Source organism: Passer montanus, unplaced genomic scaffold (genome assembly GCF_014805655.1).
Source record: "Passer montanus isolate IOZ18808 unplaced genomic scaffold, ASM1480565v1 scaffold291, whole genome shotgun sequence".
In the NCBI taxonomy this organism is placed as follows: Eukaryota; Metazoa; Chordata; class Aves; order Passeriformes; family Passeridae; genus Passer; species Passer montanus.
In genome coordinates this window covers 33,241-96,987 of record NW_024367608.1, presented here as the reverse complement: position 1 = coordinate 96,987, position 63,747 = coordinate 33,241, and the positions used below count along the sequence as shown (strand labels likewise).

At 49.7% G+C, this 63,747-nt stretch overlaps 3 protein-coding genes, 1 long non-coding RNA gene and 1 pseudogene across 4 annotated transcripts; 3 read left to right on the top strand and 2 right to left on the bottom strand.

Annotated features, from left to right (window-relative positions):
• Window positions 1-3,235: 3,235 nt before the first annotated feature.
• On the top strand, window positions 3,236-4,917 carry ASB13 (ankyrin repeat and SOCS box containing 13; the record flags this gene model as incomplete). Its single annotated transcript, XM_039713973.1, has 2 exons — window positions 3,236-3,476; window positions 4,779-4,917. Coding segments are annotated over 2 exons (369 nt in total), but the record flags the coding sequence as incomplete, so codon positions are not given.
• Window positions 4,918-16,825: 11,908 nt separating this feature from the next.
• LOC120504464 (calmodulin, striated muscle) lies at window positions 16,826-18,696 on the bottom strand. Its single transcript, XM_039713972.1, has 2 exons — window positions 17,479-18,696; window positions 16,826-17,357 (listed from the first exon to the last, which is right to left on the bottom strand). The coding sequence occupies exon 1, from the start codon at window positions 18,165-18,167 to the stop codon at window positions 17,514-17,516; it is 654 nt and encodes a 217-aa protein (XP_039569906.1). The 5' UTR covers window positions 18,168-18,696; the 3' UTR covers window positions 16,826-17,357; window positions 17,479-17,513.
• A 4,114-nt stretch (window positions 18,697-22,810) lies between these two features.
• LOC120504463 lies at window positions 22,811-24,474 on the top strand. The gene is made up of 2 exons (XR_005628033.1): window positions 22,811-23,701; window positions 23,738-24,474. It is a non-coding gene; the product is annotated as an uncharacterized LOC120504463 (long non-coding RNA).
• NET1 (neuroepithelial cell transforming 1) lies at window positions 23,193-35,013 on the bottom strand. The gene is made up of 10 exons (XM_039713971.1): window positions 34,863-35,013; window positions 30,604-30,711; window positions 29,747-29,914; window positions 28,963-29,025; window positions 28,480-28,576; window positions 28,296-28,372; window positions 27,144-27,401; window positions 26,739-26,909; window positions 25,799-25,985; window positions 23,193-25,443 (listed from the first exon to the last, which is right to left on the bottom strand). The coding sequence occupies exons 1-10, from the start codon at window positions 34,953-34,955 to the stop codon at window positions 25,073-25,075; spliced, it is 1,593 nt and encodes a 530-aa protein (XP_039569905.1). The 5' UTR covers window positions 34,956-35,013; the 3' UTR covers window positions 23,193-25,072.
• A 3,114-nt stretch (window positions 35,014-38,127) lies between these two features.
• On the top strand, window positions 38,128-38,246 carry LOC120504466 (annotated as a pseudogene).
• The last annotated feature ends 25,501 nt before the right edge of the window (window positions 38,247-63,747 follow it).

Genomic DNA, 63,747 nt, shown 5'->3' with positions numbered 1-63,747 from the left:
CATTTCAGGGATTATTCCAGGGTCATTCCAGGGTCATTCCAGGACAGTTCCAGGGTCATTCCAGGGCAATTCCTGGGTCATTTCAGGAGAATTCCAGGGTCATTCCTGGGTCATTTCAGGGATTATTCCAGGGCCATTCCTGGGTCATTCCAGAGTCATTCCACCATTATTTGAGGGCAATTCCAGGGCCATTCCAGGGCAGTTCCCGGAGAATTTCAGGATCATTCCAGGACAGTTCCAGGGTCATTCCAGGGCAATTCCAGAGTAATTCTTGGATCATTCCAGGGCAATTTCATGGCCATTCTTAGGCCATTCCAGGCTGCTCCAGGGTCGTTCCTGGTTTATTCCTGGGTCATTCCAGGGCAGTTCCAAGGGCATTTCAGGAGAGTTCCAGGGCATTTCCAGGGTCATTCCTGGGTTATTCCAGGAGAATTCCGTGGTCAATCCAGGACACTTCCAGGGTCATTCAAGGGCAATTCCTGGGTCATTTCAGGAGAATTCCAGGGTCATTCCTGGGTCATTTCAGGGATTATTCCAGGGTCATTCCTGGGTAATTCCAGAGTCGTTCCACGATTATTTGAGGGCAGTTCCAGGGTCATTCCAGGAGAGTTCCAGGGCAATTCCAGGGCAGTTCCAGGGCAGCTCCAGGAGAATTGCAGGGTCATTCCTGGGCAGTTCAAGGGTCATTCCAGGGGCATTCCTGAAGAATCCCAGTTCCCAGGGGCCATTCCCAATTCCCAGCGGCCATTCCCAGTTCCAGCAGCCATTCCCAGTTCCCAGTATCCATTCCCAGTTCTGGGCCTTCCTGGTCCTGTTCCTGATCCTGTTCCTGGTCCCCTTCCTGATCCCATTGCTCATCCCGTTCCTCATCCCATTGCTCATCCCGTACCTGACCCCAGTGCTCATCCCGTTCCTGACCCCAGCGCTCATCCCCTTCCTGACCCCAGTGCTCATCCCCTTCCTCATCCCCTTCCTGATCCCATTGCTCATCCCATTCCTGATCCCATTGCTCATCCCGTACCTGACCCCATTGCTCATCCCCTTCCTGACCCCAGTGCTCATCCCCTTCCTCATCCCCTTCCTCATCCCATTGCTCATCCCCTTCCTCATCCCACTCCTCATCCCGTACCTGACCCCATTGCTCATCCCGTTCCTGACCCCAGTGCTCATCCCGTTCCTGATCCCATTCCTGATCCCATTCCTCATCCCATACCTGACCCCATTTCTCATCCCCTTCCTCATCCCCTTCCTGATCCCATTCCTCATCCCATTCCTGATCCCCTTCCTGATCCCATTCCTCATCCCGTTCCTCATCCCCTTCCTGATCCCATTCTTCGCTGCACAGTCCCCTCTGCTCCCATTCGTGATCCCGTTCTTCCCTGCACAGGCCCCTCTGGCCCATTCCTGATCCCATTCCTCATCCCGTTCCTCATCCTGTTCCTGATCCCGTTCCTCATCCCGTTCCTCATCCTGTTCCTGAACCCATTCCTGATCCCATTCCTGATCCAATTTCTGGTCCCATTCCTGATCCTATTTCTCTTCCCATTTCTGATCCTTTTTCTCTGGCCAAATCCCCTTTTCCCGGGTTAAATCCCCTTTTCCCTGGCCAAATCCCCCTTTCCCTGGCCAAATCCCCCTTTTCCCAGGTTAAATCCCATTTCCCAGGTTAAATCCCCTTCTCCCTGGCCAAATCCCCTTTTCCCTGGCCAAATCCGCTTTTCCCCTGGATAAATCCCCTTTTCCCAGGTTAAATCCCCTTTTCCCAGGTTAAATCCCCTTTTCCCAGGTTAAATCCCCTTTTCCCAGGTTAAATCCCCTTTTCCCAGGTTAAATCCCCTTTCCCAGATTAAATCCCCTTTTCCCAGATTAAATCCCCTTTTCCCTGGCCCAATCCCCTTTCCCAGGTTAAATCCCCTTTCCCAGGTTAAATCCCCTTTTCCCAGGTTAAATCCCCTTTTCCCAGGTTAAATCCCACCAGCTGACCTTCCCCACATCCCCAGAGGCCTTGGCAGCATCTTGTGCACGAGCTCCCAGGGCCTGACAGAGATGCTGAACAGCACTGTGCCCATGTGACAGCACAGTGGGCACTGATTGAAAAACCTCTGGCACAGAATGCCCTCACATCACCTCCGAGCACTGCTGACATCCCTCAGCCTGCTCCAGGCTGGGAAGAATCTGCTGGATCAGTTTGCAGCCATTTGTCATTGGGGGGAACTGGGAGTCACCTTCGGGACGTTTCCCTCCGAGCATTCCTGTGCCCTGCCCTGAATACAAACACAGCCCAGAGCCTCAGCTTGGTTCCCACAACTCTATCAACCAGGTTGTTTTTATCTCTGCCCCTCTCTATATAAAATAAATCAGCAATCTATACTGATTATTGATGGCAGAGCTCTGCATGCGAGTTGTCAGCAGGGAAAATTTGGGATATACCAAGAGTTCCCATCTGCAGCCAGAGCTGCATCTCAGTCCCTCCTTCCCTAACAAGGGGGATCACTCACCACGGGGGGACTGTCCTGACCCCAGTGCTCATCCCCTTCCTCATCCCGTACCTGATCCCAGTGCTCATCCCAGTGCTCATCCCCTTCCTCATCCCCTTCCTCATCCCCTCCCTCATCCCGTTCCTGATCCCATTGCTCATCCCATTCCTCATCCCGTACCTGACCCCATTTCTCATCCCCTTCCTCATCCCCTTCCTGATCCCATTCCTCATCCCGTTCCTGATCCCCTTCCTGATCCCATTGCTCATCCCGTTCCTCATCCCCTTCCTGATCCCATTCTTCGCTGCACAGTCCCCTCTGCTCCCATTCGTGATCCCGTTCTTCCCTGCACAGGCCCCTCTGGCCCATTCCTGATCCCATTCCTCATCCCGTTCCTCATCCTGTTCCTGATCCCGTTCCTCATCCCGTTCCTCATCCTGTTCCTGAACCCATTCCTGATCCCATTCCTGATCCAATTTCTGGTCCCATTCCTGATCCTATTTCTCTTCCCATTTCTGATCCTTTTTCTCTGGCCAAATCCCCTTTTCCCGGGTTAAATCCCCTTTTCCCTGGCCAAATCCCCCTTTCCCTGGCCAAATCCCCCTTTTCCCAGGTTAAATCCCCTTTTCCCAGGTTAAATCCACTTTTCCCAGGTTAAATCCCCCTTTCCCAGGTTAAATCCCCTTTTCCCAGGTTAAATCCCCTTTTCCCAGGTTAAATCCCCTTTTCCCAGGTTAAATCCCCTTTTCCCAGGTTAAATCCCCTCTCCCTGGCCCAATCCCCTCTCCCCGGCCGTTCCCTTCCCAGGAGCCAACGTGAACGCGGCCAAGCTGCACGAGACGGCGCTGCACCACGCGGCCAAGGTGAGGAACGTGGACCTGGTGGAGCTGCTGGTGGAGTTTGGGGGCAACATCTACGCCCGGGACAACCGGGGCAAGAAACCCTCGGACTACACCTGGAGCAGCAGCCCCACGGCCAAGTGCTTCGAGTTCTACGAGAGTGAGTGGGGAACCCTCTTTTTATTGGGATTTTGGTCATTAAATCCCCTTTTTATTGGGAATTCGGCCATCAAATCCCCTTTTTATTGGGAATCTGGCCATCAAATCCCCTTTGTCCTGGGATTTTGGTCATTAAATCCCCTTTTTATTGGGAATCTGGCCATCAAATCCCCTTTGTCCTGGAAATTTGGCCATCAAATCCCTATTCTGATCCCATTTTTCCCATTTGTGATCCCATTTCTGTTCCATTTTGATCCCGTTTTTATCCTGTTCCTGATCCCATTTTGATCCCATGTTGATCCTGTTCCTGTTTTGATGTCATGTTAATCTCGTTTCTGATTTTTATCCCATTCCTGATCCCATTTTTATCCCATTTTGCTCCCATTTTTACCCTGTTCCTGATCCCATTTCTGATCCTGTTTTTATCTTGTTTTCCCCCATTCCTGATCCTGTTTTTACCCCATTCCTGATCCCGTTTTTATCCCGTTTTTATCCCATTTTTATCCCGTTCCTGATCCCATTTTTATCCCATTCCTGATCATGTTTTCCCCCGTTCCTGATCCCATTTTTATCCCGTTTTATCCTGCTTTTATTTTTATCCCGTTTTCCCCCGTCCCTGATCCCATTCCTGATTCCATTTTCCCCGCCCCTGATCCTGTTTTCCTCTGTCTCTGATCCCATTTTCACCCCATTTTCCCCTATTTTCACCCCGTTTTCTCCCATTTTTATCCTGTTTTATCCCGTTTTCCACCATTTTACCCCATTTTCACCCCATTTTCCCCTATTATCACCCCATTTCCCCCCCTTTTTATCCCATTTTCCCCCATTTTTACCCCGTTTTCACCCCATTTTCCCCCGTTTTCCCCTGTTTCTATCCCATTTCACCCCATTTTTATCCTGTTTTCCCCCATTTTTCCCCCATTTTCACCCCGTTTCCCCCCATTTTTACCCAATTTTCCCCCGTTTTTCCCCATTTTCCCCCGTTTTCCCCCATATTTACCCCATTTTCCCCCGTTTCCCCCCATTTTTACCCAATTTTCCCCCGTTTTTCCCCATTTTCCCCCGTTTTCCCCCATATTTACCCCATTTTCCCCCGTTTCCCCCCATTTTTACCCCATTTTCACCGTTTTCCCCCATTTTTTCCCCATTTTCCCCCATTTTTCCCCATTTCCCCCCATTTTCACCCCGTTTCCCCCCATTTTCACCCCGTTTCTATCCCATTTCACCCCATTTTTCCCCCTTTTCCCCCATTTTCCCCCGTTTTTACCCCGTTTTTCCCCCGTTCTCCCCCCGTTCCGCGCAGAGACGCCGCTGAGCCTGCTGCAGCTGTGCCGCGTGAGCGTGCGGCGGGCGGCCGGGCGCCGGGGGCTGCGCCAGCTGCCCAAGCTGCAGCTCCCGCCCCGCCTCATCCAGTACCTGTCCTACGACTGACCCAGCCGGGAGCGCCCGAATCCCGGGAAAAACACGGAATTCCCGGGAAAAACCCCGCAGTTCCCGGGAAAACCCGCAGTTCCCGGGAAACCCCCGCGCGCTCGGAGTTCTCCTTCTCTCCCACCTCCCCCACGACAAAAACCCCGTTTTAATTTAATTTCAGGCGCTGCTGTAAATAGGATTTGTCGGGAATTCCCCTTTCCTGTGAGTTCCCGGGTGGAATTTCCCGGGTGGAATTTTGGCCTCTCCCTGCTTTTCCTGGATTTCCTCTTTGGGATCCAGCCGGGGGGGGAGAAATGGGATAAGTGTGGGGTGGGAACCGTTCCAGCTGGGAATTCCGTGCTCTGGAGCACCTCTGATCCCATTTTGATCCCCTTTTTCCCATTTTTCTCCTGCTTTTCCCATTTTTACCCCATTTTTCCCTGCACAGACCCCTCTGATCCCATTTCTGATCCCAATTTTCCCGTTTTTATCCCGTTTTTCCCTGCAGGGATCATCCATCCCCTTTTGGATGATCCAGCCTGGAATGACCCAGGATCCCTTTCCCTGCTGGGGGCAAATTAATTCCCTTTCACTCATTCATTCCCTAAATTAACGATTCCCTAAATTAGCAATCCCCTAAATCAGCCGGGAGCGCCCGAATCCCGGGAAAAACACGGAATTCCCGGGAAAAACCCCGCAGTTCCCGGGAAAACCCGCAGTTCCCGGGAAAAGCCCGCAGTTCCCGGGAAACCCCCGCGCGCTCGGAGTTCTCCTTCTCTCCCACCTCCCCCCCCACAAAAACCCCGTTTTAATTTAATTTCAGGCGCTGCTGTAAATAGGATTTGTCGGGAATTCCCCTTTCCTGTGAGTTCTCGTGGAATTTCCCGGGTGGAATTTTGGCCTCTCCCTGCTTTTCCTGGATTTCCTCTTTGGGATCCAGCCGGGGGGGGAGAAATGGGATAAGTGTGGGGTGGGAACCGTTCCAGCTGGGAATTCCGTGCTCTGGAGCACCTCTGATCCCATTTTGATCCCCTTTTTCCCATTTTTCTCCTGCTTTTCCCATTTTTACCCCATTTTTCCCTGCACAGACCCCTCTGATCCCATTTCTGATCCCAATTTTCCCGTTTTTATCCCGTTTTTCCCTGCAGGGATCATCCATCCCCTTTTGGATGATCCAGCCTGGAATGACCCAGGATCCCTTTCCCTGCTGGGGGCAAATTAATTCCCCTTCACTCATTCATTCCCTAAATTAACGATTCCCTAAATTAGCAATGCCCTAAATGAATCCCCTAAATGAATTCCCTAAATGAATTCCCTAAATGAATTCCCTAAATTAATCAGCCCAGGGCTAATTAGCGGCACCGCAGCTCGTTCTTTTAGGGAGTTTTCAGGGTTTTCCAGGAGCATCCAGAGGCTCTGGATCAACACCAGGAATGAGGAGAGGCCGGGCCGGGAGTGGCTGTGTCCCAATCCCATTCCCAATCCCAATCCCAGTCCCAATCCCATCCCATCCCATTCCTTTCCCAATCCCATTCCCAATCCCATCCCATTCCCAATCCCATCCCATTCCCAATCCCATTCCCATCCCAATCCCCTTCCCAATCCCAATCCCAGGCCCAATCCCATCCCATCCCATTCCTTTCCCAATCCCATTCCCAATCCCATCCCATTCCTCATCCCAATCCCCTTCCCAATCCCAATCCCAGTCCCAATCCCATTCCCATTCCCATCCCAATCCCATTCCCAATCCCATTCCCATCCCATTCCTTTCCCCATCCCAATCCCCATCCCAATCCCAATCCCATTCCCAATCCCACTCCCATACCATTCCCATTCCCATCCCAATCCCATTCCCGATCCCAGATCTGTTTCCCCCTCCCTGGGGATCCCATGGGATACCGCCATTCCCATCCCAATCCCATTCCCAATCCCAATCCCAATCCCATTCCCATCCCAATCCCATTCCCATCCCAGATCTGTTTCCCCTCCCTGGGGATCCCATGGGATACCACAGCACCGGGTTCTGCCTGGAGGTTTGGGAATTTTGGGATTGATTTTCCCCCTTTGGAGCCCTTTCCCCAGTGCCAGCTCGGGATTCCAGGGATTGGGGTTGGGATTGCAGGCCTGAATCCCGGCTGGAATTCCGGGAATTCCGGGAATTCCTGGGGCTTTGTCCTTGGCTGCTGAGCCGGGATTCCCCTCCCCCTTCCAGCTTTCCCATTTTCCCGATAATCCTGGAAAACCCCCGAGCTTCCCCCACATTCCTCTCCAGAGCTCCGGGATCCGCCGGGATCCGCCGGGAATGCTGAGCTGGGCCTGAATGCACCTCGTGGGCTCAGGTTGCCTTTTTATTTTATTTATTTTATTTTATTTTATTTTATTTTATTTTATTTTATTTTATTTTATTATTTTATTTTATTTATTTTATTTTATTTTATTTTATTTTATTTTATTTTATTTTATTTTATTTTATTTATTCCTCCTTTTACCCTGAAAATCCCAAACCCCGCTGTTCTCATCCCGAGTTTGGGGCTGGGATTCCCGGAACTGGGGAAGCTCAGGGAAGCCCCGGGGGGTTTTTTGTGGGATTCATCCCTGGGAACGGCAGGGAAAAGGTTCTGTGGGGCAATTTAGGGATCCCAAATCCCTTTTCAGGATCCCAAATCCCATTTTAGTGTCACCAAATCCCTTTTTAGGATCCCAAATCCCTTTATAGGATTCCCAAACCCCTTTTTAGTGTTCCCAAATTTCTTTTTGGGATCCCTAAATTCCTTTTCAGGATTCCAAATCCCTTTTTAGCATTCCCAAATCCCTCTTTAGGGTTCCCAAATTCCTTTATAGGATTCCCAAATTCCTTTTTATTATCCCAAATCCCTTTTTAGGATCCCAAATCCCTTTTCGGGTGTTTTTCCCCCACAAGAATGGAATTTCCAAATCCAAGAAGATTCCTTGGAGAACCAGCACGGAGCTCCCCCAGCCCCGTGGGTTCCATCTTCATTCCCTGGTTCTGGAGCCTTTCCGGGGGATCCCAAACTTCTTTTGGGATTTTTATTTCGAATCCATTGGGGGAATTCCTGCTGCTGGGATTCAGGAGAGCTCCAGGCACCACCCTGCAATTCCAGCTTGGAAAACTGGGAATGACGTTTGGGCTGTGGCCGCTCCTGAGCCATCAATTGCTGGGAAAAATCCCATTTACTCCGTTCTTTATCCCATTAATTCCATTCCCCCGTTTATCCCATTCATCCCAATTCCCAGCTGGAATTCTGGGGGATTTTCCCTGGATTTTTGGGAGCACCTGGATCTCCTCTGGATCGAGGTTTGGGATGGAAACCTCGGAGGATCCAAGGATCCCTCCTGGATCACGGGGCCTGGGGGTCTTTCCTGGGGTTTTGGGATTTCTGGGAATGCCAGAAGCAGCTGAATCCCTGGAATGATGGGAACAAACTCCTGGATGGGCCTCGTTGATTTGGGGTCACTTTGGGACAATCCCTTTATTCCCAAATCCAGGCCTGGATCCCAAATCCCACCAGGCCATTCCTGCTTTATCCTCCCCGGGCTTCCCAAATCCCAAACCCAGGGATAATTTTGGGATAATTCCTCTTCCCGGGGGTTTCCTGTGGATCCAGCAGGGCAGGGAGCGATCCCTGGGAACGGGGGTTGGATTTCATCCCTGGGAATCTTTGGGATTTCTCCTGGCTGGAATCTGGGCCGGAGGAGGGGAGCTGGATCCTGGCAGCTTTTCCCAGAAACTGAAGTTTATCCTGGGAAAACAAGGTGGGATCGGAGCCATTCCTTGGGAGGCTGGAAAGTTCCACCCCTGGATGAGGGAAATCCCTGCGGGGTTTGTGCTGAGCTTCCCAAATCCCTGGGAAATCTGGGAAAGGGACAGCTCCCCCCAAGCCAGGGCTGGGATTCCTGGTTCCACCTTCGGGGCTCTTGGAGTGAGGGGAGAAATTCCCAGGAGTTTTCCTGAGCTTTTTTTCCTCTGGAATGGGGCAGGAGCAAAGCTGGAATTCTGTCCCGCCGCTGGGTTTGGGAATAAATCCACCCAAACCCCCAAAATCTGGAGATTTCCCTGAGTTTTTCCACGCCCTCTTCCCCCCTCCCTCCTTTTCCCGGGAAAATCCAGGCTGATCCTGCAGGTCTGTGGGTGCCCATCCCAAATTTTCGGGTGGGTCTGGAGAAATCCCCTGGAGCTCCAGCTCCTGGTTTTCATCCCAAAATTGACATTTTTCCAACTGCAGCCCTCAAACCCACAGCAAAGCCTGGGAGGGATCAATCCCACGGATTTCTTGGGATTTCTGGAAAACTGGATGGACCCTTGGGCTGTTCCCACCTCTCCTGCACGTCACAAAATCCTTGGATCCTAAAAAAAACCCCAAACTGCCTCACTCTGAGATGGATCCTGAGCTTTTGGTGATGCCCTAAATCCGAGATCCCGGATTTTCCCTGGATTCAGGCACTCGGGAAATGCTGGGAAGGGGAGGAACTCTTCAGAGCTGGGAATTCGGGCACCTGGAACTGATTCCTGATTAAAATTCCCTCTGGAAAAGCCTCACCTGTGTCTGGCTGTTGTGGGATCTGCCCTGGAATTCTCTTCCTCCAGCAGCCTCATCCCAAATGCAGTGCCCAGGGAAGGGTTGGAGCTCCCTGGGATGGGGAATTGTCCCTGCCCTTGGAACGGGGCTGGAATTGGGTGATCCTGAGGGTCCCTTCCCACCCAAACCATTCCATGATTCCATAAAAAAACCCCACAATGTTCCTCCCCTTCCCAAAACCTTTCATTCCTCGTTTCCCAGGGAAAACCTGGCAAGAAAATCTGGGACTGGAGAATCTTCCCAGAGAACTCCTGAGCTCTGGAAGGAACCAGAGGCTGGAAACATCCCAAAGGAACGGGAGGGAAACTCGGGAAAAACGGGATAATCCCGTTTGAGGGGATTTTTTAATTGGAGGAGCCGATTCTGCTGGGATTCAGGAGAGCTCCAGGCACCACCCTGCAATTCCAGCTTGGAAAACTGGGAATGACGTTTGGGCTGTGGCCGCTCCTGAGCCATCAATTGCTGGGAAAAATCCCATTTACTCCGTTCTTTATCCCATTAATTCCATTCCCCCGTTTATCCCATTCATCCCAATTCCCAGCTGGAATTCTGGGGGATTTTCCCTGGATTTTTGGGAGCACCTGGATCTCCTCTGGATCAAGGTTTGGGATGGAAACCCATCCCAACCCATAATCCCGTTTTTTCCCCTAAGGAATCCTCTCCAGCCGATTTCCCCGGAGCTGGCTGCGATGGGGAAGCGAACTTGGGAGGAGGAATTGTGGATCAAATTCCCACAATTCCCACAAAACCCTCGGGAACGGCAGGATCGGGATGCGGGAGCTCCTCCCGGCGCCGCTTGGCGGAGCTGCTCCCCCGGGAAGCTCCGGGACGGAATTCCCGACCCCCGCTCGTCCCAAATCCTGACAAACCCGGAATGCTGCTCCTCGCACAGGGAATCCCAAATCCTGACAAAACCCGGGAATGCTGCTCCTCGCACGGGGAATCCCAAATCCTGCCAAAAACCCGGGAATGCTGCTCCTCGCACAGGGAATCCCAAATCCTGCCCAAACCGGGAATGCTGCTCCTCGCACAGGGAATCCCAAATCCTGCCCAAACCGGGAATGCTGCTCCTCGCACAGGGAATCCCAAATCCTGACAAAAACCCGGGAATGCTGCTCCTCGCACAGGGAATCCCAAATCCTGACAAACCGGGAATGCTGCTCTCGCACAGGGAATCCCAAATCCTGACAAAAACCCGGGAATGCTGCTCCTCGCAAGGGGAGGAACCGCAACCCCAAATTCCCTCTGACCCAGCAAACACGGACCCGCTAATCCCGGGTTGGGAATTCGGGATTTTTGGGGTTTTTAGGGATAACAAATCGCCTCCAGCGGGTTCGGTTCCCACCTCCAGGCTCCGATTGTCCCGGTGGCAAAAAGACCGGGAATTCCCAGATCTGAAAGGAAATTCCCTCTGGTCTCGGGTCAGGGCATTTTGAAGGAGAAAAGCAGGAATTTCGGGAAAGACTTGGACAGGGAGGGAAGGGGAGCACGGGGCAGGTTTGTGCCTCCATGGATGGGCTGGAAATCGGGAAAAACGGGGAAAATTGTTATTCCTGCTTTTCAGCTTTGCCTGGGCTATTTTTAAAAATATAATTGTTTTATTTTATTTTATTTTATTTTATTTTATTTTATTTTATTTTTAATATTTTGTTTTTATTATTTTACTTTATTTTATTTATTTTTATTTTTTAAATTTAATTTTTAATTTTAATTTTTATTTTAATTTTTATTTATTTTTATTTTTATTTTTATTTTTATTTTTATTTTTATTTTTATTTTTATTTTTATTATTTTAATTTTTATTTTTACTTTTATTTTTCCTTCCCAGAGCTGATTTGGGATTCGTTTGGGAATTCCAGCTGGGTTTTTAACCGAGGAGAAAGCGGAGCTGGGAATGCGGACTGTTGGAATTTAAATTGTTTATCCCTGGGGGTGTTTTCTGGAGCAGCAGCCCCAACCTCCTGCTTATCCCGGAGGAATCCCGCCCCATGGAATCTGGGAATTTGGGATCTCTCCCGCTGTTCCCAAAGCCCTCCAGGCGCCCCCAAACTCCTGTTAATTAATGAGCATTAATTTAATTAATGAACATTAATTCCCTGGAGCCGCCTGTGCCCATCCCGGGCTGCTGCAATTCCCTGCTGGGAATTTTGGATTTCCCCGGGATTGATCCCCGGGGATATTTTGGGAATTGGGGTTGGGGAAGGCCCTGGGAGCGAAGGGGAGAGGAGGAATCGGCCCGAGGAGCCCCAGGGCCCGGCAGAATCCCCGGGGATTTAATTTGGGAATGGGGTGGGGGCTGGGGCCCCTCCCTGCAGGAGCAGCGGGATTGCCTCATCCCAAAGCTCCTCCCTGCCCTGTGGTCCCACGTGCTCCTCTTGCTGCCGCTTTCCCTGTCCCCAGGTCCCTTTTCCTGTCCCCAGATCCCCTTTCCTGTCCCCAGGCTCCTTTTCCTCATCCCCAGATCCCTTTTCCTTGGCCCCAAGTCCCTTTTCCTGTCCCCAGATCCCCTTTCCTGTCCCCAGATCCCTTTTCCTGTCCCCAGATCCCTTTTCCTCATCCCCAGGCCCCTTTTCCTGTCCCCAAGTCCCTTTTCCTCATCCCCAGATCCCCTTTTCCCTGTCCCCAGATCCCTTTTCCTGTCCCCAGATCCCTTTTCCTCATCCCCAGGTCCCTTTCCCTGTCCCCAGGTCCCTTTTCCGTGTCCCGCTGCTCTCCTGCTCCCACGTTTCCCAAACCCAAAGACTCATCCCTGGTCCTGGTTCCTCTTTTCCCACTTTTTCTTGCACTGCTCCCTCTCCCGATCCAGCTTTTCTCCGTCTCTTGCTCCCAGCTTTTCCCTGTGCCCTGGTCCCACTCTTCCCTTCTCCTTGTCCCCTTCTCTCCTGCTCCCAAATCCCAAGGCTTGGCCTCATCTCCTTGTCCCCTGCTCCTGGTGCCACCTGTCCCCCTCTCCTGGTTCTTCAGGTCCCCTTTTCTTGTCCCCTTCTCCTCCAGTTCCCATTTATCCCCAAAGTCTCGTCCTTGTCCCTCTCCTGACCCCAAATGTCCCCGTCCCTTTGTTCCTTTTCTTGGTCCCTCATTTTTCCTTGTCCCACTGGTCCCTTCTCCTGGTGCCACTTGTCCCCATCTCCTGATCCAGCTTGTCCCCATCTCCTGGTTTTCAGGTCCCCTTTTCCTCCTGTTCCCATTTATCCCCAGCCCAAAGTGTCATCCTTGTCCCCTTGTCCTGATCCAGTTTTTCTCTACCTCTTGCTCCCAACTTTTCCTTGTCCCCTGGTCCCTTCTTCTGGTGCCACTCGTCCCCTTCTCCTGTTTTCTTCAGGTCCCCTTTTCTTGTCCCCTTTTCCTCCTGTTCCCATTTATCCCCAGCCCAAAATCTCGTCCTTGTCCCCTTGTCCCTTCTCCTGACCCAGTTTTTCTCTACTTTTCCTTCTCCCCTGGTCCCTCCTGCTCCCACTTTTCCCAAACCCCAAGACTCATCCTTGTCCCCTGCTCCTGGTTCTTCAGGTCCCCTTTTCTTGTCCCCACCTCCTGTTTCTTTCATTCCTCCCACAGATGGGATTTTCTCCTTCCACAAATTCCCCAAAAGTGGAAAACCAGGGAGAAAAATCCCTTTCAAGCCGGTTGCACAAACACCCCTGGGAAAGGGAACCATTTCTTTTTTCCCTGTTTTGGTCCCATTTTCCCTCTCCTGTGCCCCATTCCTGGTCCCTCCTGTCCCCTCCCTGGTCCCCAGCTCTGCTCTCCTTTTTTCTCCTCTCCTTTATTTCCCTCTCCTTTTTTCTCCCTCTTTATTTTCCTCTCCTTTTTTTCCCTCTCCTTTTTTTCCCTCTCCTTTTCCCCCCCTCTCCTTTATTTCCCTCTCTTTTATTTCCCTCTCTTTTATTTCCCTCTCCTTTTATTCCCTCTCCTTTATTTCCCTCTCCTTTTTTTCCCTCTCCTTTTTTCCCTCTCCTTTTTTCCCTCTCCTTTTTTTCCCTCTCCTTTTCCCCCTCTCCTTTATTTCCCTCTCCTTTATTTCCCTCTCCTTTTCCCCTCTCCTTTTCCCCCTCTCCTTTTCCCCCTCTCCTTTATTTCCCTCTCCTTTATTTCCCTCTCCTTTTTTCCCCTCCTTTTCCCCCTCTCCTTTTCCCCCTCTCCTCACCCCATTTTTCCCTCTCCCTCTCCCCATTCCCCTCTCCCTCTCCTGCTCGTCCCCTCTCCTCATCCCCAGAATTCCATGAGGGATTAACGCCAAAACCCCAAATTTGGAGACAAACCCAAGCCCTGCAGCCCCAAAATCAGGGATTTTCCCCCAAAGCTTTTCCCCACCTGGAACAGCCTCAGCCTCAGGGCTGGAGCTGGCACCGAATTTTTCCATTTTCCACAATTTTGGCCATGCCTGGACAACGTTTCCCACATTTCCCCGTGCCTGATTTTGGGATGATTTGTGTGGTTTTTTTCATTTCTCCCGCAGACAGGATTGTCTTCTTCCACAAACAACCCGGGAGTGGAAAACCAGGGAGAAAAATCCCTTTAAAACAGGTCACAAAACCAGGGAAATGGAACCTTTTTTTTTTCCCCAAAGCAAACATTGGGAAAAACGAGTTTACAAACGGATTTTTGGGCTTTGTTTTTATGCCCTGGTGCAGAACCTGCCTTGATTTCCCAGCCCAGCTCCCCTCACCCCTCCAGCCCGGAGCATTCCCATTCCCGAGCCGTTTTTCCAGACTTTTTTCTGGCAGCTGGACGTGGAGGGGCCTCCTCCTCCCGCTGACATTTCCCAGGCACCACGTCACGTTTGAGAGTTATTGCTGGGGAGGGGAGCCACGGGTCCAGAGGGCTTGGAAAGGGGAAAAATGGGGAAAAACGGGAAAAAATGGGGAAAAATGGGGGAAATAAATGGGGAAAAATGGGGGAAATAAATGGGGAAAAATGGGGGAAAATGGGGGAAAATAAATGGGGAAAAATGGGAAAAAAAAATCCTGCTTTTGCTTTGGGAAAACCTCGGGAGGTGTCGGTGCTGTTTTCCCAAATTTAATCAATGTGTTTTTAAAGGCTCGCTGTTGAAACGGGGTGGAAACATCTCGGGTTGCTAAAATTAAAGGGAATGAGGAGAATTTGGGATGGATTCCACAGGATTGGAGCAAACATCTCCGTCCTTTAGGGTGGGGGAGTTCCTGAGCTGCTTTTTTCCCTTAAAAATCCCATTTTAGGGGGAAAAGTCTCCAGGTGAGCAGGGAAAGGGGAGCGATGGGGGCAGAGGTGGATCCCTGGTTTTGGGTGGTGCTGGAGCTTTTGGTGGATTTTTTGGATGGAAAATACCTGGAAAAGTGGTGGGAGATGTCCGTGGTGGAGGTGGGAGCAGGAGATTTGGATCCAGGAGATTTCCCCTCCAGTCAGACCCCAAGGGATCCCCCCAGTCACATCCATTCCAGGTGATCCCACCCCAAACCCAGCCCAGCTCCCATCCCAGGGGTTCCTCATGGTCCATCCCAGGGATCTCACCCCTCCATGTGCTCCCATCCCAGGTTATCCCTACTCCAGATCCCACCCTGGATGATCCCACGTGACCCCATCCCAAATCCCACAGCAGGTGATCCCGCAGGATCCATTCCAGGTGATTCCCCATCCCAAATCCCACAGCAGGTGATCCCACAGGATCCATTCCAGGTGATTCCCTGTCCCAGATTCTGCACCAGATGATCCCCCAGATCTCATCCCAGGTTATTCCTACCCCAGGTCCTGCCTAAAATGATCTCCCAGGACCCATCCCAGGTGATCCCTATCCCAAATCCCACACTGGATGATCCCAGAGGATCCATTCCAGGTGACTCCTATCCCAGATGGTTCCCAGTCCCAATCCCAGGTGATCCCTGTCCCAAATCCCACACTGGATGATCCCAGAGGATCCATTCCAGGTGATTCCCTGTCCCAGATTCTGCACCAGATGATCTCCCAGATCCCATTCCAGGTTATTCCTACCCCAGGTCCTGGCTCAGATGATCTCCCAGGACCCATCTCAGGTGATTCCCCATCCCAAATCCCACACTGGATGAACCCCCAGTTCCCATCCCAGGTGATTCCCTATCCCAGATTGTTCCCAGTCCCAATCCCAGGTGATTCCCCATCCCAAATCCCACACTGGATGAACCCCCAGGTCCCATCCCAGGTGATTCCCTATCCCGGATGGTTCCCAGTCCCAATCCCAGCGGATCCCTATTCCTCATCCCATCCTTCAATCCCCATGCCCGGGTGCAGGGAACATCCTGACCAAGCTTTAGGGTGGAAAATTGGGATCAGGGAGAGACCAGGGACCCTCCAAATTTCCCAGGCTCCAAGTGCATCCCCTGGACCTTAATTAATTTAATTATTAACCAATACCAGATGGAATTCCACTGGTCATGGATCTGCCGGGCCGGATCCTGCAACTCCATCAGCTCCTTCTCCTCCAGAGGGACACTCTGGGGAGGAAAACCTGGATTTGGGAAGGAAAATCCCCTCCTTTTCCTGCTGAAAAACATCGGGACCATCCTGTCCATCCATGTGTCCATCCCAAGGAATCTTCCAAGGTGGGAATCAGCAATCCTGAGCACCAAACTGGGGGGAAAATGGGAGAACATGGATGAGCTTCCTCCACTGTTGATGGAGCTGCTGGGCCGGGATCCAGGCTCCCGTTCATCCTTGGGGAAAACCATCCCGGGATCAGCGGAGTGAAAAAACGCCCCGGAAATTAAACAACCCCAAAATAGAAGCAGGAAAAAAGGTCAGGCCTAAAAATACCGGGATCGGTTTGGAGTTGGATCCTGGCAGGAAATAAATAATCCAGGTTTGTGGGCAGGACTCATTTTAGCCGTTCACCACAGCAGCCCGGCGTGAGCCTGGAATTCTTTTGGCTGGATTTTTCTGGATTTAGGGATGTTGGGGCTGGGCTTTGCCCCGCTGCCATCCCAGGAGGGGAGGGAGAAGGTGCTGGCAGCGAGCGTGGGCGCGCTGGGCCCTGCCAGGACCCGCCCGGTTTTCCCGGGAAAACAACTGGGATTGCCAAAGTCCCCGGCCCCAGGGATGGGCTGAGCCGGGGCTGAAGCCGTGGCGGATCCGAAATTCCCCACAGAGCAGCTCGTTAGTGACGGAGCAGTAATTAGAGCCATTCAAATGAACTTTCTTTCCAATTCCTCTGTGGAGGGAATGATCCCATCCCAGGATTGCCCCTCATTGTGGGGAAACTGAGTCAGGGCGAGTTTGGGAAAGGTGAATCCTGCTCTGCTCGGCGTTGGGATGGGGACTGGGGATAAATCCAGTTTTTCCTAGATGGGAAGAGGGATAAATCCAGTTTTTCCTAGGTTGGGATAGGGATAAATCCAGTTTTTCCTAGGTGGGAAGAGGGATAAATCCAGTTTTTCCTAGGGTGGGAAGAGGGATAAATCCAGTTTTTCCTAGGCTGGAAGAGGGAAAAGGACTCCTGAGATCCTGGGGGTGGAGACAGATCCCAAAAGTGACGAGATTTGGGATGGGGATGGCCACATCCTGGTCTCCAGGTTTTTGGGCAGAGGGATGGAAGGGGAAGAGGATGGGGATGAGGAGGGGTTTGAACCTGACCAGGGCGATTTGAGGGAATATTTTTCAGCCGGGATCCCAAGGAGAAGCTGAATGAAGCAGCCACCAGGATGTGGGGGGACGTTTTTATTGGACTCAGGGATGTCAGGGAATTTTCAGTGGCCTCTGGAATGTCTACAGACATGAGACATCCCACGGGGACCCCACATCCATCTGCACCCCACATCTGGTGCAGACGCCGGTTGGTGACACTGGGACAAAAGAGGATTTTTCCAGCCTGGAGAAGGTGGGAGGGGATGGAGGGGCTGGGGCAGAACCACCACAACCTCTGTTCCCTATGGGGAAAAAAAAAGAAGGAAAAATTTAAAAAATAAAAACCCACAAAAATCAATTTTTCCAACCACCACCACGAGGAGGGAGAGCCGAGATCTGGGGGTTTGCCTCCCAGGGAGTTACCTGCGAGTGGAGCTGGAGCTGGCCCGCGGCGGCCGTCACTTCTCCGTCATCATCCTCACGAACTCCTCGTAGTTGACCTGCCCGTCGTTGTTGCAGTCGGCCTCCTTGATCATCTCGTCCACCTCCTCGTCCGTCAGCTTCTCGCCCAGGTTGGTCATGACGTGCCGCAGCTCCGCCGCGCTGATGTAGCCGTTCCCGTCCTTGTCGAACACGCGGAACGCCTCGCGGATCTCCTCCTCGCTGTCCGTGTCCCGCATCTTCCTGGCCATCAGCGACAGGAACTCGGCGAAGTCGATGGTGCCGCTGCCGTCGGCGTCCACCTCGCCCACCATGCCCTGCAGCTCGGCCTCGGTGGGGTTCTGGCCCAGCGAGCGCATGACGGTGCCCAGCTCCTTGGTGGTGATGCAGCCGTCGCCGTCGCGGTCGAAGAGGGAGAAAGCCTCCTTGAACTCGGCGATTTTCTCCTCCGACAGCCGCTCGGCCATGGTGCTGCCCGCGGCACGCGGCTCTGTCCCGGCACGCCGCGGCGAGGAGGAGGAGGAGGAGGAGATGGAGCCTCCTCCCTCCCTGCAGCAGCAGGAGGAGGCAGGGATGGGAATGGATCCAGAAGGTTGGGGAGCTGGGGAAGAAGAGTGACCCAACCCCCCCGGGCCACCCCGGCGCTCGTCCCGCTGCTCCCACGGTGGCATTTCACCGGGCCAGATCCCTAACTGGGGATTTGGGCTCCGTGGTTTCGGGGGGAGGCGGCAGTGGGGGTGACACACGGGATTTTCCCAGTTTTAGGGATATTTTGGAGAGGGTTGGAGCTGTACAAAGGAGTTGGAGGGTCCCCCCCCAGTCGCCCCAGGCGGTGCTGGCAGCACATCAAAGGCGCTGAGGGAGGATCCCCGTGCAGGTCCCGGCAGATCCCGGCTGGCCGGAGCTGCCGCTCCTGCTCGGAGCTGCCAGGGCCCTGAGTCACCTCCGGGCCTCCTCCAGGGCTGGATCCAGGGCGGTGACGTGGGGCTGGAGCAGGGGAGGCCTGCGGGGTCCTGTCCTGTGACTCAGGGTGCACTGAGGGATCTCCCCATTGTAAGGCTGGGTTTACTCATCTCTTACTCAGGGTGTAAAGGAGGGGATAGTGACAAATGAGGGAGTGTTTCTCCATCCGTCCATCCATGGAACCCATCCATCCATCCATGGATTCCATCCATCCATGGATTCCTTCCTTTCATATATCCATGGTCCATCCATCATCCATTCATCCATCCATCCATCCATCCATGGATTCCATCCATCATCCATTCATCCATGCATCCATCCATCCATGGAACCCATCCATCCATCCATGGATTCCATCCATCCATCCATCCATGGATTCCATCCATCCATCCATCCATCCATCCATGGATTCCATCCATCCATCCATCCATCCATCCATGGATTCCATCCATCCATCATCCATCCCTCTTTCCTCCGTGCCCACAACACTCCAGTGACCTTCACCAGCCGGATCAAGGAGCTGCTGGACGCAGAAGTTCCACAGCAGAAGACAATTTGACTTTCTCAGCTACAGGAAATCGGCACCAGTTGATCCCAGTTTAACCCAGTGAGGAATTCCTCCTATGGGATTTGGAGGGAAGGGCACAACCCAAAACCCAGCCCAGGGGACAGCTGAGGGACACCTGAGGAATGGTGGGAGAGATGTGGGAAGGGATCACCCTCCTGGGGAAAACCTCACGTGGAAAAAGCTCTGGGTGTGTGGAACGCCGCAGTTCCCGGGAGGAATTGTGGGAACCTGTCTGGTGAGAGGTTTCGGGGAGGAGGCCCTGGCAGCTCCTCCTGTGCAAGAGCTGCTCCCTAATTATCTCTGATTGCCCACACTCGCTGCTCTGCTCCGGGTTTAATCCAACCCAAAGTGGCGGGAAGAGCCCAGGGAGGCGGAGCTGGATCCACCCGGGAGAAGCAAATCCCAACAGATCTCCGGGGTCTGGAGGCCTGGGAGGGTTCAGGTGTTGGTTAAACTGTGGGAGAGGGGCTGGAGCTCACATGGGGGGATTTGGGGTCCCTGTGTCACCGGGCTGAGGGTGCAGGGCTTGTGCTGTCCGGGGTGGTGCGGATCAAAGCTGGAATCTGCTGCTTCCTTCCCATGAAATCCCCATGACTGGCATCCCAGTGGTGGCATCCATCATCTTCCATCCCATAGATCCCATCCCAGTGACTGGAATCCCATTGGTGGCATCCATCATCTTCTATCCCATAGATCCCATAGATCCCATCCCATCCCATCCCAGTGACTGGAATCCCATTGCTGGCATCCACCATCTCCCATCCCATCCCATCAACCAGCACCCACTGCCAACATCCATCATCTCCCATCCCATCCCATGGATCCCATGCCATCCCATCCCCATGACCAGCTCCCATCGTGTCCCCATGACCTCTCATCCCATCCCATCCCATCTCACGCCATTCCATTCCCATCACCCATCCCATCCCATGATCCCATGACCAGCACCCATCCTGTCCCCATCACCTCTCCATGACCAACACCCATGGTGTCTCATCCCATTCCATTCCCATGGCCAGCACCCATCACCTCCCATCCCATCCCATTCCTTTGCATCCCTGTGAGCAGCACCCACTGCCAGCACTCCCCATCTCCCACGGATCCATCCCATGGATCCATCCCATGGATCCCATCCTTACACCAATTTTCAGCAGAAGGTCAAAGCCCGCCCTTGATTTTGTCTGTGCTTAACTGCACCTCATTTATCAGGATAATTATCCCAATAAAACCTCCTGCTGGCCCATAAAATCCCATGATTTATGGCCTAATTCCAGCATGTGGGGTGGGCTGTGGGGTCGGGCAGGGAAGGGGAGACCACCACGGTGGGACCGGGAGCACGCCGCCGCCGCGGTTTTGGCAGCCGAGTTTCCCGGGATGTCTCCACCTGGAGCTGGAGAAGTTGGGGCTTTGATGAAGGAGGGCCCCGTTGAAGCCTCACACGGAGTTTTCCAGGCTCCGTGTCTGGCTTTGAGGGGCCTAATCCAGGGAACGGGGGGGAAATTCCCCCAGTCCAGAAGGTGAAAAGCTTCCAGCTGGATTCTCCCGAGGCGGCTCGGCTGCCAGCGCCAGCCCAGATGTGCACAGATGTGTCTGGGTTTGCAGCTGCAGACACGGCGGGGGGTGGGAGGGGGATGAATTCATGGAAAAAGAGAAAGTTGGGAGGCGGGGAGGGAAACAGCTCCGACAGGGAGAGCTCCGTGGGGCCCTCCTGTCCCTGCACGAGCCCAGACTGATCCAGGAGCGGCTGTGGGGAGGGGGAGGAAACTCCACAAATCCCGGCAAAAGCTACACTGAGACTGAGTGTGGAAAATGGCATTTTGGAGAGCGTGGCCTCGGGGTTGATCCCAGAACGGCTGCGAGGGTCTCGGGGCTGTTGGAGTAAAATTTGGGGTTTGGTGGTTTGTGGTTTTAGACTTTGCTTCCACGGAGATTCCCAAATCCAAGAGCAAAATGAAGAGCAGCTCCTAAAGCTGGAGAGAAGGGACCCTGATCCTGATGTCCCCGTGGAAAAGAGGCTGGGACTGGGATGTGGGAATTCTCGGAGAGGACTCTGCCCCGCAGTGACCCCGGCTCCGGGAAGGTCCCACCTGGAAGCCCTGGAGGCGTCACTGCGCTCCGGAGCTGGGCGGATCCCCAGGGCAAACACGGAGCTGGAGCTGCTCACCCAGGGCGGAGGTGCCACGTCCGCGGCACGGCACGGCCAGTCCCTTCCTGGCACAGGGATGTCACCGCAGAGTCCCCTCTGCCCTTGGGAATTTCATCCTGCTCTATCCCGGGGCTCCACAGCCGCAGAGGCACGGAGAGAGCCGGGATGCCATGGAATTCCATGGGAGGAATCCAGGGGAGCAGGGCTTGTTTAGTCTGGAAGGGAGGGCTGAGACGGCTGCACATTCCTGCAGGAGGGCCGGGGCAGGGAGAGGAACCAGCAGGAGTTGTGGGGAATCATTGAAAGGGAATTACTTCCAAAGGGAATGAAGGATTTTTGGCTGGTTTGCTGTCGGCTGCAGGATGAGGAGACACAGACTCAGCCCAGCAGACAATCCATGGGATTTCCTCTCCCTGTGCTCCACTGATACTTTTTTGCAGAAACTGTTTTTCCAGTTTCTCCCTGCTCGGGAAGGGCTGAATTCCCTCTGGATCCAATCAGCTTCAGAGGTCAGGGCTCAGCTGTAAATCCTGTGCCTAGAACTGAGCTGCTCCTTCCCTCCTCGGGGAGTGGGGCCAGCCTGGAGCTGGGAGAGATCCTGGGATCCATCAGATCCCATCCCATGGATCCCATCTGTAAATGTGTGAATCCTGTCCCTAAACCGAGCTGCTCCTTCCCTGCCAGGGGAGCAGGGCCAGCCTGGAGCTGGGAGAGATCCTGGGAGAGATCCTGGCATCCGTCAGATCCCATCCCATGGATCCCATCTGTAAATGTGTGAATCCTGTCCCTAAACCGAGCTGCTCCTTCCCTGCCAGGGGAGCGGGGTCAGCCTGGAGCTGGGATAGATCCTGGGAGAGATCCTGGCATCCGTCAGATCCCATCCCATGGATCCCATCTGTAAATGTGTGAATCCTGTCCCTAAACCGAGCTGCTCCTTCCCTGCCAGGGGAGCGGGGTCAGCCTGGAGCTGGGATTGCTGACTCTGGGAGATCCTGGCACCCATCATCTCCCATCCCATGGATCCCATCTGTAAATGTGTGAATCCTCTCCCTTAACCAAGCTGCTCCTTCCCTGCCAGGTCAGCCTGGAGCTGGGATTGCTCACCCTGGGAGATCCTGGCATCCATCAGATCCCATCCCACAGATCCCATCTGTAGATGTGTGAATCCTGTCCCTAAACCGAGCTGCTCCTTCCCTGCCAGGGGAGTGGGGCCAGCCTGGAGCTGGGATTGCTCTGCTGAGCTGCAGTGGAGCCTACACACCCCACACAAGGTCAGGCTGGAGGTTTTTGGGAAAACTGGGAAGACTGGATGGCTTTATCCTGGTACAACAACTCCCTGGAAGCTTCCTTGGGATGAGCCCAGCAGGATCCCCTTCCCAAGGATTGAACATCTACTAAATGAGGACCCTCCTGCCGATGTTTGGTCAGAAACCAGCACATCCCTCTGGGTGCCCTGGATGGCTCAAAATCCTGGCAGGGGCTCGGCGACCCTGGCAGGAAGCCAAAGCCACCTGGGAATTCCATCTCAACCCACGGAGCAAATTACCAACTCTGTATGAAGAATTACAAGTCACAAAGTTTAAGTAGCATAACAGTAGTTGTCAGAGAGTGAAAGATAAGAAATAATAAACAACCTTGAGAACAACAGCTGAAGACTTCTGACTCCTTCTTGGACAGCTGGGCTGGAAAAAGAGACTTTTAAAACACCTTGGGGTCATCACCACCAGGCAGAAAATCCTGAGATCTCCTCTGTGGGCGAGGAGAATCCCACTGCTCCCTTTCCCTGACAAACTGAGCAGAGTCCATGAACCCAGCTCTGTGCTGGACAGCAGAGCAGGACAGGGAGCTGTGACATTCCAGCTTGTCCTGCCTGGAAGAATCTTGTCCATGCAAGAATCATGGCAGGAGGAGAGGGGCTCCTCCTGGAGCCTCAGCTTGCAGAGATCTGTCTGTCCAGAGGCAGCTCCCGAGCACGGACACACCCCTCCCTCCCAGGCAGGACTCGGACCAGGCAGGAGAGGCCGTCAGGAATTTAATGGAGCTTGGCACTGGAAACTGTACAACATTTACAGAGAACCACACGCTGTGTCTATGTACACCCCTGCCCACTCCCAGAGCTCCCGGCCGGACACGGCACAGGCAACGACAATCCTTGGATGTGGAGTCACCAACAAGCTCCCCGAGCCTGCATTTCGGGATATGGCTCCCCAGTCCTGGATTTCAGGTGACAGGGATTGCAGGATCTCACTTCCCAAGCCTGGATTTAGGGATATGGCTCCCCAGTCCTGGATTTCAGGTGTCAGGGATTGCAGGATCTCAATCCCCAAGCCTGGATTTCAGGTGACAGGGATTGCAGGATCTCACTTCCCAAGCCTGGATTTCAGGATATTTCTCCCCAGTTCTGGATTTCAGGTGACAGGAAATAAAGGATCCCACTTCCCAATCCTGGATTTCAGGTGCTAGGGATTAGAGGATCCCAGTCCCCAGTCCTGGATATTGGGATATAGCTCCCCAGTCCTGGATTTCAGGTGACAGAACTGCAGGACCCCAGTCCCGGATCTCAGGTGACAGGGACTGCAGGATCCCACTCCCCATCCTGGATCTCAGGTGACAGGGACTGCAGGATCCCAGTCCTGGATTTCAGGTGACAGGGACTGCAGGATCCCAGTCCTGGATCTCAGGTGACAGGGACTGCAGGATCCCAGTCCTGGATTTCAGGTGACAGGGACTGCAGGACCCCACTCCCCATCCTGGATCTCAGGGACACCCCGCCGTGCTCAGAGCTGTCACCACTCTCCTTCCCACAACACCCTGCAGCGCCATTCCCAAGCCGGGTCTTTCCCTGGATTTTCCCTGATCTTTGGAGTGCTAGAAGATGGCAGTGCTGCCACCCTGAGTATTTACAACCACTCCTCCTCCTCTCCTCACACCTCCAACACTTCCTCTCCTCTACCTTTCTACCACATGCAAGAACCCCTTGGTTGCCTCCAAGTCCTGCTTCCCGTTGGGAAGCGTTTCATTTCCAAAAGGCAACAAAAACACGGAATCTACCTTCGCTCCCTGCTACCCCCTCTACTCACTGCTCCCCAACCCTTTACAACGTGCCTACAACCTTCCTACACCCTAGAGTAAAGCAGTTCTCTTTCAGTAGTGTCTCCCCCCAGCCCGTGGATTGCTCCGGGGTGATGTGAGGGACAGTTGGGATGTCACCCCTCGGAGCACGAAGGATCAAGTACTGGAAAGGAAATGCCAAGTCTGAGCAACAAAAATACAAAAATAAAAAATAAAAAAACCAATCAAAGGAAACAAAAAAAAAAAACCACCCCAAAATCCCAACCCCCAAACTTGAAACAAAACTAATAAAAAAATTAAATAGTTGGCAGGATACAAGAGTGAGACAGAGGAATGTACAAAGGACACACAGAGATCAAAGATTCCAGTAGGTGAATTGAGAACCTGTTGAACCTGGGGTCTGTTTTTGTAGGGTTTTTCCTTTGGGAACATGCAAATTTGCAGGAATTACCATAACCACACACCAGAGTGACTCCAGGTGTTGAGTCCTTTCAAGGACTTTTGCGGTGTTGATCAAAACCCCTGGTGCTGCCCAAAATTCCACTTTATTTTCCACCCTCTACCACAGCTGTGGAAAACTTCAGGAACCCAAATTTGCTCTTCAGATTTACCACGAGGGTTCTGGAAACCCCTCATGGATTCAAAGAGTAAAAACAGACCCCAGCTCAACAGTAACTGCACACCAGTAGCTGCCATTCCAACATAAACCCAGGATCTGATCCGCGGAGCGGCTCCCAAGGCGCTCCCGGCACAAAAATGTACAAAAATTATTTATAAATTAACAGTTTTCCCCCACCCCAGGGTGGCACCAGGGCTCCTTTCCCCCCTTACACCAGCGTTTCTTTCCGCTTCCCGCTGAGCTGCTTCTCCCTGGATTTCCTGTGCCCGGATGAGGTTCTGTGGGATCTCACCCCCCTGGCTCCCTCCGAGTCCAGCGCGGCCGCGCTCCCATCCAGCTCCATCTCGGATATTCCCGGCTGGGCTGGCACATTGGGCACAGAGGGGTTGTTCTCCTCGGACTCCTCGCTCAGCTCTGGCAGCTCCGTGAGCTCGGGGCTGGGAATGTTCCTCTGGAAGGGGGCGATGGCCGTGCGGATGCAGTTCACCCACTGCTGCTTGTGGAAGACGTCGTTGGCCTGCAGCGTGTGGGACTGGCCCGGGCTGGGCTCTTGGAAACGCACCCGGAAGATGTTTTTGGCTGGGGATAAAGGGAAAAGCACATCAGCTCCGAGTTGGTGTTTAGAGGTTCCATTGGTAGGTTTGAAATCCCAACAAACCCTCCCCCCAAATCCCCAGAATCCAGCAGGGAGACTGTGGGAACTCAGCACATCACTCCGGATGTCCAGAGCTACCGAGACAACCCTTGGGGGGCTCGGAGGCCCTGCAATGTTGCCAAAAGTACCTGGTGGCTTGACTTTGATCCCTCTAAAGAAATGACACCTGAACGTGAGGAAATGAGAGAATTTCAGGCCCCCGGCAGGAGACAAAGATGTTTCCTAATCCAAGCCCCAGCTGGGAATTCATGGCCACCACGGGGCTGACTGCATCCGTACCTTTATCAGAGTTTCCAAAAGCTCCTCGGAAGGAGCCTCCCATTTTGACATCTCCATCCTGGAGGTCCTCAAGGAGCAGCTCCTGGACAGGGATGGGCTGGCGGTACACCTGGAACGCCTGGCGCTCGTTGCGGCTCACCGGCCGCGTCAGCACCAGGATTTCTTGGAAGAGGAAAACGTAGAGCTTCTGGAAGGGAAAACATTCCAGTATTCACTCTCCATTCCATGAGGTCACACATCCTGTGGGATTCAAGGCCACTTTATCTGCAGTTTCACCCACAGTAATTTTCAGAGTCTCCGGTGACAATGCCAAGGTCTGGCACACACCAGGATTACATCAGCAGCTTTATTATTTTATTGATCCCTAGAAAGGGAATGATGATTCCCAGATGCCCGGGATAGGATGATTAGGAGCCATATCTTTCCTGTGTGCATGGAATGCCTCGTGTGCAGGAGTTAAAGCAGCCAATTAAACAACACCACCAAGCCCAATCAACAGAGAAAACATGAGAAGATTTGAGGTTGAAGTCAGGACAAAAGGCAAAGCCCGGAGTGCAGGGGTGGGAGATAAACTCCAGGCCCAGCCCAAAGGCAAACAGGCTTTTGCAGGAACCCTTTTGTTTGAAGAGCCAGGGCTCCTAATGGGGAATGTCAGAGCATTACTGGGAAGTAAACAGTGGCAGGAAATCCCTCTGGATGGAGAGCACTTGCTGTGGGCATTCTGTGCTAATGATTTTCCAGCTTCCCAAAGGCAATTGTGGAGCTGTCAGCAGGAAACTTTCCCTTACACCCTGAAATGAGGCTGACAATTAAGGGATTTTCCTGTGCTCTTTTGTCCGATATCCAAACTATCCCTAAGGATGGAAGGCTCCCTGCTCTGAGTTTAAACCAGCTCTGAGGGAAGGTTTGAGAATTAATTAGTAAAAAAGAAGGGATTTACGTGTCCATTTTTATTCTTCAGCTCCCCGTGGCACAGTAAAGCTTTGCTGCCTTCAATCCTTGGATCCTTCTGCTTCTCATCCAGGTATTCCAGCTTGTCAATGTAGTACTGGCACTCAGACTCGCCCTTCTTCAGGTTGATGTCAGCGAGGACTCCTTGGATTATGGAGATCTAAAAACCCAAACAAATGATTAAGAGGGATTAACTTCTTCCCTGTGTGACCTCTGCTTGTGCTCCTTCACAACTCCAAAGGGTGCAATCCACATGGATTGATCCCTCACTTTCCCTGTCACTTTGTGCCCCTCAAGAAAACCCCCCTGGGGGAACTGCTGAGGGTTTAAGGAAGGTTTCTGGAGCTCCCACATCCCATCCCTGGGTCAGAAGAACCCAATCAGGATCACTCACAGCTTCCTCCAGGATGTGGATGTCGGGGTGGTCTTTGGGAGTGTGCCTCAGGATCTCCTTGAGGAGCAGGGGGTATTTGACCAGGCGGCTCCGAGGGATGTCCAGGAAGCTCCAGAGGTCCAGCTTGCGGCTGAAGGGAGACTCCAGGCAGCGCTGCAGGAAATCCTGCACTCTCCTGTCCTGCTTCTTCTGATCCAGGAGGGCTTTGGCTGCCAGCTGGTTGCTGCAGTAGCCTTTGTAGGCGTGGAGTCGGGGTAACTGCAGGGAACAGAGCAGATTTAGGAGTCAGATTCCCTGTGGGAAAAGCTGATGTCACTCACATGGCAAACTCACGGAGTTCTACAGCACTCACTGGGGTATTCTTCCCAATAAAAAGATAAAGGAGGATCTTGTGAGGAGGATGAGCACAGGGAGCCCATGAAGCTCCCAGTGTTTGGATGAGCACAGGGAGCCCATGAGGCTCCCAATGTTTGGATGAGCACAGGGAGCCCATGAAGCTCCCAGCGTTTGGATGAGCACAGGGAGCCCATGAGGCTCCTAATGTTTGGATGAGCACAGGGAGCCCATGAAGCTCCTAATGTTTGGATGAGCACACAGAGTCCATGAAGCTCCCAGTGTTTGGATGAGCACATGGAGCTCATGAAGCTCCCAATGTCTGGATGAGCACAGGGAGCCCATGAAGCTCCCAGTGTTTGGATGAGCACAGGGAGCCCATGAGGCTCCCAATGTCTGGATGAGCACACAGAGCCCATGAAGCTCCCAATGTTTGGATGAACACACAGAGCCCATGAAGCTCCCAGTGTTTGGATGAGCACAGGGAGCCCATGAAGCTCCCAGTGTTTGGATGAGCACAGGGAGCCCATGAAGCTCCCAGTGTTTGGGATTAGCAGGGATGACACTTCTGGAATCACACTGGGACAAGGAGTCCAGGAGACACAGACATTTCAACACTTAATAAGCAAATCATTCCAAGTCTCTGTGGTGAAACTGGGGCAAATTCCAGCTGACAGAATCCCATTGTTTTCAGCACTGCCAGGATTTCCCTTCCAGTCTTACAGTGATGGCCACAAAAGCCCCAGAGCTTTGCAGCTCCTGCCTTTAAATGTTCTCTAAGCTCAGTTTTAGCCTGTTGATTCCAAGTTCTGAACTCACCCATTTCACAAGGATAGGCCCAATCTGCTCCACTGTTCCATCTGGTTTTGTTGCTTCTCCCAAACTTGCCAGTAAGTCTGGAATGGAAATGGGGAAAGAGGAATTGCACCAATGCCTTCACAAGTAACAGGAGAAAGCAGAGAGGTGAAACCCCAGCAAGCACAAAGCACCCAGCTGCTTTTACCTTCATGCAGAGGAATGTAGGAATCCAAGTCCCCAAAAATGTGGGTGAGCTCCTCCTCAGACATGATGGAGAGTTTCAGCATGGGATCGTGGTAGGCCTGTCAAATAAAATATATTCAAACGTGCCTCAAAGCTGATGATTTAAACTGATTTATCAGGTGAAAGAAGTGAAGGCAGCAGAAAGAGTAACACTGATTTGATGCTGGAATATTTACTCTGTGTGAAGCATGGAGGACTGAAATGAAAAGCATTTTCCTGTCTGAACTATTCCCAGCTGGGAGAGGGAGTCCCCAAGCAGCCCTGCACAATCCTTTTATGGCTGGGTTTGCTGCAATCATACCAGTGCTGACGCCAGCTTTCTGGGCCAGCTTTCAAACTGGGGGTTCTGGGGCTGATAAAGCTCCCACGTCATGTTTGCAGGTGAAAAAAACCCCTCATTATTCCCTGGAATGTCGTCACTGAATGCAGGAAAAATCCCACTCACCTTTCTGGCCAGCTTCAGGTCTTCAATCAGGTCCTGCTCCCCCCTGGACATTTCATAGATGGCCTGGGAGGAAGGGGTAAAGCACCCAGAGTTATTTGGAATGCCAGCCTTGCTCAGAAAGAGCCTTTCAGCCCCCGTGATGTACAGCCTGCCCTGAACAGGCTTTGGCCACCCCAGTGCCTTGGTGGCACCTGGGCATGACAACCCCGAGGAAACCTGCTCTCCCAGCCCTGAGAAAGCAGCCTGGCTTCCAAGGGTGTGAAAGCCCTGCTGGCCCCTGCACGAGCCAAATTAAATACTAGAGCCTTTTAAATCACTGCTTTTTGCCAGGCAAGGCTGCAGACACAAAAGCCCCGAAACCGCAGAGGTCAAATCCCAGGCGGCTTCCGGCGGCTCCTGTGCCGTCTCCAGAAGATTTGTCCAAGAACTCCAGGAAAAAGGCAAGCCAAGGCCTTGCTGCTTGGCTTCCCACCAATTGTCAGGAGCTTTAGGAGAAAGACAGCTGGCTCTGCGAGGAACCTGAGGTTGGGGCAGCTGCAGAGCAGCCAGCGGGGCCGGGGCTGGGATTTCAGGAATGCCGTGGAAAGTTTGGCATCTCCGAAGGGTCACACTGGGGAGATGAATTCCAGAGTGGAATCCACCTTTTCCCATGGCTGATGCAGACATAAATCTTATGTTTAGGTGCACAGGAAGCTGCAGCCCCCCCAAAGGCTGTTACTCCTTTCCCAGCAAGGGAAGGCACAAAAGGCTCAGCTGCTGTTCCCTGTTTTCCAGGGGCAGTTACCTCCTGGCGCTTGATTTCCTTGGTGCTCAGGGATTCTTTCGTGTTGACATCCAACATTTCAGACCAAAGGACGCTGTTCCTTCTCTTGGGGGGAGTAGGAGCAGCAGATCTGCTGCATGACTTCTGGGCACAGCCAGGGGATTTGCTGTCGCTGCGAAGGGTGAACGACTGCGGGGATTAAAAAGAACCATGAAAAACATTAAAAACAAACACGGAGAGCCAACATTTCAGGAGTGTTAGATTATCCATCTATTCATCCTCCTGGGTTATCCAGGGCAGGAAAACACACCCAGACACTTTTCCTCAGATAAAGGAAAGCTTTAATCAAGCTGCTGAGAAAGGCCAGAGCTTGGCAAGGCTTTCCATGCCCCTCTGCCTGCCCTGATCCGCTGGGGAGGAAGATGGGAAGGCAAAGCTTGGCTTTATTTCCAAGCTATGAGGAAGTAAATAAAGGAGGATCATAACTCTTGCTCTGAAGAGGTTAATGAGAAGCCACTTGAACTTTGCCCTGGTGTTTTGCAAGGTTTCTGAAGGGCAGACGTGCTGTTATCTGCAGGTGAGGGCACAGAGCTCCTTGGCACACACTCTGTGCCAGCGCTGGGCAGCAGGGTCAGCTCCCTCATGCTGCAGCACACGTGTGCCCGGGGCACTGGATCAGCTCTTTATCTGCAGCAGTTGATTTTGTTTACTGTTGAACCTGTTTGCACAGCACTTTACACCCGTGCTCTCCTGAGGGAGCATTTCCATCCCCAAGGCCCAGGAAAGTGCACACAGAGCTCCAAGAGACACCCCAGAACCCTGCTCCACCCCATTAACCAACCCCTTGCCCAAATCTCCAGGTTTTGCTCTGTTTTTACCTGGATTGTCTGCCCAAAGCGCCGAACTGCCCCATTTCTGACAGGAGAGATCAGGTTAGCCAGGGAGGTGACTCGTGCTAAAGGCCGGACCCGTTTGGTGCTTGGCTCCTGCAAAGCGAGCACAGAACAAATTGTCCTGGCTGTGCCTCCCTCGGAAACTTCTCAGGCAGCTTCCAAAAGCACAAACCCACTTAAGGAGTGGCAAACACAGCAAGGAGAGTGTTTGGAAGCAGCCATTCATCTTTCAAGGCTATAAATATTTGTCTGAACTTTAAGGCAGCAATTAAACTGCAGAGGTTTTTGCCCAGTGTTAAAAGAGGTGAGAGAACATCAGTGAGAATTCAAAATAGGGCTCCAGCAGGGACTGTTATGCTTTGAACAGAAATAGATTAAAGTGTTCTCTGACACTCTGTGGCAGCTAAAGACGGAGCTGGGATCTGCTTCTCCATTTTCTCATCTTTTCCTCTGGAGAAAGAATGTGTTTTTCCATTTTATTTTGGAGAGCAGGGCAGCAGTGGGGGCCCAGCAGAGCCTCGGCAGCTCCTTTAACACAACCACAAGCTGAACATTCCTGTGAGGGACACGCACACAGATAAAGCTGAAATCCCTCTGTTTGCAAAGTTTCCTCCTCCTCCTGCTCTCCCCCACCTCCTCAATGACTGCAATTTTTCTTACACGTTGTTTAGATTTGAAAGTTGGAGCTTCTGCTTTTCCCCACCGCTAATCCCTGCCGGGAGCTCAAGTCTGTCCTGACCCAAGCGCTGCCAAGAAAGAGGAAACGCCCCTGGAAAGCTCCTGCTGCTTCAGTTTTGAAAATTCTGTTGGCAACTCGACGTGTTGGACATCAAAAACATTGTGTGGTGAGGGCTGGGCAGGAAAGGTGTGCACAGGGAAGAGATGGGCCCCGAGTTAAGGCCTGGAAAGGGCTGCAGGATTGTCCTGGTGCTCCCAAACATCTGGCACGGGGTTGGACGTGACTCATCCTCAGCACCAAGCTCAGATCAGGACAAGGAAGCACAACAGCCTCAATTTGGGTTCATCTCGGTTAAAACTGGTTAATTATTGCTGAATTTGTACTGTTCCAAAAGGCTGTGGAGGCTGCTGAGGACGAGCTCTGGGCTGTTTCCATTCCCAGCCCAAACGCTCTGCTCAGAAGTGACAAATGCTGAAAACAAAACCCAAAAAAAAAAAAGAGGAACAGGAACACCCAGAGCTGGATTCCAGTCATGAAGACTGAAGGAGCACAAAAGCTACGTGTGTGTAAGATCTGATTTCAGCAACTTGAGCCCAGCAGCAGCCCTGCCCACACGCGGCGTTGGGCAACGGAGGAGGAGGAGGAGGAGGAGGAGGTGAGCTCACCCTGAGCTCAGCCTTCAAACTTGCAGGGGGGAACATGAAAAGAAACAATTTATGAGCCGTGCAGGAAGAAAAGAGCTCTTGGCACAGCACAGGGCTGTGCTACAAGCGTTTGGGGAATGTCGGAGTTAGGAGGGCACCATAAAAATGGAGAAAAGCTGTGAAAGTGTCCTCGAGCACAGGATCCTCAGCTGGGTTTAAGGGGGACACCAGGAACTCCAAGGGGGGACACCAGGAACTCCAAGGGGGGACACCAGGAACTCCAAGGGGGGACACCAGGAACTCCAAGGGGGGACACCAGGAACTCCACCCAAGGGGGACACCAGGAACTCCTCCACTGAGCTCAGGACAGGGACAGCCAGGGAAAGTTAGGCCGGGCTCAAAGACAACAAGGAAGGTTTAATTTATTGCAGATGTTTCTGAGTAGAAGAAAAGGGAGGTGTTTACTTCTGGAAAGCGCAGGATAAATGCAGGATGGATAAATAAAGGGATGTGGCTTAGGGAAGCTAGGACTGAATCAGGGAAGATGCAAGCACAAAGCCACCCACGGCTCTGGCAAGGCCAGGGATAAAAATAACCTGGAAAAGCAAAATGTGACACTGCAAACGAAAAGCAAGAAACCTCCAACAGGTCAGTGGTGAGGGGTCAGCTCTGCAGAGATCCAGTGACAGTGTGGGAATGTGGGAATGCCTTCCCTGCACATCTGTGCCCGCCTGAAGTGACACGTGCACGTGCCCAAGGGCTGGCAGCAGGAATTCCTCAGTTCTGCTCAGCAAAAGGCCATTTTTCCTCTCTTAAAGGAGGAAAAAAAATTTAAAAAAAAAATCCCATTTGTGTCTGAGCGCTCCTCAGACACTCCCCGACTGCCAAAAAAACCCCATCTGGCTGTTCTTCTGGTTTGATGCAGAGCGGGGAGGAGGAGAATCAAACCCCCGCTTTTGGGAACTCCCCGGCCGGGCTGTGCTGAGCCCGGGGTCACGGACTGACTGCCCGCTGTAAGCCGAGCCCGCGGGCGGCTCCTGCTGCGGATAACTCGGGCTCAGGAGGGGCTTTTTTTAGCTCTCTACTTGCAAACAATGACTCTCCTGTCTCCACGCCGTCTTCCTTACAGGAGCCAGATTACAATAAAGTCTGGGAGGTTTCTGTAACCATCCAGGGGTGTTACAGCACTCGCAAATAATTAAAACCCCAGCGGGGTCAACAGCTCCATCAGGAAATATTATTTTTCCAGAGGACTCTTTATTAAAATTGAGTTAGTACATCACGGGAGCAGCCACTAAAGCTAATTTTGTGCCAGGCGAGATTTCACACCCCTGAAATTCCTTCAAGTGCTTCTAAGTGCAGGTTAACTCCTGAAAAGATTGCACCTTGCTGGAAAGAAAACCAGGCATTACTTTTGAGCAAGGGTTTGTTTTTTTTTTTTTCCCCAGCAGCACGCCCACAACCTTTCCCCTGTGCTGGGTAATAATTAGTGGTTTTTACGAGGATCCCTTGCTCGGGTGCAATTCCTACGTGCCGCACACGGCTCCACACAAGCACGGTGAGCAATGGCAAAACCACGCGTGACAGAAACTTTTCCTCCCGAGCCAATTCAGCAAAAAGGGGATTTTAGTCAGCAGCCTGAGTAATTCCTGCCAGAAATCATCAACCAGCTGACCACCCCCATGGAGGATTCACGCAGAGCCCCAGGATGGACAACCAGCCCATTCCCAAATCCAACAGCCCACTCCCAACCACACTGCGGCTCAGACAGAAGCGTTGGCTCACTGCAGAATTCAGAATTAGGGGCGGTTCACTCCCCTCCCAGAGCTCTGGTTTCTGTTACTTCTCCCCCAACATCTGGTTTCCCTTTTGCACAATGAGATTGCCCAAGTTTGGCTGTCGCAAAGCCGGGATTTGCTGAGCGCGGTGACTCGGCGCTGAGCCCTCAAACCCCAGCCATGTCTGGAGACGCCTTTTTTTTTTTTTGTTTTAACTTTTCCACCTCATCTCGCCACTAATCCGAGCAATAAACCCAGCCCAAGGCAGCCGGGCCCTACCTGGCTGCTGAACTTTTGCTCCTGTCGCAGCAGGAGGCTCGGGAACACCTACGAGGAGCGCAATTACTGCCATCAGCATAACAACACGCGATAAAAATAACAATACTTCCATCGGACACTCCAGCCCGCAGCAGGCCGACAAACCCCGCCAGGGGCTTCGCTAAGGTTTAATCGGCAAATAAGCACCTAATTAGGAAAAATCCTGTCAGTGCAAAGAGCGCTGAGAGATAGGCGATTTCATAATGGAATGAGGCGATTTTTAAATGAGAACAGGCGAATTTTTGATGAAAAGCCACCTGGGGGGAGCGGGGTCAGGTGAGGCACCGAGGCTGGTTTTGGCTCACGCTTTGGGGACTATGAGCTTAAATATGTATGTATCTGTAACGTATACAGACGTATATACATGTATATAAACCGTGTATATATATATTTATATAAATATATAGATATACACGGATTTAAACATATATACAGTCTATAAATCGCTGGGTGAGGCGACGACATTGGTTGTGGCTGCCTGGTCCCACTCTTTGGGGGCTATGAGCATAAACATATTATACATACATATATATATATACACACACACACACACAAAATATATGAACACACAGATATATATATATATATATATACACACACACACACAGAAAATATAAGAACACACACAGATGAACTTAAACATACAGATATATATATATATATATAGAGAGAGAAAGGTTTTTAAACCTTTGGCTACCCCGCGCTCTGCTCGGCTCGCCCCCTCCCCTCAGACGCAGAGAGCGGGAAGCTGAGGGCGCTCCCTCTCCTCACTCTCCCCTCAACTAAACCCCGTTTTTCCCCCTCTCCAGCCCCTGCTCCGCTCACCTCCTGCTCCCTGAAGTGCTGGTTCTGCGCGTCGATGACGCGGATAGTCCTTTTGATGGGCAGCAGCCCGCCGAGCTCGTCGTGCGCCACCATGGCCGCAGGACGCGCGACCCTCCCTCAGCCCGCGCTCATCGCGCTCTGCGCCCGGCGCGCGCCGCGCCCCGAACCCCACCGCAGGGGGCGGGGCCAGCACACACCACGCCCCCTTCGGAAGCCACGCCCCGCTCCATGCCCGGGGCACTGCGGACCCTCCCGGAGCCCCAAATCCTTCCAGAATTCCCCCAAAAAACCTCGGCTGAGCGAGCCCATCCATGGGGATCCATGGGCAGGGAGCTCCCCAGGGATGGAGCAGGCTGTGCAGGGCAGGGGACAGGGCTGAGGGAGCCCATCCATGGGGATCCATGGCCACGAGATCCCAAAGGATGGAGCAGGCTGTGCAGGGCAGGGGACAGGGCTGAGGGAGCCCATCCATGGGGATCCATGGCCAGGAGATCCCCAGGGATGGAGCAGGCTGTGCAGGGCAGGGGACAGGGCTGAGGGAGCCCATCCATGGGGATCCATGGGCAGGGAGCTCCCCAGGGATGGAGCAGCCTCTGCTCTGGGGCCAGAGGTGGCACCAGGGCAGGGACTGAGGCCAGGAATTCCCCCTGGATTTGGGCAGAACTGCTGCCCTGGGCAGTGCCCAGCCCAGAGGGGCTGGAGTCTCCTCCCTGGGCCATTCCAGAGGCACCTGGACACTGCCCTGTGCCCTGGGATGGCCCTGCTGGAGCAGGCACCCACTGGGGTCCTTCCCAACCTCACCCATCCTGGGATTCTGTGAAAAATCCAGGACCTCCAAGAGACTCTGCTGCTGCTCTCCCATCCCACAAAGCCAAGCATACATTTGTTTTTTTTCCCCCCATTTTTAGTGTTTTTTCCTGGCTGGACAACCTCCTTTTAACAGCAGCTCTCCTTGCCAGCGCCGGAGCATATAAAACCTTTGCTGCTTCAAAATGTTTAAAAAATAATAATTCTTGTCTAGACCTGTGCTTTTAAGTCTGCTGTGAGCTTTCAAGCTGTGCTGGCAGGGCTCTGGGGCTGGGCTGAGCCTCTGCCCTGCTCTCCCAGGGGAGCCTGTCTCGGCAGGCCCGGCTGGGGCTGCACAGCTCTGCATTTGCTGTTTGTTTGTTCAAGTGCTTTTTATTCCTGGCACTGCTGCAAATCTCAAATAAAAGCCTTCTTGTGCTGGTAAAAATAAACTGGAGTTGATTTGGCTGCCTACCTGTGCTGACAAGGAGAGAAATCTGGGGTGGGTTCCAGCAGGAGGTTTGCAAACAGGCAGGAGGAGGGGAAAAAGGAAAATCCTGCTGTCCCCTCCCCTGGATTTTTATTTTTTTGGCTTTGTTTGCTTGTCTCAGCAAATCTGCAGCCACTTAACCTCTGCCATGCAAGGCCAGGACATTGAGGATTCCCAGAAATTCAGGATACAGAGTCTCCCCTTGCTGAAGGGACAGACTGTGACTCTTCCAGACACAAAAATGCTTTCCTGGATTACCGAAATCCGCTATTTTTAACACCAAAGTGACGCTGACTCTGGGAGGAGCAGACAACCCCTCCCTTGAACTGATCTTTTTTTAGAGAGTAAAAAAATCCTAAAATCCAAGGTCCAAGCCTGGTTCAACTCGACCTAAAGATTCAGGAGCTCTTTCTTTGCAGGGAGATGGACAAAGTCCAACTAAAAGCAGGGGATGAAGAGCCAGAGCGAGGGGAGCTGTGAGCCAGAGTCACACCGAGGTGACACCTCCTGGTGTGTCCCGTGTCCCAGAGCTGCCACGGGTGATCCCTGGCTTTGTGGTGACCTTGGGCAGGTGACACCTCCTGGTGTGTGTGTCCCGTGTCCCAGAGCTCCTCCTGCTGCCCTCTGAGGCGTTTGGTGACACTTGGTGACGCAGGGGTTGCGTTGTCCTCGTGGTGCTGCCACGGGTGATCCCTGGCTTTGTGGTGACCTTGGGCAGGTGATGAACTCCTGGTGTGTCCCATGTCCCAGAGCTCCTCCTGCTGAGGTGTTTGGTGACACTTGGTGACGTGAGGGTTGCGTTGTCCTCGCGGTGCTGCCATGGGTGACCCCTGGCTTTGTGGTGACCTTGGGCAGGTGATGAACTCCTGGTGTGTCCCATGTCCCAGAGCTCCTCCTGCTGCCACGGGTGACCCCTGGCTTTGCGGTGACCTTGGGCAGGTAAGGAATTTGTGGTGACGCAAGGCCCGGGCAAGGTGACGGTGAGGAAACGTTCCTGGCCTGAGGGGACACAGCTCCTACGGCATTACCACTGTGAGGACGCCTGATCTCGTCTGATCTTGGAAGGGTGACCCCTGGCTTTGTGGTGACCTTGGGCAGGTGATGAACTCCTGGTGTGTCCCATGTCCCAGAGCTCCTCCTGCTGAGGTGTTTGGTGACACTTGGTGACGTGAGGGTTGCGTTGTCCTCGCGGTGCTGCCATGGGTGACCCCTGGCTTTGTGGTGACCTTGGGCAGGTGATGAACTCCTGGTGTGTCCCATGTCCCAGAGCTCCTCCTGCTGCCACGGGTGACCCCTGGCTTTGCGGTGACCTTGGGCAGGTGATGAACTCGTGGTGATGCAAGGCCCGGGCGAGGTGACTGAGGGGACACAGCTCCTACGGCATTACCACTGTGAGGACGCCTGAGATCTCGTCTGATCTTGGAAGCTAAGCAGGGTCGGGCCCGGTTAGTACTTGGATGGGAGACTTTTTTAGAGAGTAAAAAAATCCTAAAATCCAAGGTCCAAGCCTGGTTCAACTCGACCTAAAGATTCAGGAGCTCTTTCTTTGCAGGGAGATGGAAAAAGTCCAACTAAAAGCAGGGGATGAAGAGCCAGAGCGAGGGGAGCTGTGAGCCAGAGTCACACCGAGGTGACACCTCCTGGTGTGTCCCGTGTCCCAGAGCTGCCACGGGTGATCCCTGGCTTTGTGGTGACCTTGGGCAGGTGACACCTCCTGGTGTGTGTGTCCCGTGTCCCAGAGCTCCTCCTGCTGCCCTCTGAGGCGTTTGGTGACACTTGGTGACGCAGGGGTTGCGTTGTCCTCGTGGTGCTGCCACGGGTGACCCCTGGCTTTGTGGTGACCTTGGGCAGGTGATGAACTCCTGGTGTGTCCCATGTCCCAGAGCTCCTCCTGCTGCCATGGGTGACCCCTGGCTTTGCGGTGACCTTGGGCAGGTGATGAACTCGTGGTGATGCAAGGCCCGGGCGAGGTGACTGAGGGGACACAGCTCCTACGGCATTACCACCCTGAGAACGCCTGATCTCGTCTGATCTCGGAAGCTAAGCAGGGTCGAGCCTGGTTAGTACTTGGATGGGAGACCGCCTGGGAATGCCGGGTGCTGTAGGCACTTGGCCAATGGCACCTGGCCAGTACCAGGAATGGCGTGGCCAGCAGGAGCACGTGGCCAATGGCACCTGGCCAGTACCAGGAATGGCGTGGCCAGCAGGAGCACTTGGCCAATGGCACCTGGCCAGTACCAGGAATGGTGTGGCCAGCAGGAGCAGGGAGGTCATTCTTGCCCTGTACTCGGCCAAGGGAGATACAGGCTAGACTTGAGGAGGAAGTTTCTAGACTTAAGGAGGGAGTTTCTCGCAGAAAGAGGGGTCAAATACTGGAATCATCTGCCCAGGGAGGTGGTGGAGTCACCATCCCTGGATGTGTTTAAAGAAGACTGGATGTGGCACTTGGTGCCATGACCTAGCTGAGGTGTTAGAGCATGGGCTGGACTCGATGATCTTAAAGGTCCCTTCCAACCTAGAGATTCTGTGATTCTGTGATTCAGGGCTGGCTCTGGGCCGGGCACAGGGATTTGTGTCCTGGGAAATTCCCTGGCTGTGGAGAAAGGCCTGAGAGGCACCAGGTCCCTGAGAGGAGCAGGTCCCAGCTGGCCACTCTGGGGTGGGATGGTTTCTGGGGGCAGCTGCATCTGTACTGGTCATCAACAGCATTTTGGGGCAAAATCCATCCTGAGTGGTGGAGATGAGCACCACAAACCCATCCCGAGGGATGGGCATGATCATAAATCCATCCCAAGTGCACATGAGCACCATAAACCCATCCTGATGGACAGAGATCATCATCATAAATCCATCTTGAGGGATGGAGATGAGCACCATAAATCCATTCCAAGTGATGGAGACAAACACCACAAACCCATCTTGAGTGATGATCACCAAAATCCATCCTAAGGGATGGAGATGAGCACCATACACCCAACCCAAGTGATGGACATGGATATCATAAATCCATCCTAAATGACGCAAATAAGCACCAAAAATCCATCCTAAGTGGTGGAGATGAGCACCATAAACTCATCCCAAGGGATGGAGATGAGCACCACAAACCCATCCCAACGGTTGGAGATGAGCACCACAAACCCATCCCAAGGGATGGAGATGAGCACCACAAATCCATCCCAGGGGATGGACATGAGCACCATAAACCCATCCCAAGGGATGGAGATGAGCACCATAAACCCATCCCAAGGGATGGAGATGAGCACCATAACTCCATCCCAAGGGATGGAGATGATGACCATAAACCCAACCCAACTGATGGACATGACCACCACAAACCCATCCTAAGTGATGAAGACAAACACCAAAAATCCATCCCAAAGGATGGAGATGAGCACCATAAACCCATCCTAAGTGATGATCACCAAAAATCCATCCCCAGGGATGGCCACCACAAATCCATCCTAAGCGATGAAGACAAACACCACAAACCCATCCCAAGGGACGGAGATGAGCACCACAAACCCATCCCAACGGTTGGAGATGAGCACCACAAACCCATCCCAACGGTTGGAGATGAGCACCACAAACCCATCCCAACGGTTGGAGATGAGCACCACAAACCCATCCCAAGGGATGGAGATGAGCACCACAAATCCATCCCAGGGGATGGACATGAGCACCATAAACCCATCCCAAGGGATGGAGATGAGCACCATAAACCCATCCCAAGGGATGGAGATGAGCACCATAACTCCATCCCAAGGGATGGAGATGATGACCATAAACCCAACCCAACTGATGGACATGACCACCACAAACCCATCCTAAGTGATGAAGACAAACACCAAAAATCCATCCCAAAGGATGGAGATGAGCACCATAAACCCATCCCAAGGGATGGAGATGGACATCATAAATCCATTCCAAGGGATGGAGATAAACACCACAAACCCATCCCAAGGGATGGAGATGAGAACCACAAATCCATCCCAGTGATGGACATGAGCACCATAAACCCATCTCGAGTGATGATCACCAAAAATCCATCCCAAGTGACGGAGATGAGCACCATAAACCCATCCCAAAGGATGGAGATGAGCACCACAAACCCATCCCAAGTGATGAAGACAAACACCAAAAATCCATCCCAAGGGATGGAGATGAGCACCATAAACCCATCGTAAGTGATGATCACCAAAAATCCATCCCCAGGGATGGCCACCACAAATCCATCCTAAGCGATGAAGACAAACACCACAAACCCATCCCAAGGGACGGAGATGAGCACCACAAACCCATCCCAAGGGACAGAGATGAACTCCCAGGGAAGGCCTCACACCTGGAGAAGCCTACAGACCAAAAATCCATCCCAAGGGACGGAGATGAGCACCACAAACCCATCCCAAGGGATGGAGATGAACTCCCAGGGAAGGCCACAAACCCAGAGGAGCCTACATAAGCCAGGCTGGGCTGTGCCCAAGGACAGCTCCAAGAACCCTTTCCCTGGATCACATTCCTGGTGGCTCCGGGCGTGCTCCGATACCTCCACGTCCCTCACCTGCCTCTGCTCCACTTCTGCCATGGAGGAGGTTTTGGGAGGCATGACAAAGAGGAATGTCCCGCTCTGGGATGGCTCCATCCCCACTCCAAGAGCCAGGAATCAAAGTTCTTGGTTGGAGAGGAGGATTTGGGGCACTACAGAGCCTGCTGGGTGCTCCTCAGTTTCCCCAGATCCTGGAACGTGGAATCCATCAGGATTCCTTCCAAGCAGGAACCTGGGATGTTTTAACCCCTTGGGCAGCCACGAGTCCCAGGGAAAACAAACTCATCCAGTCCCTCCTCATGTCCAGTCTGCTGGGAAACCCCTGGAGCAGAGGAATGTCCCGCTCTGGGATGGCTCCATCCCCACTCCAAGAGCCAGGAATCAAAGCTCTTGGTTGGAGAGGAGGATTTGGGGCACTGCAGAGCCTGCGGGGTGCTCCTCAGTTGTCCCCAGTTTTCCCAGATCCTGGGATATGGAATCCATCAGGATTCCCTCCAAGCAGGAACCTGGGACGTTTTAACCCCTTGTGCAGTAGCTCTGGGATGGCTCCATCCCCACTCCGAGAGCCAGGAATCAAAGTTCTTGGTTGGAGAGGAGGATTTGGGGCACTGCAGAGCCTGCTGGGTGCTCCTCAGTTTTCCCCCAGATCCTGGAACGTGGAATCCATCAGGATTCCCTCCCAGCAGGAATCTGGGATGCTTTAACCCCTTGGGCAGCCACGAGTCTCGGGGAAAACAAACTCCTCCAGTCCCTGCCCACTCCAAGAGCCAGGAATCTTGGTTGGAGAGGAGGATTTGGGGCACTGCAGAGCCTGCTGGGCGCTCCTCAGTTTTCCCCCAGATCCTGGAACGTGGAATCCATCAGGATTTGATTCCCTCCCAGCAGGAATGTGGGATGTTTTAACCCCTTGTGCAGCCACGAGTCCCGGGGAAAACAAACTGCTCCAGTCCCTGCCCATGTCCAGTTTGATCCCATTTCCCAGGAGCTGCCGGCCACCTGAGCCATCCCTTCCCAGCTATTTTTGCTGGGATATTTTTGGGAAAGGCCCAGAACGGGACAAACAGGCCCCCGGGCCGAGGCTGCGCGCTGGCCACGAGCTGTGTTTAACATTCCACTCCTGGATATTTATATTCCCAGCCAAATTCAGAGCAGGATTCTGGAAAATGAGCAAAAGGAGGCGATGACACAACCAGAGACCATTGGGTCATCCAAAAACTTCAGGAGCTGCTCTGGAATCCAGGGTTTTTTTGGGATGCTGGGAGCTGACTATAATTAGCAGCCACTCAAATCCTGTAAACAGCCACAAGAAAATCAACTCTGACTCTGCTGAAACCCACCCTTGAGCAATTTGGGAATATTTAGGGAAGGTAAAATGCACCCTTGAACATTTGGGAATATCTAGATTTTAAAAAATCCCTCCCTCAATATTTTGGGAATATTTAGGAAAGGTAAAATCCATCCTTGAATATTTGGGGATATTTAGGGAAGGTAAAATGCACCCTCGAAAACTTGGGAATATCTAGATTTTTAAAAATCCCTCCTTGAATATTTTGGGAATATTTAGGAAAGGTAAAATCCACCCTTGAACATTTGGGGATATTTAGGAAAGGTAAAATGCACCCTCGAACAGCTGGGAATATCTAGATTTAAAAAAAATCCCTTCTTCAGTATTTTGGGAATATTTAGGAAAGGTAAAATCCACCCTTCAGCATTTGGGAATTTTTAGGAAAGGTAAAATCCACTCTTGAATATTTTGGGAATATTTAGGGAAGGTAAAACCCACCCATGAGCATTTGCAAATATTTAGGGAAGATAAAATTTACCCTTGAAAATTTGGGAATATTTAGGGAAGATAAAATTCACCCTCAAATATTTAGGAAAAAAAACCAAACCCTTCCTTGAATATTTTGGGAATATTTAGGGAAGGTAAAATCCACCCCTGAATATTTGGCAATATTTAGGGAAGGACAAATCCATCCTTGAACAGTTGGGAATCTTTAGGAAAGGTAAAATCCACCCTTGAAAATTTGGGAATATTTAGGGAGGGTAAAATTCACCCTCGAATATTTAGGAAAAATAAAACCCCTCCTTGAACATTTTGGGAATATTTAGGAAAGGTAAAACCCACCCATGAGCATTTTGGGAATTTTTAGGGAAGGTAAAGCCCACCCTCGATCCTTTGGCACTGAGCTCCCCCAGCCCTCCCTGTGCATAAAATTCACCCTCGAATATTTAGGAAAAATAAAACCCCTCCTTGAACATTTTGGGAATATTTAGGAAAGGTAAAACCCACCCATGAACATTTGGGAATATTTAGGGAAGGTAAAATCCACCCATGAACATTTTGGAATATTTAAGGAAGGTAAAACCCACCCATGAACATTTTGGGAATATTTAGGGAAGGTAAAATCCACCCATGAACATTTTGGGAATTTTTAGGGAAGGTAAACCCCACCCATGAACATTTTGGAATATTTAGGGAAGATAAAATTCACCCTCGAATATTTCGGAAAAATAAAACCCCTCCTTGAACATTTTGGGAATTTTTAGGGAAGGTAAAGCCCACCCTCGATCCTTTGGCACTGAGCTCCCCCAGCCCTCCCTGTGCAGGGGCAGGAACGCAATTTCCATCTCATGAATATGCATGAGCGAGCAACAACCCGGCCGGGCCAATCCCGGGACATCGTTAAACACCAATCCCATTTTCCCAGGGATTAACCCACCCATGAACATTTTGGAATATTTAGGGAAGATAAAATTCACCCTCGAATATTTCGGAAAAATAAAACCCCTCCTTGAACATTTTGGGAATTTTTAGGGAAGGTAAAACCCACCCTCGATCCTTTGGCACTGAGCTGCCCCAGCCCTCCCTGTGCTCGGGGCAGGAACGCAATTTCCATCTCATGAATATGCATGAGCGAGCAGCAACCCGGCCGGGCCAATCCCGGGATATCGTTAAACACCAATCCCATTTTCCCAGGGATTAACGGAGCCAGGAGCTCCCGAGGAATGAGAAGGTTTTGGGAGGAATGAGAAGGTTTTTGAGAAGAATGAGAAGGTTTTTGGGAGGATGAGAAGGTTTTTGGGAGGAATGAGAAGGTTTCTTGGAGGAATGATAAAGTTTTGGGGGGAAAGAGAAGGTTTTTGGGAGGATGAGAAGGTTTTGGAGAGGAATGAGAAGGTTTTGTGAAGAATTACACGGTCTTTGGGAGGAAAGAGAAGGTTCTTGGGGAGAATGAAATTTTTGGAAGGAATTAAAGTTTTGGCAGGAATGAGAAGGTTTTTGGGAGAAATGACAAAGTTTTTTGGAGGACTCCAACCATGTAGTGCCACTCATTGATGGCTTCAAGTGGTCTGCACTGGTAAGAATCCAGGACTTTCTGGAAATAAGGATTTTCTCCCCCTCTCCTCTTTTTTCAAAGCAGTTTTTCACATTATAAATAAAATTAAATCCGCGTTTTCTGCCTTGCCTGTTGTCCCCAGCAGTTTTATCACCCCAGCCTGTTCCTTTTTCCCTGCCAGGCTGAGATGGATTTAAAGCCCTTTCCAAACCATTCCGTAATTCTCCTGCCCAAACTTCTCCACCTCCAGAAGTTGGAAATTTGGGCTGAAATCCCCCTAAAATGTGAGGGACACTTGGAGAGGACACAGCAAAAGGATCCTCACCGAGATTTCTCTTCCCTCCAGAAACCCCCGTCCCTAAATCCTCACGAGGACAACCCAAAAGGAAAAAACATCACCCAAAAAGCGATTTTTTCGCTCGTTTTGCCTCGGGGGAAATGGAGTGTCTGCCCTGGCAGTGTTTGTTTAGTTGCTAACAACCAGCAAGGTCCACACCCAGCCCTTGGAAAAACACCCTGCTGCTTCCTCCCTGACTCACGGGCCCGGGGCGCTCTGGGATCACCCGCGGCCCCAAACGCGCCTGAAAGGAGAAATAATTCGGGTTTAGAGCAGGAAAAACTGCATTTCCTGCCCTCCATTCCTATGTTTGTTATAGTCAATTATGGAGGTGATTTGGGATCACCAACGGCCCCAAAGTCACCTGAAAGGCAGAAATAATTCAGCTTTAGAGCAGGAAAAACTGAATTTCCTGCCCAATTTCTTATGGTCAGGTTTGGGGGCAGTTTGGAATCACCAACAGCCCCAAACTCAGCTGAAATGCAGAAATTAAAGCAGGAAAAACTGAATTTCCTGCCCAATTTTTATAGTCAGGTTTGGAATCACCAACGGCCCCAAACACACCTGAAATCCAGGATTAAAGCAGGAAAAACTGAATTTCCTGCCCAATTTCTTATGGTCAGGTTTGGGATCACAAATGGCCCCAAACTCACCTGAAATGCAGGGATTAAAGCAGGAAAAACTGAATTTCCTGCCCAATTTTTATAGTCAGGTTTGGGATCACCAACAGCCCCAACCTCACTTGAAATACAGAAATAATTCAGCTTTAAAGCAGGAAAAACTGAATTTCCTGCCCAATTTTTATAGCCAGGTTTGGGATCACAAATGGCCCCAAACTCACCTGAAATGCAGAAAAAATTCAGCTTTAGAGCAGGAAAAACTGAATTTCCTGCCCAATTTTTATAGTCAGGTTTGGGGGCAGTTTGGGATCACCAACAGCCCCAACCTCACCTGAAAGGAGAAATAATTCAGATTTAAAGCAGGAAAACCTGAATTTCCTGCCCAATTTTTATAGTCAGGTTTGGGATCACAAATGGCCCCAAACTCACTTGAAATACAGAAATAATTCAGCTTTAAAGTAGGAAAAATTGAATTTCCTCCCCATTTTTTAATAGTCAGTTTTGGGGGCAGTTTGAAAGACAAACAGCCCCAAATTTACCTGAAATGCAGGGATTAAAGCAGGAAAAATGGAATTTCCTACCCTCCAAACACCCCTAAAATCACCTGAAGTGCAGAAATTAAAGCAGGAAAAACTGAATTTCCTGCCCAATTTCTTATGGTCAGGTTTGGGATCACAAATGGCCCCAAACTCACCTGAAATGCAGGGATTAAAGCAGGAAAAATGGAATTTCCTACCCTCCAAACACCCCTAAAATCACCTGAAGTGCAGAAATTAAAGCAGGAAAAACTGAATTTCCTGCCCAATTTTTATAGCCAGGTTTGGGGGGAAGTTTGGGATCACCAACGGCCCCAAACTCACCCGAAGTGCAGAAATTAAAGCAGGAAAAGCTGAATTTCCTGCCCTCCATTTCCATTTCTTATTGTCAGTTATAAATTGCATTTTACAGCAGCTCTAGGCATGATCCCAAGAGCAAATTCCCCATTTTCTCCCCAGAGGAGGCACGAGAGAAGAGGCTGAAGGAATCCTGCACAGGTTTGGGGAATATTTGGAAGGTTTGGAAACAGAAGTCTCAAAGATTTGCTGGATCTGGTTGGGTTTTGAGGGAAAAGCGAGGAAATAAATCAAAATAAAGGAATTTCGTGGCTCTGGATGATCCCCCTGACCATCCCACATCCCCAGCGTGTGGAATAATCTGGATATGGGAGCTTTAAAAAGAATTGCTGAAGCTTTTCAGAAAAAAAAAATCCCAATTTCAGGAAAAAAATCCCAATAAAAGAGATCACAGTTGATAAAAATAATAAAAATTTTAAAAAAATTTATTATTAAAAATTAATGAAAATTTTTATTATTAAAAATTAATAAAATTAATTTTATTAATTTTTAATATTATTAAAATAAAATAATAAATTAATAAAAATATCCCAATTAATTGAAAATTAAAATTAATAAAAATAACTGAAAATTAAAATTAATAAAATTAATAAAAAATATCCCAAATAATTGAAAATTAAATAACCCCCTTACCTTTATTTTAAAAGCATATGGGGTAGCGTGGCAAATTTGGGATTTTTCAGCTAAATTTGCTGGAGCTGAAATCCCATTTTCGCTGCAGATTTAGAGAGAAAAACCTCAGAAAATCAATTTATCAGGGGCTAAAAATAGATGTGGTTTGATGAGTACATGACTGAATGATTGAGATTTTCTCTTGTGATTTTATTTCAGCTGGGGTGGAGCCAAATTTGAGGTTTTGGGTTCATTTTGGTTAAGGGCAGACAGAGGAAAGAACAGTTTGGGGACAGCTCAGGGGGGCTGTATATTTTGAAATTTTAAAAATCCTGGAGATTTGGGATTAAAAAGCCTGGAAATTTCAATTCCAGCAGCATTTTAACAAAAAATTGGAGTTTCTGTGGTGGGTGTGCCTCAAAATCCCACAAGTCCAGCAGAGGCTGATCCTTTTTAAAGAATAAATTCAAAAACAAAGTGAAAGAGAAGCTGACCTTCAGCCCAGGGACTTCCCTGCTTTCCTTCTGTGAAAATGGTTGTTGATATTTTAATTTCACAGTTGCTTGGTGGGAGAATCCCTAACGCTGGGATTTTTTATTTTAAAGCAGGAAAAACTGAATTTCCTGCCCAATTTCTTATGGTCAGGTTTGGGGGAAGTTTGGAATCACCCACGGCCCCAAACTCAGCTGATGTGCAGAAATTAAAGCAGGAAAAACTGAATTTCCTGCCCAATTTTTATAGTCAGGTTTGGGATCACAAATGGGCCCAACCTCACCTGAAATGCAGGGATTAAAGCAGGAAAAATGGAATTTCCTGCCCTCCAAACAGCCCTAAATTCACCTGAAGTGCAGAAATTAAAGCAGGAAAAGCTGAATTTCCTGCCCTCCATTTCCATTTCTTATTGTCAGTTATAAATTGCATTTTACAGCAGCTCTAGGCATGATCCCAAGAGCAAATTCCCCATTTTCTCCCCAGAGGAGGCACGAGAGAAGAGGCTGAAGGAATCCTGCACAGGTTTGGGGAATATTTGGAAGGTTTGGAAACAGAAGTCTCAAAGATTTGCTGGATCTGGTTGGGTTTTGAGGGAAAAGCGAGGAAATAAATCAAAATAAAGGAATTTCGTGGCTCTGGATGATCCCCCTGACCATCCCACATCCCCAGCGTGTGGAATAATCTGGATATGGGAGCTTTAAAAAGAATTGCTGAAGCTTTTCAGAAAAAAAAAAATCCCAATTTCAGGAAAAAAATCCCAATAAAAGAGATCGCAGTTGATAAAAATAATAAAAATTTAAAAAAATTTATTATTAAAAATTAATGAAAATTTTTATTATTAAAAATTAATAAAAATAATTTTATTAATTTTTAATATTATTAAAATAAAATAATAAATTAATAAAAATATCCCAATTAATTGAAAATTAAAATTAATAAAAATAATTGAAAATAAAAATTAATAAAATTAATAAAAATATCCCAAATAATTGAAAATTAAATAACCCCCTTACCTTTATTTTAAAAGCATATGGGGTAGCGTGGCAAATTTGGGATTTTTCAGCTAAATTTGCTGGAGCTGAAATCCCATTTTCGCTGCAGATTTAGAGAGAAAAACCTCAGAAAATCAATTTATCAGGGGCTAAAAATAGATGTGGTTTGATCAGTACATGACTGAATGATTGAGATTTTCTCTTGTGATTTTATTTCAGCTGGGGTGGAGCCAAATTTGAGGTTTTGGGTTCATTTTGGTTAAGGGCAGACAGAGGAAAGAACAGTTTGGGGACAGCTCAGGGGGGCTGTATATTTTGAAATTTTAAAAATCCTGGAGATTTGGGATTAAAAAGCCTGGAAATTTCAATTCCAGCAGCATTTTAACAAAAAATTGGAGTTTCTGTGGTGGGTGTGCCTCAAAATCCCACAAGTCCAGCAGAGGCTGATCCTTTTTAAAGAATAAATTCAAAAACAAAGTGAAAGAGAAGCTGACCTTCAGCCCAGGGATTTCCCTGCTTTCCTTCTGTGAAAATGGTTGTTGATATTTTAATTTCACAGTTGCTTGGTGGGAGAATCCCTAACGCTGGGATTTTTTATTCCGCATGAAGAGCTGGTGCAATGAAAAAGAAAAATAAAGAAAATCAGAAAATCCTCCTCCCTCAGGGCAGATTTCCCTGCCTGAACACTCCCGTTGCAGCAGGAGCCCAGAATTCCCTCAGGAAGAAAGAAAAACTGAAATAAAAATCAGGTTCACAGGGTCACAACCCTGGTTTTTTTTTCTCCTCCCATCCTGGAATGTCAGGATGATCTGAGCTGGAGCAGATCCAGGTTGGAGAGGTCAAAACCAGAATTTGCCTGGGCAGGATCCAGCAATGCCAGGGGAGTAGTGAATCTGAATAAATAATTCACAAGAAATCATTCAGAATAAATAACCCAGAAAAAATATTCAGAAGAAATAATTCAGAATAATGAATTCAGAGGAAATAATTCTGAAGAAATAATTCAGAAGAAATGAATCAGAATAATTAATTCAGAATAAATAATCCAGAAGAAATAATTCAGACGAATCCAGAATAATTAATTAAGAATAAATAATTAAGAATAAATAATCCAGGAAAATGATTCCAAATAAATAATTCAGAAGAAATAAGTCAGAAGGAATAAATAATCCAGGAAAATTATTCCAAATAAATAATTCAGAATAATTAATTCAGAAGAATTTATTCACAACAAGTAATTCAGAGAAAATAATTCTGAATAATTAATCCAGAAGAATTCTGAATAAATTCTTTAGAATCCAGAAAAATTATGCAGCATAAACAACTCTGAATAAATAACCCAGACGAAGTAATTAATTCAGACATGCAAATGAGGTGACATCAGCAGGATGCCCTGGTCATGAGGTCACACAGGAAATGCCCCACTAGCAAATTGCCTTTAATCTCAGCCTAATCAACCTTAAACCCCACTTAGTTAGGCCAGAAAAGTGGGAAAAGCTTCACCTCAGGAGGGATGAAGGAGTTTTTCCCTCAGAAGAAAAAATAAAAAATTAAAAGCTTTACCTCGAGACAAATGTAGGAGTTTTTCCCTCAGAAAAGTGGGAAAAGTTTCTCCTCAGGTGGGGTAAAGGAATTTCTCCTCCAGAAAACCAGGAAAAGTCTCACCTCAGGAGGGATGAAGGAGGTTTTACCTCAGAAAATCAGGAAAAGCTTCACCTCAGGACAAATGAAGGAGTTTTTCCCTCATAAAGTCAGGAAAAGCTTCATCTCAGGACAATTGTGGGATTTTTTTCCCTCAGAAAAGGAGGAAAGGCTTCACCTCAGCACAAATGTAGGATTACTTCCCTCAGAAAAGTGGGAAAAGCTTCACTTTGGGATGGATGAAGGAATTTCTTCTTCAGAAAAGCAGGAAAAGCTTCACCTCAGAACAAATTTAGGAGATTTTCCCTCAGAAAAGGAAGAAAACCTTCTCCTCAGGACAGTGGAAGGAATTTTTCCACAAGAAAAGCCACACCTCAGAAGGAATGAAGGGGTTTTTTTCCCTCAGAAAATCAGGAAAAGCTTCACCGCAGGACAAATTTAGGATTTTTCCCCTCACAAAATCAGGAAAAACTTCACCTCAGGACAAATTTAGGATTTTTTTCCCTCAGAAAATCAGGAAAAGCTTCACTTCAAGACAAATGTAGGATTTTTCCCCTCAGAAAATCAGGAAAAGCTTCACCTCAGGACAAATTTAGGATTTTTCCCCTCAGAAAATCAGGAAAAGCTTCACCTCAGGACAAATATAAGATTTTTTTCCCTCAGAAAATCAGGAAAAGCTTCACCTCAGGACAAATTTAGGATTTTTCCCCTCAGAAAATCAGGAAAAGCTTCACCTCAGGACAAATTTAGGATTTTCCCCTCACAAAATCAGGAAAAGCTTCACCTCAGGACAAATTTAGCATTTTTCCCCTCAGAAAATCCAGAAAAGCTTCATCTCAGGACAAATATAAGATTTTTTTCCCTCAGAAAATCAGGAAAAGCTTTACCTCAGGACACATTTAGGATTTTTTTCCCTCAGAAAATCAGGAAAAGCTTCACATCAGGACAAATTTAGGATTTTCCCCTCAGAAAATCAGGAAAAGCTTCACCTCAGGACAAATATAAGATTTTTTCCCCTCAGAAAATCCGGAAAAACTTCACCTCAGGACAAGTTTAGGATTTTTTTTCCTCAGAAAATCCGGAAAAGCTTCACCTCAGGACAAATATAAGATTTTTTTTCCCTCAGAAAATCAGGAAAAGCTTCACCTCAGGACAAATATAAGATTTTTTTCCCTCAGAAAATCAGGAAAAGCTCCACCTCAGCTCCGTAAATCCCTTTAATCCCCATCTTTAAGGAGAATTTCCCACCCAGCCAGTCCAGCTGGTTCCCACCCCCACCCAGGGCACTGAAATCAAAATAAAACAACATTTGAAGAGGCTTTGCAGAGTTTGCCTTCCTGGCCCTTGAGAAATGCTGATTTTGTGGGGAAAACACATTTATTAATTAATTAAATTAATTATATAAACATATTTTATATATATAATACATTATTATAATATATAATATTTAATATAAATATTAAAAATTGTGTTTTTATGGCCGAAAAATACCATTAAACACAAATAAAAGGGTATTTGAGAGGCCTCAGATTCTCAAAGGGACTTGGAAACTGGGCTGGTCAGCATCTAAAAAGAATTTTAATGAATATTTCTATAGAAATAACTCCCAAATTTCAGCTTTAACACAGCTCTGGTGTCATGGAAAGCGTCTGTAAATATTTGGATGCATTTTTAATGGCAAGAAAAGAGGAATTGCACCTTTGCTCCTGCCAGGAGCTCAAAGTGCTGCAGTGGGAGGCACAAAAAGTGATTTTTTTTTGGGGTAAAACTCATTTATTTCACACCACATCCACCTTGGAGTGGGTTTGGAATTTGGGATTGAGAGAGGAGCAAACCCAGCTGGGCACAACCCTAAATTCAAACCACAGAGAACTGCACAAAAATTCCTAAAAGAGGGGATTGGAAATGTTGGAAATTCATTTTTAGTTGTTATAAATTCATTTTCAGGTGTTGTAAATTCATTTTTAGGTGTGGTAAATTCATTTTTGGGTGTTGTAAATTCATTTTTAGGTGTTGTAAATTCATTTTTGGGTGTTGTAAATTCATTTTCGGGTGTTGTAAATTCATTTTCGGGTGTTGTAAATTCATTTTCAGGTGTTGTAAATTCATTTTTGGGTGTGGTAAATTCATTTTCAGGTGTTATAAATTCATTTTTGGGTGTTGTAAATTCATTTTTAGGTGTGATTTTTGGGTGTTGTAAATTGGTAAATTCATTTTCAGGTGTTGTAAATTCATTTTTGGGTGTGGTAAATTCATTTTCAGGTGTTATAAATTCATTTTTGGGTGTTGTAAATTCATTTTTAGGTGTGGTGAATTCATTTTTGGATGTTGCAAATTCATTTTTGGGTGTTGTAAATTCATTTTCAGGTGTTGTAAATTCATTTTCAGGTATTGTAAATTCATTTTCAGGTATTGTAAATTCATTTTTGGGTGTTGCAAATTCATTTTTAGGCGTTGTAAATTGATTTTCAGTACCTTGAAGTCGAGGCTGCTCAGGCTGACGGCGTCGTCGTCCTTCTCTCGGCGCTTCCTCTTCTGTGAGAAACCAAACACAATTTTGGGTTTGGGGTCAGAAATGTAAGTTTAAATACAGTAATCTGGAGATATTTCCCTTTTTTACATCCCCAGCCAAGTGTGAGAACTCAAAACTTAAAAGTTGAACACAATTTGTTTTGTTATTTAATGAAGTTTGTCACCTGGAAATGAAATTATTTGTCTTAAAGCTCCTTATTCCTTAATTCTGGTTGGGAATTGAATTTTTAATTGGAAGTGGCAGCAGCAGGGACCACTGGGAAATGATTTGGGATTTAATTTAATTTAATTTAATTTTTTATTTATTTATTATTTATTTATTATATATTTTTATTATTATTATTATTACTATTATTATTTTCCCATTGTTATCAATATTATAGTTCCTATTATTATTGTTATTTTCCTATTATTATTACTATTATTATTTTCCTATCATTATTATTATTTTCCTATTATTATTGTTATAGTTCCTATTATTATTATTATTTTCCTATTATTATTGTTATAGTTCCTATTATTATTATTATTTTCCTATTATTATTTTCCTATTATTATTATTATTATTTTCCTATTGTTCTTATTATTATTATTATTTTCCTACTATTATAATTATTTCCCTATTATTATGTAATTCCCGCTGCAGAATTGATGAATTCCATGTTTTCCCACAGCTCCCAAGACAAAGAAAAGTGGAGTTTTTTGGGAAGGAGGAAGCCAAAGTTCCCCACCAAAATTTGGGATTTTGGAATCAAAATCTTGATTTTCTCTGATAAAAAAGGGCTCTGTGTGAAACTTCCCACTGGGAATTGCAGGAAAAACTCTTTTTGATGCCAAATTTCAAAGCAAGAGGAAGGCTACAACAGCAAAACTAAAAAGTGATCATATTCCCAGCCTCATTTTCCTCTTTTCCCATGGAATTCCAGGCTGGAATTGCAGCGGGGATTTCCTGGGGAATTTCCTGCAGGGAGGTTGGGCCCCACAAAGAGCCCCTTGAAATCCCAATTCTGAACAAGGCTCAGCCCTGTATGGGGCAGTCCCACCTGGGCAAAGAAATCCTGCTCCCACCTTCCCCTGCTGGATCCAAGGGATTTTTTCCTGCTCCCACCTTCCCCTGCTGGATCCAAGGGATTTTTTCCTGCTCCCACCTTCCCTCTCTGCTGGATCCAAGGGATTTTTTCCTGCTCCCACCTTCCCCTGCTGGATCCAAGGGATTTTTTCCTGCTCCCACCTTCCCCCTCTGCTGGATCCAAGGGATTTTTTCCAGCCAGGATTTCTTCCAGGATGGAGAGAGGGATTTGTGTCTCTTGGTGGGGTTTTTGTGGGGTTTTAGTCCCAAATTGGCCACGCCAGTTTTATTTTCACTCTTTTTTTGGGGGGAGATTTCCCCTTTTCTGTCTTTTTTTCTCCCGTTCCTCATCCTGAGATCCCACAGGATTACAGAAAAACTTGGAATAACCAAAGGGTGCAAATCCTCTGAATTTCAGGGATTTCACCCCCTTCATTCCCAAATTCTGGGGAAGGAATATGTATGATCCTAAACTGGTCACACCAGGTTTTTTCCCACTCTTTTTTGGGGGAGATTTCCCCTTTTCTGTCTTTTTTTCCTCCCCTCCTTCATCCCGAGATCCCAAGGGATTATGGAAAACCTGGGAATAACCAAGGGCTGCAAATCCACTGAATTTCAGGGATTTGACTCCCTTCATTCCCAAATCTGGGGAAGGAATGTGTCTGATCCCAAATGAGCCACACAACTTTTCCCCCACTTTTTTTGGGGGGGAGATTTCCCCTTTTCTGCCTTTTTTTCTCCCGTTCCTCATCCCGAGATCCCACAGGATTACAGAAAAACTTGGAATAACCAAAGGCTGCAAACCCTCTGAATTTCAGGGATTTCACCCCTTTCATTCCCAAATTCTGGGAAGGAATATGTATGATCCTAAACTGGTCACACCAGGTTTTTTCCCACTCTTTTTTGGGGGAGATTTCCCCTTTTCTGCCTTTTTTCCTCCTGTTCCTCATCCTGAGATACCAAGGGATTGTGGAAAACCTGGGAATAACCAAGGGCTGCAAATCCACTGAATTTCAGGGATTTGACTCCCTTCATTCCCAAATCTGGGGAAGGAATGTGTCTGATCCCAAATGAGCCACACAACTTTTCCCCCACTTTTTTTGGGGGGGAGATTTCCCCTTTTCTGCCTTTTTTTCTCCCGTTCCTCATCCCGAGATCCCACAGGATTACAGAAAACCTGGGAATAACCAAGGGCTGTAAATCCCCTGAATTTCAGGGATTTCACTCCCTTCATTCCCAAATTCTGGGGCAGGAATGTGCCTTTTCCATGGAAAAACCTGGAGAAAATGCCACAAGCACAAATCTCAATGCATTTAAGGTCAGAGGAAGCTTTTCCCTGGATCACACAAGCTCAGGCAGTTTGGGATCAGCCCTGGACACGTCCCTGTGGCCAGGACACTGCTCCAGGAGGGAAGTGGCATTTCCAAGAGCTGCATTCCACAGAAACCTCTGGAAGGGAACAGTTTCTGGGATTTAGAAGAGTGCATTCCACTCAGGAAGAAAATCTGAATTGGAAATTTCAAATAGAGCTGGGGTTTTTTCAAGAAAAAATTAAAAATCCCAACATTTCACCTGAGGAAACTGAGGAGTTTGATTAAACCTTCCTTGATTAGAGATGGAAAATTAAAGACAATTAACGGCCTGCAAACTGTGCCCAAAGGCAGAATGGATGGAGCCTTCAGGAAGGCAGGAATTTGTGTTTTGGGATGAAGAAGATCCCAGGAATCTTCATTTCCCAGCCCAGCAGCAGGCAGGTCCTGCCCTGGAAGCCCCAGGAGTTGGAAAATCACTCAGAGAAATCCCAGCCATGAAGAGAGGGTGGCACAGCCATGAAAACAAGGAGGAAGGACCAGGAGAGGAAGGAATTTGGGAATTGCAGCGATTTTGGCTGGAGGCAGGAGGTGTCTGAGGGGGTTCAGCCTCCCAAACCCCACAGGAAACTTTGGATTTCCAGAGAAATTCCTGCAGCTCCTGAACTTTGTCCCTCAAACCCTGAGCTGGGGGAGATGCAGTTCCAGCTCCCAGGAAAGGGGGGGATGCTGGAATAGGGAATGGGAAATTCCCTTCAGCTCCAGGGGGTTTGTGCAGCCCGGAGCTGAACCAGAGCTGCTGCTCCTCCCTCCTGGGGCTCGGGAGCACCGGGATGGGCAGGGATGGAGCTGGGAGCCAGGCTGGGAAAGTGGGAATGTTCCCTGGAGAGAGAGGAGGATCCAGGGAGAGCCCAGAGCCCCTGGCAGGGGATCCTGGAATGAGGAATTCATTCCCAAATTCTGGGGCAGGAATGTGTCTGATCCCAAATGGGCCACACAACTTTTTTCCCATTTATTTTTGGGGAGATTTCCCCTTTTCTGTCTTTTTTTCCTCCCCTCCTTCATCCTGAGATCCCACAGGATTACAGAAAAACTTGGAATAACCAAAGGCTGCAAACCCTCTGAATTTCAGGGATTTCACCCCTTTCATTCCCAAATTCTGGGAAGGAATATGTATGATCCTAAACTGGTCACACCAGGTTTTTTCCCACTCTTTTTTGGGGGAGATTTCCCCTTTTCTGCCTTTTTTCCTCCTGTTCCTCATCCTGAGATCCCAAGGGATTGTGGAAAATCTGGGAATAACCAAGGGCTGCAAATCCTCTGAATTTCAGGGATTTCACTCCCTTCATTCCCAAATTCTGGGGCAGGAATGTGTCTGATCCCAAATGGGCCACACAATTGTTTTTCCCATTTTTTAGGGGGGAAATTTCCCCTTTTCTGTTTCTCCTCCCCTTCTTGATCCTGAGATCCCACAGGATTACAAAAAATCTGGGAATAATCAAAGGGAGAAGGGAGGGGGGTTGGTTTTGGGGTTGGAGTTCTGCTGTGGAGGGAGCTTGGAGAGCTGGAATGTTCTCCTGGAAAAGGATCCAGGGAGAGCTTCCAGCACATTCCAGGCCTGCAGGGGCTCCAGGAGAGCTGCAGAGGGACTGGGGACAAGGGACAGGAGCCAGGGAATGGCTGCCAGTGCCAGAGGGCAGCCATGGATGGGATGTTGGCCATGAGGAATTGCTGGCTGGGCTGGAATTGCCAGAGCAGCTGGGGCTGCCCCTGATCCCTGCAGTGCCCAAGGCCAGGCTGGACACTTTGGGACACTGGGAGGTGTCCAGGGGAAGGTGGGAACTGGAGAGGCTCTGAGGTCTTCTCCCACCCAAACCATTCCATGATTTCATCTTCAGCAGTTTAATTAGAGGAGTCACACGAGAAGAGAGCAAAGCAGAATGATGACAATGATGCTGATGACGATGATGATGATGATGATAAAACAATGATGATGATAAAACAATGCTGATGATAAAACAATGATGATGATAAAACAATGATGATGACGGTGCTGAGCTCCCACTCCAGCCCGGGCTGGGTTTCTCTCCCTGCAGCCCTTCCACAGCCCAGAGTCCCCTGGCTGTGCCCGTGCATTCCCGGGCTCGGGGCTGACCCAGGACAGCTCCGGGGCCATCCCTGGCACGGATCTGAGCCCCCTGAGCTGAGGTGAAGGTCAGGGCTGGTGGCCCTGGCTGTGCCCGTGCATTCCCGGGCTCGGGGCTGACCCAGGACAGCTCTGGGGCCACCCCTGGCACGGATCTGAGCCCGCTCCAGCTGGGGTGAAGGTCAGGGCTGGTGGCCTGGACCATCCTGGAGGTTTCCCCCCACAATCAGCGTGAGGAGAAGCAGGGCTGAGCGCTGCTGCCAACACTCCGCGATGGATTGAGCCCGGCTCGGGGTGGCCTGGGGAATATTTTAGGATCTGGAGTGCCAAACGAAGCGTGCAGCTGGTGCCAGCTGGAGTTCATGGCCCTGCTCACTCCAGAGGGACAGTGGCACTGCCAGTGGCACTGCCAGTGTCACCAGGCTGTGTCAGGGACAGATCTCTGAGTGAGCAGAATTCCTGTGCTCGGGGCAGGACGAGCAGCCACTCTCACCTCAGCAGGAGCACAAAGCGTTAATTAGGCTGATTCATACCTCACAGTGATTAAGGAGCTCAGGGTTATGGCACGGCACAAAAATAAAGTTTGCAGATGCAAAACATCGAGGCAAAACAAATCCCTCCAAACTCAGGCCAGCCGTGCAGAGGAAAGAACAAAACATTTCTGTTTTGGTACCCTCTGTTTGCTTCAAGCAGTGAAATGTTCCAGGCTTTTCCCCAACAACGATGGCACTGCCAAGAGAAAATCATTCTGTCCAAACAGAGATTGCCACGCTGAGGATCCACAGGGAATATATGAATATTTTTAATTTATTTTAATTCTCTCTTTGAAAAGAGAGAATCCCAGTTGGATTTTCAAGTTAGAAAAGTGCTTTTCAGGCTAGAAAAAGCTGGGAGAGAAGCCCTGAAGGCAAAACCCGTTGGGCAGCATAGCAGAGGAGGAGAGGTGGCCCCAATAATGTGAGGGGAGGAAGTTTGGGTAATTAAGAGATAAGGGATTGATAAAGGAGAGCGGGCAGCTCCATGCTTGGCCCGGGGAGCAGGGCAGGAAAGGCTCATTGTTCCCCACCTTCCTTGGGCAAACAGAGGGATCCTCCTGCCAGGATCCCAGGGCAGCACCAGCACTTGGCCATGTTTGTCCTGGAATGATTCACCTCAGGGCTCAGCAGCCCTGCACAAACAAACACCCTCAAATCTTGCAGCTATTTGTCAAAAAAAGCCAATTTTTCTATCCAGTCTTACGTTGTTCCTGATCTTTTCACTGCTTTTCTTCACCAGATGCAGGCTGGGGTTTTGGTACGTTGGTTTTAGGAAGGGAGGGGGGAAAGCCATAAATGAGATTTTTGGGGTCAGCGAGAATGCAGAAGAAGCCGTAAAGGGCGTGCAAAGAGCTTCCACAGGCAGAGGCTGAGAGCACATTGCCAGTAATGTCATTTTTCTCCCTTTTCCTGTAAACCAGCCCTGCCCAGTCAGCACCACTCGACAGCCTGCCCCCTTCTTTCCCTTCTTTTTGATGACTTCTCCAGGAAACTGCAGAAGTGCTTCCATCTGGCAGGACTCTGAATTTTTTGCAAGTTCCAAAAGAAATTCTTCAGGCTGGGTAGCAATTTTGTGTTTCCTTCCCCTCTGACTTCCAACCTCCTTTTTTTTGGTGTTTTCAGAGCAAGATGTTCTTGAACATAAACCAGTTTTAAGATGAACAGAACAGGTATAGGTTAAAATTAGGTTTTTTCCCCCTAAAACAATCAGTGAATCCTGCTTGGAATGGTAAGAACAAGCAAGCTCCACAAGGATTTTTGAATTTTAATTTAAAGCTTTTCTGCAGGGGAAAAAAAAGAAGATTTTGAACTTGTCAGAGCTGATATTTCCACAACCTGCAGAGGCTCTGGCTGCTGGAAGAGGCCTCCCAAGCTGTGTGCAAACAAACCTGACTCAAGGCACTTAGGCTGGGCTTGTCAGGTCCTTATCTTGCAAAGCTCCAGGGGAAAAGCTTTGCTTCAAGAAAACTATTGACAAACGTTTGAAACATCTAAAAGCAGGAGAGAAGAAGAGAGTATTTTAATTTTGTTGAGTAGGAAAAGTTGGTGAAGCCAGCCTGGAGTTGAGGAGGGATCCTTGCAGCCCTAATTAAACAGGATTAAATAAGAATGCTGGGTGGCTCTCTGGAAATGTGGTTTGAAAACTGCAATAATTGACAGGGTAATTCCAATTTAGGAATTCCAGCAGGCTCAGCTTGCCAGGAGGAGCCAGGGATGGGAACACTGCCAAGCAGGGAAGGTGCTGGAACCCTGAGAATTCCAGACTTTGTGCTGCAGGCTCTGAGCCCCAGCAGAACTCTGCACTGAGGCCCTGGAGAAGCTTCCAGAATGGAATGGCAGAGCTGGGATTGTGGCTGTGCAGTTTGGACAGAAGTGTGTGACACCACAGGGTGGGAAACTCGGAGTTTAAGGGTTTAGGGTACAGGAATACACATAAAACAAGATGGGGGTTTGGGGCAGTGGCTGCTCCTTCTCCTCCATGGGTTTGGGTGCTTTTGTGTAATTGGATAAAGAATTCCCACATTGCAGGGCAGGGGTGGTTGGTTGTTGGGTTAAAAGTGAAAATAATTTAGGTGTCATTTCTCAATTGGACAGTTGATCCTTACAAAGTCTTATAGAGAGAGATGGGGCTCCATTTTTAGTTTCTCAAAGTGCTGCAGAGCTCAGGGTTTGTGAGACTGTGACATGGATAAGAACTGATAAACATCTGAGTCCAACAAGAAATTCCATCTCACACATTTAATCCTGACCCTGGCAAAAAGATTACCTCAACAACCTGTTGTTCCTCAAATCCTAATTATCCCAAAGGAAACCAGTAATTATCTTGGGAATTCCAGCCTCTCTGTGCTGCAGGCTCTGAGCCCCAGGAGAACTCTGCACTGAGCTGAGGCCCTGGAGAAGCTTCCAGAATGGAATGGCAGAGCTGGGATTGTGGCTGTGCAGTTTGGACAGAAGTGTGTGACAGCACAGGGTGGAAACTTAAATATTTTACTGTATTCTAAACTCTTAAACTCTATAAAGCAAGATGGGGGTTTGGGGCAGTGGCTGCTCCTTCTTCTCCACCTTCTCCTCCACGGGTTTGGGTGATTTTGTGTCATTGGATAAAAATCTCACATTGCAGGGCAGGGGTGGTTGGTTGTTGGGTTAAAAGTGAAAATAATTTAGGTGTCATTTCTTAATTGGACAGTTTATCCTTAAGAGACTTTGTAGAGAGAGACAGTGAGCCATTTTGCAGCTACAAAATCAGAATTAGTAATTCTGATCTAATTCTGTGAGAACTCAGGACTTGCAGGACTGTGATCTAGATAAGAGCCAACACCAAACACCACCTCCAGAGCTTCAACTCCCACCCTGACAGAGGCAGAAGGGAATTAAAGAACCCACAGGACGGGACTGAGCAGAGCTCCCTGGGCTCTTCTGCAATTGCCATCATTTTGTTCCTCTCCTTTGGCACCAGCTCTGCCTCTCAAAGGTTGGAACTGCAGAGAGAACGCCGAGTTTGTGCTGAGTTTGATGGGATTCAGCACAGACTGGCTGGGAAAAGCCATTTTCTGGTACTGGAATATCCCAGCAGCAATCCCTGCACTCGAGTGAGGCCTGAGGAAGTGAAAGAAGCACAGATATCCCAGAATAATCCCCTCAGCAGCTCCAGCTGGGGATCCAGGGATGTCTGCCCACCACACACGTCCCTCTGACCCAAACACTTCCTCCCACTTCCCACCCGTCTGCTCCAAGCAAATCCAGAGCTCCCTCTGAGGCTCCACAGGCTGAGCTTTGCACAGGGGAAACGATGTTTTAGGGGGACACTGCAGGCTCTTTTCCCACCCCAAAAGTGGAAAAAAGGACACTCCAGACTCTTTTCCCCATCACAATAATGCAGAAAAAAACCCCAACACTCCAGGCTCCTCTTTTCCCATCCCAATAGCAGAAAAAAGGACACTCCAGGCTCCTCTTTTCCCATCCCAATAGCAGAAAAAAGGCACTCCAGGCTCCTCTTTTCCCATCCCAAAAGTGGAACACAAACCACTCCAGGCTCCTCTTTTCCCACCCCAAAAGTGGAACACAAACCACTCCAGGTTTCTCTTTTCCCACCCCAAAAGTGGGGAAAAGACACTCCAGGCTCTTTTCCCCATCACAATAATGGAAAAAAAACCCAACCAACAACACTCCAGGCTCCTTTTCCCATCTCAATAGCAGAAAAAAGGACATTCCAGGCTCCTCTTTTCCCATCCCAAAAGTGGAACAAAAACCACTCCAGGCTCCTCTTTTCCCATCCCAAAAGTGGGAAAAAGGGTGTGACACTCCAGGCTCCTCTCTTTCATATCCCAATAGTAGGAAAAAAACCCCACTCCAGGCCCCTCTTTTCCCATCCCAACAGTGGGAAAAAGGACACTCCAGGCTCCACTTTTCCCCTCTTTTCCCATCCCAGTAGCAGAAAACGGGACACTCCAGGCTCCTCTTTTCCCACCCCAATAGCAGAAAAAAGGACAATCCAGACTCCTCTTTCCCATCCCAAAAGTGGAACAAAACCCACTCCAGGCCCCTCTTTTCCCATCCCAAGAGAGGAAAAAGGGACACTCCAGGCCCCTCTTTTCCCATCCCAAAAGAGGAAAAAGGGACACTCCAGGCCCCTCTTTTCCCATCCCAAAAGAGGAAAAAAGGACACTCCAGGCTCCACTTTTCCCCTCTTTTCCAATCCCAGTAGCAGAAAAAGGGACACTCCAGGCTCTTCTTTTCCCATCCCAAAAGAGGAAAAAGGGACACTCCAGGCCCCTCTTTTCCCCCCAACCCCTTTGCAGCTGTCCAGGTTATTCCCATGTTTGTGCAGGGCAGCTCAGCAGTGACACGAGGCAGGTACCAGAGGTCCCCAATCCCTGTGGCATTCTCATTCCAGGGAATTTATTCATGTCCCAGCTCCACACACGCGGGCACTGCGGCAGCAGCAGAGGTTCCAGGTGACAACCTTGGAGCTGGGGTCACCCTGCAGCTGCACAGCCCAGCTGGAGCTGCCACTGGGCTCCAGAAATATCCCAGAAATCCGGACTGGGAAAAGCCAGGAATCCTGGAGCACTCCAGGAATCCACGGAGGGCAGAGTGGGCAGATGTTGGAAGGACATCAAAGATCACCCCATGGTTGTCAGATTCAGGGATATCAGGGATAAAACACCCAGGACTGTGAGCTCTGGAAGGTTTGAGGACATGAAAGCAAGAGAGGAACCTGGAAGATCCCACACTGTCCATGACACACTCAGGACCCACCTCACCTCAGCAGTGGGAATTCTGGGAGAGGGTCAATGGAATCATGGAAAGAATTGGGTTGGAAAGGACCTGGAAGATTCTCACTGCACCCCTGCCATGGCAGGGACACCTCCCAGTGCAGAGCCCAGGATCCCAAAAGTTCTCAAAGCTGGATCCCTAAAGCTCCCAAAGCTGGATCCCAAAAGTTCTCAAAGCTGGATCCCAAAAGCTCCCGAAGTTGGATCCCCCAGTTCCCAAAACACAAATCTGGGTGCTGCAGGAGCAGCCCTGGCACAGGAGGTGCAGAGCCCAGGATCCCAAAAGTTCCCAAAGCTGAATCACCCCAATTCCCAAAGCACAAATCTGGGTGCTGCAGGAGTAGCCCTTGTACAGGAGATGCAGAGCCCAGGATCCCAAAATCTGGATGCTGCAGAGGCAGCCCTGCCCAGGAGATGCAGAGCCTGGGATGCCAAAAGCTCCCAAAGTTGGATCCCCAAAAGCTCCCAAAGCACAAATTTGGGTGCTGCAGAGGCAGCCTTCGCACAGGAGGTGCAGAGCCCAGGATCCCAAAAGCTCCCAAAGCTGAATCCCCCAAAAGCTCCCAAAGCACAGATCTGGGTGCTGCAGAGGCAGCCCTGGCCCAGGATCCCCAAAGCTGGATCCCAAAAGCTCCCAAAGCTGATCCCCCAATTCCTAAAGCACAGATTTGGGTGCTGCAGGAGCAACTCTGGCACACGAGATGCCGAGATCCCAAAAGCTCCCCAAGCTGGATCCCCCAATTCCCAAAGCACCATTTGGGTGCTGCAGAGGCAGCCCTGGCACAGGACATGCAGAGCCTCGGATACCAAAAGCTCCCGAAGTTGGATCCCCCAATTCCCAAATCACAAATCTGGGTGCTGCAGGAGCAGCTCTGGTACAGGAGATGCAGAGCCCAGGATCCCAAAATCTGGGTGCTGCAGAGGCAGCCCTGGCCAAGAGATGCAGAGCCTGGGATGCCAAAAGCTCCCGAAGTTGGATCCCAAAAGCTCCCAAAACACAAATTTGGGTGCTGCAGGAGCAGCCCTGGCCCAGGATCCCCAAAGCTGATCCCCAAAGCTCCCAAAGCTGGGTCCTGAAAGCTCCCAAAGCTGGATCCCAAAACTCCCAAAGCTGAGTCCCAAAAGCTCCCAAAGCTGGATCCCAAAGCTCCCAAAGCTGAGTCCCAAATGCTCCCAAAGCTGGATCCCCAAAGCCGGATCCCAAAAACTCCTGAAGCTGCATCCCAAAGCTCCCAAAGCTGAGTCCCAAAAGCTCCCAAAGCTGGATCCCAAAGCTCCCAAAGCTGGGTCCCCAAAGCTCCAAAGGCTGGGTCCTGAAAGCTCCCAAAGCTGGATCCCCAAAGCTGATCTCTAAAGCTGATCCCCAAAGCTCCATGCACTGTACAGGGGGGTTTTATATGTTGTACAGGGGGGTTTTGAAATTCTGTACATGGGGGTCAGGGCTTCTAAGATGGAGGAATTTGGGCATGTCCTGTCCTTCTTCTTTCTTCTCCTTGGCATCCATGTTCAGGATGATGTTGGCATGTGTGGATTGGTTCATAGGGAAAGTGCACTTGCCAACAAGGGCGAAAAGTATTGGAAATTGAAGGTAAATATCTTATACATAATTTTCACTATAAGAGAGACAACCGGCCCGTGGGCAGGAGAGAGTGCCCTTGGCTGTCTTGCTGATCAGACCTCGGCTGGACAGACAGAAAAACTTTGTAGATAAGGAACAATAAACTCAACTGAAGACCCAAAGCAAGAGTCCAGACTCCTCCTTTGAAAGCT

Excerpts from the sequence above, each read along its gene's own strand:
- LOC120504464 (XM_039713972.1), bottom strand. The coding sequence starts at position 18,167 with ATGCCACCGTGGGAGCAGCGGGACGAGCGCCGGGGTGGCCCGGGGGGG.
- NET1 (XM_039713971.1), bottom strand. The coding sequence starts at position 34,955 with ATGGTGGCGCACGACGAGCTCGGCGGGCTGCTGCCCATCAAAAGGACT. Across the intron at positions 28,577-28,962 it reads ACCTGAAGCTGGCCAGAAAG|GCCTACCACGATCCCATGCT; the intron begins GTGAGTGGGATT and ends TTTATTTGACAG. Across the intron at positions 25,444-25,798 it reads TTTTGGAAACTCTGATAAAG|CCAAAAACATCTTCCGGGTG; the intron begins GTACGGATGCAG and ends CTTTATCCCCAG.